The sequence below is a fragment of the Chaetodon trifascialis genome, chromosome 23 (genome assembly GCF_039877785.1).
Source record: "Chaetodon trifascialis isolate fChaTrf1 chromosome 23, fChaTrf1.hap1, whole genome shotgun sequence".
Lineage (NCBI taxonomy): Eukaryota > Metazoa > Chordata > Actinopteri > Chaetodontiformes > Chaetodontidae > Chaetodon > Chaetodon trifascialis.
In genome coordinates this window covers 18,582,923-18,655,011 of record NC_092078.1, presented here as the reverse complement: position 1 = coordinate 18,655,011, position 72,089 = coordinate 18,582,923, and the positions used below count along the sequence as shown (strand labels likewise).

The following is a 72,089-nucleotide window of genomic DNA, read 5'->3' as shown; positions in this document are numbered from 1 at the left end:
TGAAGTGACGAGATTAGCAGACAATTAGGTTGGACGTGCGCTGTTTTTGTGTTTTTGTTAAATGCCCATATCATTACTTGGGGTTTAAACTGTGTTTCGTTTAGGTGGCAATGCTTGATAAAGGCTTTTATCTAAGTTTCTCCCCGTCATTTTGGTATGCTGTATGTGAGGATTGGTGCTTCCTAGCGTGCCCATAGATCGTCTGTACGTCACGCAGCTGACGCAGCCCTCTGCAAAGGAGGCTCTCGTGATGAACAGGTTTAAGACAACGATATTACCTTTACCTATTACCTTGCCCACCATAATATAACCCAATCCCTAAAAACCCATAAGGTGTAACAGCATCAGGATGGAACTTACCATGTCTTGACTCCTGTCACCAATGGAGAACTTGGCTCTCAACACTGGCAGGTAACTCAGTTCTTACTTCTTCCCTTGCAGCACGGTCTTCCAACACCATGAGTGCAGCATCCTCCACCAGTATCATATATGTAGCAGGCCCTTACTACTTCATATATGTAGCAGGCCATTACAATATCGTATATGCAGCAGGCCCATACAATGTCATATATGTAGCAGGACCTTACTACTTCATATATGTAGCAGGCCATTACAATATTGTATATGCAGCGGGCCCATACAATGTCATATATGTAGCAGGGCCTTACTACTTCATATATGTAGCAGGCCATTACAATATCGTAAATGCAGCAGGCCCATACAATGTCATATATGTAGCAGGCCATTACAATATCGTAAATGCAGCAGGCCCATACAATGTCATATATGTAGCAGGACCTTACTACTTCATATATGTAGCAGGCCATCACAATATTGTATATGCAGCAGGCCCATACAATGTCATATATGTAGCAGGGCCTTTCCATATCATATATGTAGCAGGTCCTTGCACTATCACATATGTATGTTGCAGGGCCCCATATGTGCAGCTTTTTTCTACCAATACTCATTACGCAGCTGCAGCTCCAAAGTCACAAAGCTATGGCGACATCACAGGATCAGGCTGACACTGAGCAAACAGAGAGCAGTAACCGGTAAGTGTGTATTTTAATGATAGGCCGATTAGGGAAAGTTGATTATATATTCAGTAAAGTAATGCTTCATAATTAAAACACCAGCTTTCTGGTGTAATGTATGCTAAATACCCAAGCTGATAGTCTGAATTCAATTGTATTGCTACTTCTAATTGTTCTGGACCTCTGACCTTAAATGATGATTAGATATGGAACTTTGAGAAATAAGTTTGAGAACCCCTGTTAGATTCTGATGAAAAGAGATAAAAGTAGATATGAAATGATGCACATAAGAAAAAAAACAAAACAAAACAAAAAAACAATTTTATTTCATGCAAATGTGACTGATGTCTGATGGTCACAGTGCAGAAGTGAGCAGACATGTATTAGTTAACAGTCATAGCAGTTTGTTTCACCTTACCAGTTTGTTTATGTGGTCTGCATTTTGGGTCCTGTGTAAAACTCAAACCTGACCAAACATCCTAACGGATTTAAAACAGCTGAAATTGCTCAAAATGTCCAAGATGGCTCAAATTCACCCGCTCCCTTCCCTTTCTTTTCTCTTCATATGCGTAAGGGAGGATAAGCGTCCGGACAGGCGTGTCATTTACTGCCTGATCTGCAAAAAAACATTTGAGATGCTGTCCTCCCACCTCAGAAATGCATGCATGAAGCACAGCACCCAGGAGGAGAGGGACCAGGAGCTGAGGAGGGCAAAGCAGTCACAGAAAAGGTGGAGCGCGGTTGGCCGGACCTGGGACTACCGGGAGCTGCTCTCAATCCTCAAGGACAGAGATTCCTGTGACGCCCTGGCCAACCGGCTCACCGAGAAGGGGTTTTTTGTCCTCCACACACCGGCTGAGCTTGCCGAGGACACACAACAGAGGTTGGTTTCCCAGAGTGTTGTGTCTGACAATGACATTTGTTTTAAGTGATTTTGTTCAGTGCTTGAGTGACTCTTTCCTGCCTTTCAGATGTGAGGGTGGAGCGAGCCCTGCAAGGACTGAGCAAATGCTCTTGCTTGAGGCAGCAAAGCCCTGGATGCAGGAGACCTGCAGGAGACTGAAACAGGGTGAGAGAATGAGGGACAGCGACCTCACCCACGTCCGCTACTACTGTATGGCCTTCTTGATGGTCAAGCACAGTAGTAGCGGAAAGGCTGTCACCCACTTTATGGTAAGCTTTATGGTAAGCTATGGTAAGTTTTTGTAGAGCTTGTAGAGCACCTTACAACTCTCCCCTAGAACGAAAGGTCAGCTGCCACTAAAGTAGCAGATTTAATGCTTCCCTCTCACAGGTGAGCAAGTGGAATGACAGGAAGCCGGTCGAGGATGGCGTGTTCATTCAGCTCGAGGAGCAGTCGGGCTGCATCTTGAGGGAAGAAGAGGAAGAGGTGGGTCGGCATGCTGTCAGATCGTCTTACGACCATTAACTCAAAATCTGTCAAGGAGCGTTTAACTGTTGTTAACCTTCCGGTCTTTACCCACAGTGGCTAAAGTGCTGCTTCACCCATGTCCGGCCATCGGGAGACACGGATGACGGGGGCTGTTTTTTCCTGGGAAACACAGGAGCTCCCGTTGCAAACCCCAGCAGGGACCTGGAACTCCTGTGGAAGCAGTGAGTACACATTTGCGAAGGCCAGCCAAACTTTCAGTTACATGGAAAGCACACATCATGTCAAACCTCACCTCGCGCATGCTCAAAGCTGGATATTTCTTGTCTCAACGATGACGAGTTCTCTTGTTTTTCATACACAGCTGTGAAAAGCTCTGGAGCATCGGTGCAGGGTCTTCCCTCCCGTCGAGCGCGATGCCGGAGACGCGGGAGGGCCCGGTGCAGCAGGCAGGTAAGTGTTGTCATTGTATGTGGTATATGTAGGAACGGTTGAAGCGCGCACCTGTACGGGCCGGCACTAAAATTAACCTGAACACATGCACTTCTTTCAGTCTGTCCCTAGTGCAGGAAGGACAGTTGGCAGCAGATTCCTGGTACCTTTTCCTGCAGGACTTCCCCATCTCTGTCCACGCCAGGCCCCCTGAAGCCTCAGACATGGCCAGCCAACGGTACGGGGCCGAGAGGAATTTCTACTTCAAGTGGAGGGAGGAGCAAAAAAAAGAACGAGTTCAGTATGTCTTAGGTAAACATGTGGCTTCTTTTTTGCTCAGCAAGCAGCTTATCTGTGTGAAATTGATTAGTCTTTACCATGTGAAATTGATCAGGCTTTACATTTTCTTACAGATCGGTGTGGCCGGCAGCCGTCGACGGAGGCCAAAGTGAGCGGGATCATACAGAAAGAAGACTGGGTATCAAACAAGCCACGGTTTTCTGATATCATTAAGGCTTGGTCCCCTCCCGTCTCTGTCCCCATAGAGAGTGACGAGACCATTATAGCCTCCACAACCAAACAGCGGTAGAAGGGGGTTGACATGAAGGATTTTGGCAGCGCAAAGGGCAAAAGTGAGCATGTCAGCAATTTTGCCTACAGAACTGTATTGGGAGGTGGGGGTGGACACAGCTTGCTAAGAACAGGAACTAAATCGCTCTACTCTTTTCATGCAGGTGTCATCGCAACCATGCCGTTCTCCAAGGGAGACATCATATGCGACTACCATGGCAAACTCATGACTGAAGCTGAAGGAAAGAAAATGCATGAAGGGCAGCAGGGAGAGATGGGATACTTGTTTTTGTTTTTTTTTTTCAAAAACAAGGAAGGCGTAAGGTGCTGTATCGATACACAGACCTTCCCTTGTGACAAAGACACTTATGGGAGGAGAATGAATCACTCCCGGAAGAATCCTAATGTCATGCCTGTGCTGTACAAGATGAACTTTCCGGATGGACCGAGGGACACCATCTTACTACAAGCAATAAAGGACATTCCTGTGAATCAGGAATTGCTGTGGGACTACGGTGTCAGAAGGCACTCATTTGGAGGTGAGGGGTTGGACTTTGATTGGTTGGATCAGTAAGGACAACACAAGGTGGATCACTTTGCTGGCGTTGATACTTTTGTGAAGGTTCATTTTTGTTTGCATGTTCTAGTAGGTTTTTAAACACTTAAATATGTTGATTGTTTTCAGTTCTTCACTAATTTTAGCTCTATACTTATAGCTTGTTATACTTGTTCTTTTTTGATATTTATGTTCATTTTTTTTAATTTATACTACTCAAATTAAAATAAAGTTTGCCTTGAATCACTTCCAAAATGACTTCTTTGAACCTGCATCAGTGGATCCCCAGCTCTAAAAACTCTGTCCAATTTTGTTAGATCACATGGACTGATATGGTTCTCACTTTTCACTTATTTGAATGCAGTAAACAAGAATAATCAGTTACCGTTCAATCCGGATATGGGTGAGCAAAGCATGTGATGAGGTTCCTCATCACTTTGATGGATGCTCAGATAAGCTAAATTCAGCACGCCTGAACTCAACTGTCACAGGGCTGCAACTCAAATCATGGTTTTCTTCCGCCATCTACTAGACAAATTCTTTCACTTCAGTCCCACATAGATCTTCCCACTTCCAATTCCATGTTCCACCTCAACACTTCCAGGTTCCAATTCCCACTCCAGATTCCAAGTTCCCCCTCCATGCTTCCTGCTTCCCACTTCCCACTTCCAATTCCAGGTTCCACCTCCACACTTCCAGCATCCTGCGTCCCGCTCCAAATTCAAAGTACTTCAACTTAACAAAATCTCCTCTCTTGTGCCTAAACCTAAGCAGACCCTGGAGCCGCTGGATCCAGGTCCGACCTCCACTTCCAAATCGAAGCTTTCACACTTCATTTGGGGTTCTTCTTCCACCGCTACCTCCACACTTCTGGGTTCCCAGGAAGTCTGGAGTGCATCCACGGATGTTCCTGGAAAGGTCCTCCACACGAGATCAACTGCAGCCAGGTAGATGTGCAGTCATGTCATGTTTTTCATTTTATAGATGAATACATATATGTGTATTTATAAACATATACACATACGTACATACAACTTTATTTATACAACTAATTTCACCTTCTTGTGTTTGTTGTTGTTAAGCATAGTTTTGCAAGTTTAAAAAAACAAAACAAAAAAACAAAACACAAACAACAAAAACCCTCTCAAGGACTCTGCCTTGATGTGGTGTAGGGGCTTCTGTGTCTGTTAAAGGGAATCTCCAGATTGGCTCTGACAAGCACCGTCCACTCATGCTTGCTAAGTTCATGGCTGGGCTGTGTAAGTCAGAGCCAGTCTGGAAAGTGTTTACGATAGCTGAGACCAGAGAGTGCAACTTACCTGGTGTCGCCAGAGTTCCATTTTTTTTTTTTTTAGCATATTATTCATAAAACTATTGTTAAAAGTTAGAGTTCTGTTCATAATAATCTTGATAAAATTTCTTGTTGAAGTGTTGTTTTGCTGTGATGTGTTCTTTATTATTTATTTAGGAAGTTGGATTTTGGCTTTTTTTTAACTTGTGTGTGTCTTTTTGTTTTGTTTTTGTATGATTTAGATAGGCATAGTTTTGCAAGTTTAAGAAAACAACAACATGGACTCCGCCTTGACATGGCGTGGGGGCTTCAGTGTCTCTGTTAAAGGGAATCTCCATATTGGCCCGGACAAGCACCGTTCATTCATGCTTGCTAAGTTCATGTATGACTTGTGCTAGTCAGAGCCAATCTGGAAAGTGTCAATGATAGCTGAGACCAAACCAAAGAGTCTGCAACTTACCTGGTGTCACCAGAGTTCCAATTTTCCACTCCATGTGCGAACAGGCCCCTGCTCCTGTGTGCATAAGCACCCGCACTCACACCTACACACACAATAACACACATAAACAAATCAATAAACAATGACAATCAGATACTTGCCATAACAAGATGTAAATTCACCAGCAACAAATACAATACAGTAGGTTTTATACCTACCTGAAACCTACACACTTACCTGCATGCACCTTAATGGGAAATAAATTTTATACATTAGAGAACAGATTCACAAAAAAAGCCAAAAACAGAACAATACATGCCACTCACAATTCTACAGCACGTAACTGCAAAAAAAAGATAAACAATTCAAATAATTATCCATACTTACCATGAAGAAAAAAAACATTAAAAAAAGAAAGAGAAGGCAGGGAGACGAAAGCCAAAATGTGTTTTATTAAGCAATGGCAAAGGATCTATTCACCAAACAAACAAACAAACAAACAAACAAACAAACAAACAAACAAACAGAAAAAAACAATACTTACCACTCATAGTTCATCAATAAATAACAGCAATAAATAGATACATACTTTAAAATCAGCCTGCCCATAAATACTCACCTCATGATGAATTCATTCAAAACCAACAATAAAAACCTACAGATACAAAACTGTTTTGGTATTGCATTTAGCTTTTATTCCTCTGAAATCACAATATCAGCTTGACGGTTCAGTTTACTTTCATGAAAAAAATTGAGAATTTTAAGAAATATGATTCATTCATTTGTCACTCATCATTTTTCACTTACACATACAGAGAGGGAGGGAGAAAGAGGGAGCTACAGACAGGTAGAGAGAGAGAGAGAGAGAGAGAGAGAGAGAGAGAGAGACTCACAGAGAGATGCTCAATCTTTTGACCTACTCTGACTGAAGTTGTTGTTTGGTCTTTTGGTCTGTAGATGGAGCCAAATGATAAGGAATGGAATCTGGGTGAGAGATTCATGAATGATAGAAATTGGTAGTGTTCTTAGTTGCAAGAAGCCAGCATTGTTAGAAAGCTGGAAATTGGGTACTGGAGCAGTACCCAATTCCCAGAATTTGCCACGCTTTCAGGTGGACAGAAATTCTCAAAATTAGATCTGAGTCATGCCTATCACCAGATTCCCTTGGACGAAGAAGCAAAGAAGTATGTGACCATAAATACTCACAAAGGGTTGTTCACATACAGAGTGCTACCTTTTGGCGTTTCATCAAGCCCAGCGATATTCCAACGGACAATGGAAGGACTGCTACAGGGCATCCCTCATGTGACCATCTTCCTGGATGACGTCCTCCTCACAGGGAAAGACGACCACGAACACGTGCAGACTCTTGCCACGGTGCTGAAACGGCTACAGTCTCAGACTCAAGAGGGCCAAGTGCCTATTCATGAATGAGGAAGTGATGTTCCTGGGTCATAAAGTGGACGCAACAGGACTGCACCCAGTAGGAGGGTATGAGAAGGTACAAGCAATCAAAGAGGCACCCACACCTGCAAATGTAACAGAGTTGAAGGCATACCTGGGACTGTTAAACTATTACAACAAGTTCCTGCCCAATCTTTCAACTGTTCTTGCACCAGTACACAAACAAAGATCCAGTACTCTCAAAGGTGCGGGAGATGGTACAAAATGGCTGGTCATCAAAAGAAAAAGGGAAGGAGTTTGCCCCCTATGAGGTGAGAAAATATGAACTCAGCATCAAAAATGGGTGTGTGTTATGGGGTTCGAGAGTGATTGTGCCAAAACCAGGACAAGAAAATGTCATGAGACAGCTTCATCAGTGCCACCCAGGAGTGTCCACAATGAAATCACTGGCTAGGAGTTATGTATGGTGGCCAAAGTTGGACAAAGAGGTGGAGGATACGGTCAAGGGCTGTATGACCTGTCAAGAGCACCGCAACAGCCCTGCACCAGCCCCATTACACCCGTGGGATTGGCCGGACAAACCTTGGAGCCGTATTCATGTTGATTATGCTGGACCATTTATGGAGAAAATGTTTTTTGTGCTCAGTGATGCACATTCAAAATGGATGGACGTGTATCCAGTGAACTCTGCTACTTCAGCCATCACAATTGAGTGCCTGCGTACCAGCTTTAGCAACCATGGACTGCCTGAGTTGTTGGTGTCTGATAATGGCACTTGTTTCACCAGCACAGAGTTCAAAGACTTTTTGAGCAAAAATGGTATCCGTCATGTGACCTCTGCACCCTACCATGCTGCTAGCAACGGGTTGGCAGAGAGGGCGGTACAAACTTTCAAGAGAATGATGAAAAAATGTCCTGAGGGCACATTGACAGCTAAAGTAGCCAGAGTGTTATTTAGCTACAGAGTGACTCCTCACACAACAACTGGTCTATCTCCTGCAGAGCTACTTCTCGGTAGGAAGCTACGTTGCACCCTGGACTCAATTCACCCAGACCTAAGCAGGAAAGTAATGAAAAAACAAGAACAACAGACAAAAGATCACAACAAAAAGGCAAAGGGACGCTGGTTCAAAACAGGAGACTCAGTGCTGACCCAGAACTTCAGTCTCGGACCCAAGTGGATCCCAGGAATTATTGAGTCAGTGACAGGACCGGTGTCATACAAAGTGATGCTGGGTGATGGGAGAGTAGTTAGGAGACATGTGGATCAGATTCACACTCATCACCAGAGACCAGAAGAATGCAACAACCCTCCACAGACTGTCTCTATTCAGCAAAGTCAAGCTGACGGAAGAAATGAAGCATGGCTGGAAGCTGAGGAGGTGGTACTCAGTGATGACAAGTTGGAGGAGCCAGCAGCTACTGAAGCTGTAGGAAGCTCAGAGACTGAACTAAGAACTGTAACAAACACTACTCCAGTGAGGAGACAGTCAAGAAGGGAAACTAAGTTGCCTAGTTACCTTAAGGACTTTAAATTGAACTAAGAGAGACTTGAAGAAAAAAAAAAGTCACAATGTTCCATTGAGTTGTATAGAAAAAACTTAAGGGGGGGAAGGATGTGGTAACCCTGTTTATTTGTATGTTATATATGTCTGCCGGTCCACTAGGTGGTGCAAGCGTATGGGTTTATCTGTTGGGGGTATCTTTTCAGACGAGAAAAAATCAGAGCTGCATGCCTGTTGTTATGAAGACGAGTGTAACTGAGCTGCACCCAGTTCGTCAGGAACAAAATAAACTCCCCTGTGTTCAATAAGAAGCTTTCCTTTGAGTTACTACAATCACGAATATTTGTACACGGAAATACAGTAGAAGAGAAGGATTCACCGAATCCAAATTAGAAAAATGTGAATACAGATGTTGACATTATAGAACTTGTTGACTAATATAATGTTCAGTTTTCTTAGCTGTTACCCCCTATGCTAATATATTCCAGTTTAGAAATTTTTTCCAAATGCATTATTTTCACAAATTCCCAAAGCTTAACCCCAGCGAAACTGTAACGGGGGTTGAAACCCCTATTTGTTTTCTTGGTAGTTCCACTGGGGAGCAGTCCCTCCCCCTAGGATAGGTTCCCTCCCCCTAAGATAGGTTGTGGAAATTAGCACGTCTCTGATGTCATGAAGGTAAGGAGAGGTTACTTAGCTGAGAGGAGGACTGAAGCACGCCTCACTCCTCCACCATTCTCTCTCTCTCTCTCTCTGGCGCCAGTTCCTCCTTCGGATCCACGGATCTCTCTGGCCCACCAAGCGGTCATACGCTGGCTCCTCTGCCTGCAATGTGTCGCCGCTGTGTCCTCTTACTGCCGCCGTTCAGCTCCGTCTCCCTCGCCTGTGATCACTTCCTCCCCAGCTCCGTGGCTGCCTGTCGTCTCTTCTCTGTCCCACAATGCAGCACACCTGTGTCACTTAAGGGAAAAAACTAACCCCCCGTGCACCAATCACAGTCGTGCAAATCAGTCGGTGCACTTGGTACTGGGGGGGGGAAGACACACAACCCACAATCCACAACCCACAACCCAAACGCAGCCTGATGAGGGAATCACCCTCACCTGAGTGTGTGTGACGTCACCCTGATGGGGAGGGGGGTGTTCCCCAAGTGATTAAGGCCCAGCTGAGGACGCCGCGGATGCGCGCTTCAAGCTCCAGGAGAAGCTTTCTGCCCCCTTCCGTTTTTCCCCAAAGTTTTTAACCTTTTTGTAGCCAATAAAGAAATTGATTTTAAAGTTAAGAACGGCCTGTTATTCCCTGCACCTTATAGACCATGCTGATTGCTAACTAGAAGCCAGAGGATAGCATTAGCTTGTGCTATATGGCAAAACACTAATTGGTTAGTTTGGCAAAACACTGCTTGGTTAGTTTGTGTAAAACAGCAAAATAAACACAGCTAAATATTTGTAAGTGCTGACTTCTCCCTCGAACATGCATTCAATCATTTGCAAGATCAGAAACATATTACACAGAATGTTTTGATTCTACTGTAACTTGTGGTGTGATGTACCAAAAGCTATGGTCAGTCAGCCTTGAAGTGTTTAGCACACATCCACAGTTTTTTGCCAACTGTAGCTGAGGCGTTGCCTTCAAAAATGAATTCAATCCACGCCACTCTTCTGTCCTCTGCGGCTGGAAGCCAATGGAGTGAATTGTGTTCGTCTTTACAGCCAACAACAGAACATTTTGCGTGGCACCTCGACATGATGATTCCCAAACCGGTGCTTTCAATAACATAATGGCAGATCTCTGAGAAGGTAGCACTGTATCTGGTGGGTGGAGAGACACTGTATGTGTGCTCTGATGGGAGGGGAGATGGGGAGGGTGGTGGTGGCTGGTGAGTGGGAATATTCAAATGTGCCAGCTAATTATGTCATTGTCTGCGCCAAATTTCAAAACTGCAGGCAGGGTACTTTCAGAAATCTGTATGTCACTCAAAAAAGCATGGACAGTCTTATTTCACACTTTGTATGCCTGTGGCAGCACCAGAGACTCAAAAAAAAAAACCCACCCCAAATCCCAGAAAAAGTGAGTTTTTCATAATGTGGGACAGCACAATGGATCTGTTGTAAATTAACTGAAAGCTTAAATCACTAATGGTTGACAGCAAATGCTGTGTGGGGTTATTGAAAAAGGGAAAGAAAATCAATGTGTGAAGCATACACAGCACTGAGTGTTTGAGTAGAGAGTACTTCTCATAGTAACACCACTGCAGATACAGTATCAGTCAAACACTGCCACAAGAAACATCCACCCACAGGGCAGTTGCTTGGACACTTTCTACACATATGTCCACCCTACCTCCATCCTTTGGTTTCTGGGGTAAATGCTTATGTGTTCTGCAATGAAATGATTGTATGGCAGCATCAGCAGAAGCAGGGGATGAATGAAGCCTTCACACTCCCAACTGCACTCATTTGTAACAGTGGTGGGCAACAGAGAACAGACGGGGTATGAATAGTGAAGCAGCTTTGAATTTGAATTCTAAGTGGTATTACAAAGGGGATACAACTAGCAATTGTGCATACCATGTCATACCAATACTCTTTACTGTACAGTAATACTTTACTGGCCACTCAATCCTGTCCTTAGTTTTAAAGGCTTGGTGCCATTGACATGTTTTGAGTATTTAGATATTTTAGAGATCTTAAGCCTTTATTAACTGGTGTTTGAATGACTTTTAAAACTACCTCTGCACAATTCAAATACTGATGCATTATAACAAGCTGACAGGAGACGCTCCGCTGAAAAAGCATAACGTCAGTGAGATTGGAACAGTATGAGGCACATTGCTGTTTATAACTGACCCAGAAGGTCAGAGCCATCCTATGATGGGATTTGGGAGAGCTCTAATGAACTAATTAACTTTTTAAATCAATGTGACTGTGGTTCTATCAGCAGTGTGGAGCTGTGCAGAGACATCGATTACACATATATCTCCATGTCCGTATATCACCTCAGACAAGGTTCCACTGGCTGACATCCTAAACCCTGCCATCGATTGAAGGGGGGAGGCATTGTGCATTGCTGCTGTACAACAGAGGGCACTTCTTGTTCTTTTAAAGGATTTTATATCTATTGCCAGGGCCCTAAGGCAAAAATGGCTGCTGGGGCTCTGAGCAGGGGTAGACTGGGACAAAAAATCGGCCCTGGCATTTTTGACCATACCTGCCCACCACATTCGATAACGCACACCTTTTCAGTCTTTTCGGTCTCTTGAATGTGTATACCAACTGTGCAACTCTTTAAAACCACATACCTTAAGCCATGCAATGAATTAACAGGTATAAGTGAGAGTGGACACATTAAATACTTTATTAACACTACAAAAAAGTACACTCCGCCACTCCATCACAGTAATGGATCTTTAAGCACAATTCATCCTACTGGGTGTACCTATGTCTTTCAAGGCGGAAGAAAAGAGAAAGAATAGAGATGAGAAATGATGGATCAGATGCTAACTCTTCCAAGAGTAGTACTCAATAAATTGTGAACTAACCCAGTCCAAAAGGATGAATGTAGCTGCTGAGCTCCTGAATGAACTTTGAACTCTGTGTGTGTATGTTTGAGAGAAAGAGAGAGAGATATTTAATTATTGGTCAATCTTCAAGATAAAAATAGCAGTGTAGAGACTGAAAACTTAAGAGGGATGATGAATGAGGGTGAGAGAAAGAGAAATAATAGACATGGTTGATTGATCTGATTATCACTGTTTTCCAGACAAAGCAGTGCTGAATAAAGAAGGCCCGTGAACTTGAGCAAATCCTGTATGTGTGTGACAGATAGAAAGAGAATGAGAGGATCATCTGTGTCTTTTGCATTACATCAACTGTGAACTTACCAAGGAAAAGGGATGCAAGTGAAGTCATCCTAAAGGACTCCTCCTATAACAAACAAGTGAAGGCATCCTGTGTGTGTGTGTGTGTGTGTGTGTGTGTGTGTGTGTGTGTGTGTGTGTGTGTGTGAGAGAGAGAGAGAGAGAGAGAGAGAGAGAGAGAGAGAGAGAGAGAGAGAGAGAGACAGAGAGAGAGAGAGACAGAGACTAGTCAGCATCGGAGTGTTGGAATCCTGTCAGAAAGGAGGAAAGCAGTCCATCGCAGGTTTTACTGCATGTGCCTGTTCAATGTTGATCAACTGTCTGGTATTATGGGCTGGTCAGACCAATATTTAAAATAAATGAAAGTGGCTGACTATCAGCCCAAATAGCACAGATGGTCAGTCCGTCCCTGGCTCTGAGTAACCCTTCTCCAGTACTGTGTACAGTTTTCTAGTCTGATCCCATATTTGCTGTGTGGTCATAATATTTGACAGATTCATTCCGAAAATGGAACACATAGTGTAACCATAAAACTGAAATTGTGAAAATCTTTAAACTAAGGGTAGCTAATGTATTTAAAAAAAAAAAATTTTTGTTATATTTGTTGAAATTCTCTTTACATTTTGACTGCAATCGATAAATAAAATGCTCAAAAAAACACAGGCCACAGGCTTGTAATAAGCTCATCCAGTCTTTTCACTCGGCCAGAAATGATTGGATGGCCTCCTCTGCCTGTCTACCTGTACTTTCCTACTTACACACACACTGCCTGTCCTCAGGACTTAGCAGATATAAAACAATATCAAGCTAGTTGCAAAAGAAAGGCAGTAAACGTCCAGCCAAAGTCCCCAAATATTAACATGCTAGCTTGACAGCTATTAGTATGAACAATAGTCATGTTCGTTTCCATTCATTACGATAATGTTTGGTGTTTTGTTACCTGTGAAAGAGACATGAGAGAACTGGATACCACTCCAGTGCACATCAGCTGAGCCAAAGAAGAAAGTGAGACTCTCATTCAGCAGCTTATGCAGTAGCACAAAGCGCACACCCATAGCAGTTATCAGTAACCTGCCAGGCTCTTTAGCGAATCCAGACTGAAAGACTGAGAAGTTCATGGCAGCTATTTTGCTTGTGTTTACATGACTGTGGCATTTAACGGAGTTGTTTATGTATTTTTCAAAAGAACTGGCCTATTTATCATTTCTCCTCTCCTGAATGCTGACTCTTCCTGACTGGCCTGGCTTTGGAGGGTGGATGGAAGGGAGGGGATGGGGTGTTTCCGTTATATACTTTCAAATCTAGCTCACTCATGCTGGTTTCAATACCAACCCCAACTTTAAATTAGATTTTGACACAAGGACCCCTTTCAATACAATACAATACAATACAATACAATACAATACAATACAATACAATACATAATAAGTAGCTTACAAAGCAGGGCCCACCAAGAAAAATATTTAGCCCTGAGATTTTTTTCTTTTATAGTGTGTAAATAACAAGATAAAAGCGAAGCTTGTGCAATCATAACTGATAAATATGACTTTGTATCATCTAATACTGCACCCACATGAAGAGAGGCATGCAAAACTAGGCTACTGTGCCTGGCAGTAGTTTACTTGAACAGGGCAGGATGCTGACATGAAGTCTAATATACTACTATTTGGACCTCATAAAGACAGGCCCACGTGTAAAACCTAAAGTTTGATAAAGAACTAAGGACAGAGAACAAAGAAGTAGTGGCAATATCTGTCAGGCCTTGCAGTTCTCACCGGAGTGCTATGTTCAGTTTGAATCAAAATCCTAGTTTCCCATTGGACAAGACCCACCAGAACTCACCACGACATCATTAGGGATATAGGAAGCAACTTTTTGTTATTATGGAATAATACCACCACACTTCAACTTTCCTTCCTAACCACTGTCATATATGCAAGCTGTTTGTTACCAAACCTGCCTGCCTCTGACTACGTCTGATCTCCTGTTCCCTGGTAAATACCTTAGCCTTCTATCTCTGACTAAGACTTGCCCTGCACTTCCTGTTTTTTTTCTGTCTGCCTGTGCTTATTCGGTGTGTGTTTCCCCAAACACTGCCAGAGACTTTGAAATTTGGTGTTTTGCAACTCCTGGATTTTTGCCTGCCTGTCACTGTTTGGTGTTTGGTTCATCAAACACTTCAAAAGACTCAAAAGAAAAGAAGGAAGAATTCAACGAAATTGACTGAATTGAGTGAGTCTCCGCTGGTCATTGAGTGTTTTGCAGCATCAATTATATTCAGAGCCTTTACATCCAAGCTACACTTTGAACTTGTTGCTACTAATATGTTTCTAATAAATCTGAGATTAAAGTTGGTACATGCTATATCCGTGTTCTGGTGCCGCGGATGGCTGCCTCGGTGTGTTGGTGTGCATTGTTTTGTTTTGTGTTAAATCTGTTTTATGTGATGGTACCCGGAGCTCTTTCACCACAGATGAGCTCATGAACATCAGGGTTACAACAACAGTGGATTTATTTCCTAATTTTCTAAACAGTGGAAATTTTGGACATTCTGGTCAAAGGTGCACTCACCTTTGCTCACGCAGTGAAACACCGGAGGAGAGGAAAACGGGCAGTCCAGTGCACTCGTGCGTCTCTGCCAGTGCGGACTATGCACAGGGTTACCGGCAGGGACAGACTGACCATCTGGCATACTGGGCATTTGCCCGGTGGGCCGACAGTCGGCCACTTGTTTTTTGTTTTTTATTTTAAATATTGGTCTGACTGGCCCATACAGACAGTTGATCAGCAGCCCGATTGATCACATCGTCAAACACCCTTTCGTTTTGGCCATGTGGCGTAATGCATTTGAAAAAAAAAAGTCAGCCCAAGAGTTTGTTCATAAACACCGACCGGCGACCCGCGACACACTCAGTTCTGCGGCCGATAGGTTATTTTCTTCACTGACAAGTGACGGGGCTCATGTCGCCCAATCATATCATGAAACACTTCCCCTCTTTTACGTCGGTAACGTAATCTGTTAGGATCTGCGAGAATGGAGAGAAAACGAAAAGGAGGTGCAGAGAAACTGTGAGAGAAAAAGGAGCTAGCTCTTCAAGCCAGCGCAGCAAAATGCACAAAAAGGCACAAAAAGGCAGGGCCTTCATCAGCTCCCGTGGCCGATGACAGTGGTGGTGGTGGTGGTGGTGTCATTGCACAGGGACATGCAGTAAAACCTGTGGTAAGCTGGACTGCTTTCAGAACACTTGACAATGATAAAATGTCAATAACATATTTTTGGCCAATGTTCTGTGGCCAGATTAGTTTTTATTCCAGTTAGTTTGTAATACCTGTATGCAAGTTTTTTTTAAGACATTGTGATGTAGCCCTCTCCCTCATTCATGTGTCATCATCCCTGTTAAGTTTTCAGTTTCTACACTGCTATTTTTATCTTGAAGACTGACCAATAATTAAATCTCTCTCTCTCTTTCTCTCTCATACAAACATACACAGAGTTCAAAGTTCATTCAGGAGTTCAGCTACATTCATTCTTTTGGACTGGGTCACTTCACAATTTATTGAGTACTACTCTTGGAAGAGTTAACATCTGATCCATCATTTCTCACCTCTATTCTTTTTTCTTCCTCCCTGAAACACATAGGTACACCCAATAGGATGAATTCTGCTTAGAGATCCATTACTGTCATGGAGTGGTGGAGTATACTTTTTTGTAGTGTTAATAAATTAGACTTTTTGGAAGTAATTAATGTGTCCACTTTCACTGATTCCCATTAACTCATTGCATGGCTTAAGGTTTTAGAGAGTTGCACAGTTGGTATACACATTCAAGAGACAGAAAAGACAGAAAAGGTGTGCGTTATCAAATGTGGTGGGCCAGTCTGGTCCAAAATGCCAGGGCCGATTTTTTTGTCCCAGTCCGCCCCTGGTTACTGGAAATATTTCTCTCTAACGTGCGTTCATTGCCCAACAAACTGGAGGAATTGCAACTGCTGGCGGGAAAAAACAGGGACTTTTCCTCATCTGCGGTTTTGTGCTTCATCGAAACGTGGCTCTGTGAATTAATACCGGACTCTGCGCTACAGCTGGCTGCCTTCCAACTCAATGCACGGACAGAGACACGGAACTTTCCGGCAAAACTAAAGGTGGAGGAATCTGTTTCTATATCAACAGTGGTTGATGCAACGACATGACAGTGACCCAGCAGCACTGTTCTCCTGACTTGGAATCTTTCATCATTAACTGTAAGCCTTTTTATTCATCCCGTGAGTTCGCTTCATTCATTCTGGTTGGCGTTTACATCCCACCGCAATGGGACGCTGTGCGTCCAATGTGCAGGACGCACAGCACATGTTCGCCGACCTGATACTGCGTGTGGAGCAGACCAACCCGGACTCTTTAGTTATTGTCCTTGGTGACTTTAACGAAGGTAACTTCACTCACAAACTCCCCAAACACAGACAGTTTATTAAATGCCTGACCAGAGAGGAGAATATTCTGGATCACTGTTATACCACTGTCAAGGATGCTTATCACGCCATCCCCCACGCTGCACTCGGCCAATCTGACCACATCATGATCCACCTGATTCCTGCATACAGGCAGAAACTAAAGCTCTGCAAACCCGTAGTGAGGACATCAAGGAAGTGGACCAGCGAGGCTGTGGAGGATCTCCAGGCATGTTTGGACCGTACTGACTGGGATGTGTTCAAGACTGCTACCAACAGTCTGGATGAGTACACTGGCTGTAACGTCCTACATCAGCTTCTCTGAGGACTGCTGTGTTCCATCACGTACCAGGGTGAGTTACAAAAATGACAAACCCTGGTTCACAGCCAAACTCAGACAGCTAAGGTTGGCAAAGGAAGAGGCCTTCAGGAGTGGGGACAAAGACAGATTCAAAGAGTCGAAGTACAAGTTTAGGCGGTGAAAGAGGCTAAACGACTGCAGTCTGAGAAGCTCCAACACCAGTTCTCAGCTAACAACTCAGCGTCTGTCTGGACAGGGCTCAGGCAGATCATTAACTACAAGCCTAAAGCCCCCCACTCCATCAACGATCGACGCCAAGCCAACGACTTGAACGAGTTCTACTGCCGCTTTGAAAGACAAAGGGACAGTCCAGCAACCATCCCCCACGACACCTCCTAACACCTCCAGCTCCAGTCACCTCCACCAATTCCCACCTTAAAGGACCCCCCTCCCCCTCCCCACCCACCTCAGTGACGACTCTTTCCATTCATGAGAGGGACGTCAACGAACTCTTCAGGAGACAGAACCCCCGGAAAGCAGCTGGACCAGATTCTGTCTCCCCATCCACCTTGACGCACTGCACTGATCAGCTGTCTCCAGTGTTCACAGACATTTTTAACACCTCACTGGAGACATGTCACGTGCCAGCCTGCTTCAAGTCTTCAGCCCTCATCCCAGTTCCCAAGAAGCCAAGGACCACAGGACTTAATGAATTCAGACCTGTCACCCTGACCTCCGTGGTCATGAAGTCCTTTGAGCGCCTTGTGCTCTCACACCTCAAAGACATCACCAACCCTCTCCTGGACCCCCTGCAGTTTGCCTACAGAGCCAAAAGGTCTGTAGACGATGCAGTCAACTTGGCCCTCCACTTCATCCTCCAGCACCTGGACTCCACAGGAACCTACACCAGGATCCTGTTTGTGGATTTACCACCTTTAACACCATCATCCCAACCCTGCTTCAGGAGAAGCTCTCCTAGCTGAGCGTGCCTGACTCCACCTGCAGGTGGATTACAGACTTCCTGTCTGACAGGAAACAGTGCGTGAAGCTGGGGAAACACATCTCCAACGCAAAGACCATCAGCACCGGATCCCCCCAGGGCTGCGTTCTTTCTCCTCTGCTCTTCTCCCTGTACACGAACAGCTGCACCTCCAGTCACCAGTCTGTCAAGCTCCTGAAGTTTGCGGATGACACCACTCTCATCGGACTCATCTCTGAAGGCGACGAGTCCACCTACAGGTGGGAGGTTGACCATCTAGTGACCTGGTGTAAACAGAACAACCTAGAGCTCAACGCTCTAAAGACAGTGGAGATGGTTGTGGACTACAGGAAGAACTCAGCCTCTCCTGCCCCCATCACCCTCTGTGACTCCACTATTGACAATGTGGAGTCTTTCCGCTTCCTGGGTACTATCATCTCCCAGGACCTCAAGTGGGAGCCGAACATCAGCTCTCTCATCAAGAAAGCACAGCAGAGGATGTACTTCCTACGGTAGCTGAATAAATTCAGTCTGCCAAAGACAATGATGGTGCACTTCTACACAACCATCATTGAGTCCATCCTCAGCTCCTCCATCACCATCTGGTATGCTGCTGCCACTGCCAAGGACAAGGGCAGACTGCAGCGTGTCATTAGGTCAGCAGAGAAGGTGATCGGCTGCAATCTCCCGTCTCTCCAGGACCTGTATACCTCCAGGACCCTGAGGCCTGCAGGAAATTGTGGCTGATCCCTCCCACCCCGGACATAAACTCTTTGAGACACTCCCCTCTGGCAGGAGGCTGCGGTCCATCAGGACCAAAACCTCACGCCACAAGAACAGTTTTTTCCCGTCTGCTGTCAGCCTTATTAACAAGGCCCGGAACCCCCCCCCCAACACTCTTCACACTCCACCTCTGCCTCTACTTGTCACATTGACACTGCCATAACCATAACCATATGCATTACATTAACGCTCTGCTTGGACTTCCTTTTAAAAAAACAGATTGTGCTTCAAAAACAAAAAACAAAACAAAACAGACTTGTGTATATATATTTATATTGTTATATTTTTACTTATTGTTATATTTTCTACCATTGTTATATTTTTTACTTACTGTTATATTTTTACTTTTTTAATAGCTTCTTTTTAATAGATGTGTCATGCACCAACCTCACGAAAGCAAATTCCTCGTATGTGTAAAATCGTACTTGCCAATAAGGCTTTTCTGATTGTGATTCCGATTCGGGTGGTACTGCATTTGGGTCCTGAACACCCCTGTTACAGGGACTGCACTATATGCTGCAAACACCTTGACTCCCAAGGGACATAATGTGAGGATTAGTGCTGGGCGGTACGACCAAAAATGCATATCACGGTATTTTTCAAAATTATAATGGTTTCACGGTATATGACGGTATTTTTTTTCTTTCATCTGGAAGACAGATGTTTTAACACAGGTATATCCAGGAAGTCATTTGGGCAGAGTACTGTTATCTCGTCCAAGCATATGGAGAAACTCCTTTTTCAGCCTTTTTTTCTGCTTGCTAATGTTCTTATCTCTCATAAAAGGGCAAAAATGCAAATAAAACAGTAAAATAACACCATGGGCTGCTCAGCAGAGTCCTCTGTTCGCGCTCTGCTCATTCATGTGTAAATGAGACGGAACGGTGAAACTAACTGCGCAGTTAGACCTGTCAATAGCTCAGCAACCCATTGGTCTATTTTGATGATCGACACCTCTATTGACCAGTCAGAGTCAAGAGATACGAGCAGCAGTGCGAGGTTATCGCATGAAGAGTGCTCTCCCCACTCTAGAAACCCCCTCCTCTTTATGTAAACAACCAGGACCTTCATGTTATTGATCTCAAACTAACACAGAGTCATAGGAGGAGACATTAGCAGCATTTTTTCGAGCTGGAATATAACTTTTCACCACAAAACAGCAAAGGTAAGACATACTGTATGATTTAGCAAAGTTTTTTCTGCTACTCTTTGGCTGCTAGCTCGACGAGTTTTCGTCGCACAGTGAGGAGGCACTGTGTCCCAATTCAGGGGCTGCATCCTTTTTTTTTTTTTTTTTAAATTATTTTTTTTTTATTAAGTTTTATTTACAATCAAGAGGTGTAGAAAAAAACCTGAACATTGAACAATCCAGGGGTACAGATAGTTAAAGTGTTCTCTCTTTCAAACAAGATTCATTTCTTTCAAAGTCTGAAAAGTCCTTGTTGCTTTGTTGGTCTTCACAAATTCAATGGAGGTGCAGTATTGTTTGAGTTCAGCAATGAAACGATGAAAGCAGGGTTTTGATGAGGCCCACTTAGACTTATGTATGTGAAATTTACCAAGAATTATAAGCAGTTGAATTATATAACATGCATTATTAGACAAATCCTTGGATACAAAATATAACATAATGCAGGATAGATTGAATTGAACATTAGTACACATTTTCTGATTAATGAAGTCAGTAATATTCCTCCAAATTAACTTTGTGTGTTCCCAATGAAAAAACAGGTGAATTATAGTTTCTTTTTCTGAATTGCAGAATACACAAGAGTAGTCCAAATTAAGTTTAAATCTTTCCATTACTTCTTTCACAGGATAGATTCTGTGCAAAATCTTGAATGATACCTCTTTTACTTTGTTAGTGATGCAATATTTATTAAGAACACAACAAGCTTTTTTCCACTGTTTATCGCTCATAATAGAACACCAAAAGAACTTAGCAGCAGAAAGTGTAACATAAGACAAAGCATTCCTAATATGTCGATTGCTGCATGGTTTCTTTTTAATGTCAACATCTCCTATAAAAATGTGCCCGTCTGCAAGGAAGTTTCTTCCCACAAGATTAAAATGTCTAAAGAACTGAATTGCACCACTGGGAATTGCATCCATGACAATGGCATATTCTTTAGGAGAAACTGGTAATTGAAATTTTTGGAGAAATTCTAAGTATGATAGTAATATGCCATCTTTATTTATTAATTGGCCAACTAATAATATTCCATTGTCATACCATGAGCGATAAAACAGTGATTTATTTTTGTATGTAATATCTTTATTATTCCAGATAAAGTATTTATGAGGGCTGAAGTTATGGTTATATACTAATGTCCAGGTCAAAAGGGCTTGTCTATGAAAATTGGCCAATTTGATTGGGATTTTTTCAATTGAAAAGTTACATTTTAGTAAAAAGTCTATACCACCTACAGTATTGAACTGTAAAAGTAAATAAAAGTATGCCGGGGAAGCATTCCATATGCTGTTGGGGTTCTTTACAAGTTCAATAATCCATTTGATTTTAAAAGTGTTATTCAAAACAGTGAAATCCAAAACTTCAAGACCACCTTCATCTCTGCTCCCTCTGATAACATCTTTCTTGAGGTAATGAGGTTTTTTCCTCCAAATATAATCGTACAGTAATTTGTCCATTTTTTTAACAACAGTAGTTGGGATGTCGATTGATAAAGAGACATAAACAGATCTTGAAATCCCTTCTGCTTTGGATAAAAGCACTCTACCATATAAAGAAATATCTCTCATTAACCATGAATTGAGTTTGGATTGAGTTTTTGCAATAATTGGGTCAAAGTTTAATTTACATCTCTGTTCAGCATTTTTACAAATAACAATGTCGAGGTAAGTTACTTTATCTTTAACAGGGATACCACATATATTTGATATATTGCAAGATTTTAAAGGAAATAATACAGACTTGTCTAAATTCATCTTTAAACCTGAAACACTGCTAAATTGATTTCTACAGGCTATAGCCTCTGAGATTTGGGTTTGATTTCTTAAAAAGATTGCAGTGTCATCTGCTAGTTGACAGATTTTGAAATCTTTTGCTACTGCCTGTATACCAAGAAAAGGGAATTTTTTAATGTGGGTAGACATTGTTTGAGTACCTAACAAAAACAAAAAAGGAGAGACTGGACAGCCTTGTCTTATACCGCGATGAATATTAAATCTTTCTGAGGTGCCATGCGGTAACTTGACAGAGCTTGAACAGCCATTATAAAGTGTTTGAATAGCACGTTGGAAATACTTTCCAAAACCAAAGAAAGGTACAGTTTTAAAAACAAATTCATGTTCAATCGTATCGAATGCCTTGTAAAAATCAATGAATAGGATAAAGCTTTCATCAGGTATAAGGAAATCATAATCTATCATATCCAATATCAAGCGAATGTTATTGCTTATGTGTCTCTTTTGCATAAAACCTGTTTGCTCTTCATCAGTTAATCCACTTAATCCTTGTTTCATCCTTTTAGCAAAAATCAAGGCAAATAACTTTGCATCATTATTAAGAAAACTAATAGGTCTCCAATTTTCTATTTTTAAACGATCTTTGGTTTTGGAATCAATGTAATTATTCCTTGCTTAAGAGTAGTTGGAAGTTCACCTTTCACGACAGATTCTTTAAATACAGCTAATAAAAAAGGAGCAATTTTGGAACTAAATGTTTTATAAAATTCTCCCGTTAGCCCATCATTACCAGGGGACTTGTTTTCTTTCAGACATTTAATGCATTCAATAATTTTAAGCAGAGAAATTTCAACATCACAACACTCTCATTAGTGATTTTGTTTGACTCTGTTGCTATGTTATCTAAAAAGGACTGAATTGGAGATGTAGAGGGAATTGCAGAATATAGCGGTTGATAAAATTTAGTTACATGCTGAGATACTGTTTTTGGGTCATCTGTTATAACTCCATTCACATTCAATTTATTTATAGTTGCTAATTCAGCATTTCTTTTCTCAAGACCAAAGAAATATTTTGTATTTTTCTCACCTTTTTCTATCCATTTACGTCTAGATCTTATAAAGGCAGCTTTTGTTTTTTCCTCATACAAGTTGTCTGATGGCTATGTAAAAGATTAAGATTAATAACCTCCTGACTTGTTAGTTGTCTATCATTGTTCAATTGTAGGTCCAAAATTTCTTTAATAATTTTGACCTCCTTTTCTCTTTTCAGTTTGGCTATTAATTTACCTCTTTCAATAGAAATTTTCCTTATTTCATATTTCATTATTTCCCAATAAAACCCATACGAACCAGGAGCGCAGGCATGATTCCAATGGTCATCAATGATATGGGTTATTACTTTTTTGAAGTCTTCATTTTTTAATAAAGAACTATTAAGTTTCCAATAGCCTGCACTATATTTTTCTGTGTGAGGATTATTGAGATCAAGTTTAATAAATATACCTTTGTGATCTGTTAAGATAGCTGGATCTATTGATACATCTACTATGGAATTAGCAAGATCATTAGATATAAGCCAAAAATCTATGCGCGATTGAAGGGAGAAGTTCTTATTAGACCAAGTATACATATTTTGTTGAGGGTTAATTTTTCTCCAAATATCCAAGAGGCCCATACGTGAGCATGTATGCTGTAATTCACCGTTTGTGGTTGTGTTCTTTGGTGGCCAACGGTCAGCGTTTTCATCCAAAACCGTATTAAAATCACCTCCCCAAATCACTCTGGATGAGGGATAAGTTGAATAAAGATGGGCGACCTTAGATTCAATATCTTGGAATATTAAGCGGTTACTACTGTTACAGTTGGTGGCATAAATATTTATCAAAATAAATTGGCAATTGTGTTTTTCAACAACTAAGATAATCCATCTGCCTAACATGTCTTTTTCAAAGTTTATCTTTCAAAATAGCGACCCCTGCTGACTTATTGCTACCATTGGAAAACCACATCTCTGTACCCCATTGATTTTTCCAAAAAGACTCATCAGATGAATTTGCATGTGTTTCTTGAAGAAAATAGAAGTCAGCGCCTTTGTTTTTGCAGTATAAAAATAGAGCTTTTCTTTTAAGCAAGTCTCGAATACCCCTGGTATTAACAGAAAAAATAGAAAGAAACATCTGAACAATTACTATTACTAGAAAAGCAAAATATTGTAAGGATGAAGTTAAGTTTTTCTATGAAGCTATAGGGACCTCGCATAAACTTAAATTAACAATTGTACAGCATAGTTTAAGTATTTTTTTTTTGTTGTAACATTTAACCTAAGAGAAGAGGTTTGAACAACCTTTTGCTTGTTGAACTAATACACATTAGTGCTTCAGACCTTATCAGAACATTAACAGTGTATAGGATAACAACCCCGGTATGAATGACCAACAGTTTTACGATGATGATAATGGTTTTACCATTAAGTCTTACTCAAGATGAATTTCTTTTCCATCAATGAAAGCTCTGGCTCCACTGAGGTAAGCACTTTTGCCTTCCTTTCTTGCCTTCTCCACTGCCGGCCACAGACGGCTTCTCGCATCTCTGTCACCCGCGGTGAGATCTTCCTTGAAGCTGTAGTGATGATTTTTCAGAAAGTCTTTTTTTTTGGCACTTTTCCATGTAAGATCCCTCGCCGTTCTGGATGCAAAGCGTATGATGATCGGGCGTGGTTTCACGTTCTTGTCTTCTCCAGTCTTCAGCCGTCCAAGCCGATGAGCAATGTCGACCGCTGCCACCACCTCATTCTTCTCTGTGTCTGGAATCACTGCTCTGCAGATTTCTTGAACTTTCTTTTTGACATTCTCTGTTGTGTTTTCAGGTACTCCATAGAGACGCAGACACCATCTCCTGCTGTATCTTTCTTGTGCGTTGACACTTGCTTCTAGGTCTGCTACCTTTTTTCTCCGTCTTTTTTCAATTCCATGACATCTTTATGAATGGAAGTCAGAGACTCACCAATATTTGCGATATCCGTCAAATTTTTCTTTGCCATTTTTTCAAGCTGGTCAGCTCTTTCATTGATTTTGCCAGAGAGGATTTGAATTATGTTGTGCTGCACTTCAAGCAGAGTTGGTTCCATTGATTCAGCTGAAGAGGCATTCTTCGACTTTTTGTTCACTTGTGTCTAAGTTGGCGCGCCTGGGCTGGACTCACATTCCCCTCCATACACAGGCAAGTTCAGTTTCCATATCTGCGACGATATCTAGCAGCTCCCTCGTTGTAATTTTAGCTAGCAGTACGAGCAGACTGGTAAAAGTTCAAACTTCGGTCGTAAACAGTTCGTTACAAAAAATAAATTCAAATGATGTCTTTAAAGAGACATATGAAAGTCTTCGGTTGTACAAACTGCACTGTAAAGGGTAGAATTTTGGGAGAATCCCCGTCGCCAGACCTCTGCTGTTGAAAACTGCCTGCTCACAGCGCCATCTTGGCCTCTGTCCCAGGGGCTGCATCCTTCGGAGGACGCATTTGAAGGCCGATTACGTCATAGCGCTGCGCAAAGGCTGTCCCAATTCGTCCAAGGGTGCTTTTCATTCCATAAATTGGTCTCCTTGTCTCCTCCACTCGCTTCCTCTCCTCGCGTCTTAGCTCCGCCCAGCGAGGACACGAAAGAGGGATGCGAGGAAGGGACGTGAGGACGGAGGAAACGAAACTCCGAAATGAAAAATCCTCGCTCCACAGCGTCAGTCCGAAGCGACGTCAATTACTGATGACGTTTGCACAGCTGTAAAAGCTGTAAAACGTGATATTATGGTCAGATCTGCAGTCAGACTGTTCTACTCCTGATTGCTATTGATGAGGTTTCAATTATATGCCATTAGAGGCATAACAGAGGACGGGTGTGTGGTAGATTAAACCAACAGCCTTGTAGCCTTGCTTTAAAAAACCGTAATATACCAAGAATTTTCATGAATTTCTTGGTGACAGATACAATTGTTAAAAGGACACAGTTGAAACAAGAATCAAGATTACATTTGTGAAGACCTGCTCCCGCCATGATTCAAACGTGTGCCACATACGACACGCCCCTTAAATAATAAAAGACTTCCGCGTAGGCTACTCCGGTGTATCCTCACTCTGATCTCCTTCAGAAGCCTCCTCTCTCCTCGCTCCTCGTCTCCTTCAGGTGCATTTAAGCAATTGGAAGATCCTTCATCATGGCGGAGGGGAAACGACTTCCGGGTCGACGAAGGAGAGAGGAGACGAGGAGGCACAATTCACGTAATGAAAAGCACCCCAAATTCGAAGGGTCCTCCAAATGCAGCCGACAAATGCGTCCTCCTTTTCCCTGTTTTCGGAGGATGCATCACTACTATCCTTCGCGGCCTCACATATCCCAAAATGCTTTGCGCACCGATTGTTTTCTTTAACAATAGCGACCAACAGCACCAGCAGCACCATTATTATTGTTATTGCCGTTATTATATCGAACAATAATTTTGTCTGTTAACAGAAAATATGCTTTACATGTCATTTTGTGAGCAAGGAGCAGACGGAGGAGTTTATTAAACTCCGTGGTCAAATGTTTTTTTCTGTTTGATTACGTTCTGTGTTGTTACATTTAAATCGTTAATTAAAAATATTGTGTCCTAAATTAAAATCTTATAACCTCGTTACATTATCTATTCCATTTCTTATTTACAATATAAGTAGACTTTTGAACTACTCTTCAGTGACAACACAATTAGTTTATTTTCTCTGTGATATTTACAGATATTTACAAAGGTACAATATGAATATCTCTATTTACAAGTGGGCATTCTTAAAATGTACAACTATTTACAAAAGATCAGCAGAAATGACTATTTACAGAGATTTGCAGATTTACAGAGAACATACAGTTGAGGCTGAGCAGGAGTCCCTGGTGGTGCTGCAAGATTATTGAAGCAAACAGCTTCCTGTTTTGATAACAGTGACCATCAGGACTGCTTGGAGGCTTGATCCTCCGTCGATTGCTCCAGCAGCTTTTCGAAAAGCTCTGTGTCTTGCCAGCTCTGCAAACCCCTGAGTTACTGCCGCCAGGTCTTCTGTGGTCTTGGGGAGGTAGATGACCCTGTGGCAAATGGCCACCACCTCCTCAGGAACTCGATGGACGATGCGGTGAACAGTGGAGCGAGGCATCCCAAACACCCTTGCCACCACAACTGGAGGATGTCCCACTCGCCAGCCAGAAGAGACAGACCAAGGTCTCTATTGTGGCACCCCATCCGTGTCGCCTTTCCTGGTGGAGAAGCTCCAGCAGCACCGCCAGGGACTCTCTGCTCAGCCTAAAATCTCATCTGGTGTCATGATCATTGAAAAATAATGGCAGAACAGGAACACTGATGTTTATGCAGCAGTACATCGCCCTTGCCTGGATGGAAAAGGGAGGGTAAGAACAGGAGGATTAAACAAGAGCAACTGAATTTTAGTTGATACGACAACTCTAGTGAATGTTAAAGCTTAGACCAATAATGCTTCATTTCTCCATCTCTTACACTTTGGCTTCTCAATATGGTTCTGATGTTTAATAACACAACATTTTAATAGGCTATTGAATTAAGTCAGGGTTATTTACAGGGTTTGTACACATTTAACTATTCAATTCAAGCACTTTTCAGATCTTGAAAACATAGCATTAAAATTACAGCATTACAGAAGTATCAAGACTCATGGTTAAATGACATATATGTCAGTCCATAGTTTATATGGCAAGCGTTTGTCACTAAACGGTATTGTTTATTAATGGGTAATGTATGAACATTACTATGGGTTAAAATAGCCCGTTAATGTTACCTCCCCACGGCGCTCTCCCAGCCGGAGATAAACGAGTTGCCGGTGCCGCAAAACCTCTGGCTCCATTGTCGTCTGTCTGTTATGTTTCCATCATCTGTCTGTTATGTTTCTGTTGTGTCGTTTGTCGTCTGTTAAATTTTTGTCTCCGTACGTGTGTTTTTCCCGGGTTAGGAGCGAAGAAGTTATGATGTCGTGACGCAATCAGGAAATGGTCCGAAGGCTAGACCGTCCCATTTACCGAAAGTTGATGCGGCCGACGGAGGAGCCTCCGCGTCCTCCGTGGGCCGCATCCTCCATGGGTCGCGTAGGAAGGGTCCTCCGAAGGATGCAGCCCCTGAATTGGGACACAGCCTTCGTGATCATCACTCTCTGCTTTCATATGATACCAGGCTTGTGTGGTTTGCATGAAGTGGCGAAGTAAAGTGGACATACGCTACCTTTGTCTTTTTGTTACAAGACATGCTTGCGGCTAAGGTGGTGGAGCAAATTGCTCGTGTTGCCGCCTCCGGCGACAACTTTAGCCTGACCAAAAAAAAAACAACAGACACGGCTCTTTTTTTGGCACAACTTCTTCTGTGTCATCATGTTCTACTAGTTCTGCAGCTTCAATTTCAGAACTTTCAGTGTCTGTCCCATCCATCTTCACTGTAACGTAACACCATAGCACAACAGTTTACCCTCACCACGCCACGCACATTGCCTGTTTAGAAGCGCAACATTGAGAATGGTCGCGTCTGAAACAGTGTCGCGCGATGCAAAGTTCCGGACATTGTGTTATCACATACACCTGTGTGGCGGTGTATTAAAAATTCATATCATAACAAAAATATACACTGGTATTCGGTGTGAACCGGTATACCGCCCAGCCCTAGTGAGGATCCTGTTTGTGGATTTCAGCTTGGCATTCAACACTACCCTACCAGAAATCCTCCTCTGCAAAAACTCATCTAGCACACTGTGCCAGCCCCCACCTGTCAGTGGATCGCAAACTTCCTGACAGACAGGAGGCAGCAAGTGAAGCTGGGGAAAAATCACACCCAGCACCCAGTCAAACAGCACTGGTGGTCCCCAGGGATGTGTGTGTCCCACTGCTTTTCTTCCTCTATACCAATGACACCTCAGGAAACCCATCTGTTACTCCTGAAGTTAGCAGATGACACAACGGTTATCAGCCTCATCCAGGATTGTGATGAGTCTGCACACAGATTGGAGGTTGAACAGCTGGCTGTCTGGTGCAGTCATAACAACCTGAAGCTGAACACTGTACAAAACTGTGGAGATGATAGTAGACTACAGGACAATCCCACCTAATACTATTTCTATTCGTTTACTATGTATGGCACGCTTGTGTTATGATTCCGAAGAATCAGGGCGGTTGCTGGACCAGAGGTGCGGACACACAGCAGGAAACCAGGAGCTGTTCAAGATAAAGAACCGAACAATTTATTACAAATACAATAACACAAAGCCCAAGAAAACAAAACTCACTACACTGTGGCGAGTGGGTAGGAAACAATAATCATAAACTAAAGAGCAACTAAACCCAGACTGTCGCTACCAAAATCCTTGAGATAACAATAACATTAAGTCAGCCCTAAGAACACAAAAATTCACTCCTCGTGGCGAGCGGGTAGGAGCAATAACTAAAGACTAGGAGATAACAAGAAATGACAAAACCAGAACCAGAATACAATACTGACAGTAAGAGAAAGAACAAGGCAACAAGGATCTAAGTCAATCTAAGCAATAGCAAGAGAACAAGGGAAAATGGCTGGAAAGTCGTGGCAAGAAGCACAGACAATCTGGCAGCGTGCTCATGCTGCCACGCTGCTTAAGAGCACTGGCAATAAGTGGAGATCAGCCTCAGGTGCGGAGATGACAGGCATCACCGCCAGGCCACACCTCCACTGCAGGCAATGAGAGAGAGAGAGAGAGAGAGAGAGAGAGAGAGAGAGAGAGAGAGCGTGATTAACAAAAGTAAAAACAACATAACCGGAACATCTAAATAAAAACATAACCCATAACAGCTTGACTTGTGTACAGAGATTGAATGTTGCTAGTTGTTGTTGCTTTTTCTTTATTGGTACTAATATATACACATATTTTCATCTAGCTGTATGTTGCTTGATATTTATTTTCAACCTTTTTCAGCGTTATTGTTGTGTTTTCAGCTGTATGTCTATTACTATCTTACTGTAAATTGTTCTGTGTGTAAGTACATTAGGAGTAACTTAAAAACCTGAATCGAATTTAAAGTCACTGCTGTCTTGCCTGCTGTTAAGTTCAGGATTTGTAATTGCCTCTTTTTCTTTCAATCCTGTCCTTCAGTCAGGTTTGTATTGCAACTATAATATCCTCTAAACTCTAATACTATAAATACTAAATTCTAAATTTTAAACTCTATATAGTAATGTCACCTTCATGATCAGAATGACAAGTAGCAGCAAGTCATGTAAGAGCGAGAGGATCATAGAGACACACTGCCAGCTGTAGTATCCCTAGAATATTTCTTTGATCTTTCAGAAGTGTCTAAAAATGTCATGTCTATCAAGTTTCTGTATTATTTAGCACATTTCATGTCTTGTCTTTCCTGTTTTATTTTGAAATCACTAACCGGGTGTCTCTGTTTTAGGATCACTTCCTGCGCGCTCTTCCTGTCTCGTCACACCTGCTCCCTGATTGATCTCTGCACCTGTTTCCCATCTCCCCTCATTACCTCTTGTATTTTACCCTGTGTGTCTCACAGTCTTGTTGTCAGTTCGTTGTACTTCACGGTCCTCATCCCAGCATTCTGATATTCACGTCATCATCTGTTCTGTGTATGACCTTGTTTTTGCCTTCGACCTTGCCTTTTACCTCTCGCCTCTGGATACCTCTGCTTGTCTGACTGATCTCCTGTGTACCGAATCCTGTCTGGTAATAAACTTGCCTTTTTGCTTGAACCTAATCTGTGTTGTGCAATTGTGTCCGCCTGTTCTGTGTTCTGGGGAGTTCATCACAAAAAATACACCCCCAGACCAAGCGCTTCTGTCACAAAATATCTTAGTGTAGACAAGGTAGAATTTTTACATTATATGTGACATGTAACCTGAGAGGAAAGCAGGTAGTGTGAGGAAGTTTACCTGCACTGATTGCACAGGTCTTAGCTGCTACAGTTACATAATTGGTTAAAATTCAACAAATTGACCAGTGGTTGAGCAATGCTTTAACGACAAAAAACAAAGGATTGCATGTTTCCATACACTGATAGATAAAATGATTCCTGAACCGATCATAACCTTAATCTCTGAAATATTAAAATAGGCTACCTTGAGTATAATTTATCATATTCTTCTGACATTTCAAGGAACACGGTGTTATGTTTTTTTTTTTTTTTTTTTTCAATAATAACCTTTTTAACCCCTTAAACTGAAGTAAGCACTGCCTATAGTTTTATGGAGCACATACTGTACATATCAGGCATTACTTCTTGTCTTTTTGTTATGTCTGCTTAATGGCCTCCACAGAGTTTTTGTTTAAACTTTATAGTCTATAGTATCAACATAGTGGTTTTGATGTTGCATATTGATTTCAGACATCCATTTGATCAGGCTCTGAAGTAAGGTGAGGTTTAAAACCCTCAAGAGAAGGGTGTTGAGGTTAATTGGAAACCTGAACCCAAATTTCCACCAAGGATAAAAGATGTGAATAAATGTGAAGACAAGTCATAATAGCTCACTTGATGGTTTGCTTAGTATAAAAATGAATGCTATGACTGTCAAAGTCACCAGATCTCAAATCAACTGAAGTGAAATGGAAGCTTTTGGAGTGACATGTCAGACAGTGTTCTCCACCACCATCATCAAAACACCACATGAAGGAATATCTTTTACAACAATGCGTTTCATCATGCTTCAGCATGTTCCATTTCTTCTGTTTTATTTAAAGACATGTTTGCAGTGTGCCACCCAAAAATTGAATGAGGTCTGACCCAAAGAGCAGTAACAGAAGCTCTAACTGGCCAGCTGTCACTGTCTGTTGTGAACAGGAACAGGTGGCAGGCTTGATTGGGTCAGAGGTCAACAGCTGGTCAGTTTTACTATTCTATTATTTAGCATTTTTCAAACAAAACATAATTATCCATCAGAAATTTACATAATCAAACCATAACATTTAAAAATATACATTTAATCGCTAACTGTGATGATGAAAACATCTTGGTAAGAGACATACAATGACAAAACTCAATGGATATGTGCAGTGCACAAAGAAAGTCCACAGGCACACCATCCTCCACAACAGGAAAATAATTCCAACAAGCGTAATAAAGAACATCAAAAAAACATGACAAAGTCAACAAAAATAAGAAGAGCAATAATTAAAAATTAAACTTACAATCACCACAAAAGAAACCATATAGGTAAATATATACTAATGAAGGAGATGCCTTTATATGTGATCTTGAACTGTTCCAGTGAAAGGGACCTGTGTGGTTTAACCGTAAGGTACATTAAAGTCCTTTGAAGACTTTGTACAATATGAAGGTCTTGGAAGCAACTTTAATAAAGGACTATTGGATGCAATTAAATTTCTATAAGAACCTTGTTAAGTTGTTAGGAGCATCCCAAACATAATAGCGTCCCAAGTACAATAATAAAAACATTTTACAAGATTTAAACTAGATTTTAGTGTACTGAAAACTTCATGCACACTAAAAAAATGCTGTCAAACATTTATAGCACAGATGCTACACTAGGTGAGGTTGATTCAGTATGTGCAGCCCAGTATTGCAATAATACTAGATTGATCCTACACAGGACCAATATTTTAATCCTGAGGTTTTTAGTGTGTGCATGGAACTATTCAATTTGTGCATCTTTACAGGCAGGTCATTGACATAAATTTAATAAAAGCAGTGGACTAAGAATAGATCCTTGTGGCACCAGTTGAGAAAGCTCGGACCTTTGTGACGTGACCTGCAATCATCAACGGCTACAAATTGCTCTCTGTCAAATAGCTAAAACATAATTTGAGAATAAAATCCTGAATTCAACATCTTTGAAGCAAGTGCACATGATGTTAGCCTATTTATAAGAAGCCCTAAGTGTATTATCCTTTATTTTAGGTCTGATTGTATTTTTATTCACAAAAAAAAAAAAAAACACTTCTACTCTGATTCAAAATTTTAGAAGAAAGACAGAAATGCGGTGTATTTCCCAACAACTCGAGCTTCTTCCAAGTCTCATCACGTCCCTTTGATATAGACACATGCACGCACACACGCATGCGTGCGCACACACAGGCGCACACACAGACACACACAAACAGCAGAGGGGGAGGGCTGCGGTGATGCTGTGCTGCTCCAGTGTGTCCAGTACGGAGGCTTGACGTGCGAACTGGGAGGGGCGGGGCTTGTGGTTCGGGTTGAGTCTTCAGTGGATCATCGACAGAGCCGCTCTGTCGGTCTTTCATTCATCACGACAACGGAACTGTGCAGCTCGTGCATCAGCCGTAATACCGTCTCCCATCCTGTCTCCTCCGACCAGGACACCAAGGACACCGCCACAGCCATCATCCGCGGTAAGCCCCGCAGAGCAGACGGCTGGAGAGCGGCTGCCGGTTAGATAACGGATGGCTCAGTGCTGTCCTATAGGTAGTCTGAAGGAAAATTACCAGCCTATAACATCTCTATAATGGCAATGGAGCGCGTGCGGTGTTGGATGGTGCTTAGTAGGCCCGCCGTGCTCATTATGACGTATCGGATTTTTATGATATTGTTTGATTTAAATCTCCAAATATGTTATATAATATTATTAAAATGGCCTGCAGGCTTCTCAGTAGTGGCAGGATAGTGACCTTGTCGGATGTATTAGGCTCTTTTTCATCCTTTCTGTTATCGCGGTGGTTACCCATCACTAATGACGACACGCACTGCAGAATATGAAGCTTAAACCTTGAAAAAAATCTTTTCGCGTTACCATCATAAAGGTTGCATTAGGTGCCAGTTTTTCACGGTGCCATGAACGTTGCTAAACATGGAATGCCTTATAACATGGCATTAAGGTCATTATGGTCAAATTCAATTTCGTCCAATTCATCCATTGTATCTGCTGACCTAATCCTGTAATACGACATATATGAGAATATGCACAAACTAATTGAACTCAAAACACATTTAAAAAGTCAAATACAATATTGCACTTGTAATACAATGCACAAAATAAATAAATAAATAATCTAATTCTCATTTTAAGAGATTGTAATATTCAGGTTTTGTTCATATGTTTGGTTTTATTTTGGCTGTGTTAGAGGGGTGGTCATTGAGGCTGTAGTGTGTGTTGGATAACATTTCTTGTTTTGGGAAATTTGGTCAAAATAACAGAAACACCTCATTCAATGGCAGGTGATGATGAGGATGCAGTCTGCAGCCATTTGTGACATTTACAAACCTGTCAGTCAGGCTTAACTGGATCCAGAACATCTTAGAGTGGGGTCAGAGGCTATTTTTTGGGTTCTGGCACGTATTTTGTCACGATTTAACAGCTGTTATTAGTTGCAACTAACAATGGTTATTTTCATTTTTGATTAATCCAGGGCTGGAATGATTAGTTGATTTGTCAATTGACTAATTTTTGATTGTGGAATTGAAACACATTGATTAATCATTCAAGCCAATATGCCAGAAATTAGATAGCACCAGCTGTGTAAACATGAGTATTTTCATCTTTTCTCTGCTTAATAACAGTGTAAATTAAGGGTATAATGTGTAAGAATCGGCCACCTGTCAGAGTGGCCCTATTGGTGGACCAGAGTCTCCCCTTCCTAGAGTTCGGAACCCCAGGGGATTGTTGGTGTTTACATGCAGGCAATGGAACCAGGCTCAGCAGCCTTCCAGTGAATACCGCTGGGTCAGGACCGACCACTGCCTCCGAGACCCATGAAGCCTGGTCTGGTGGCAGAGAAAACACTACTGAGGTCATCAGCGGCTCTGACCTCGAGTCTGTCTCTGGGGACAATGAACACACGGCATGCAGAAGAGGAAGGTTGATCATCACCAGCGTGGAAAAGCTGCATTTAGAGTTGGAATATTTTCATATTTTCACATCTAACTCGCAGACCTAACCAGAGTTAGTGATTGTTGTAACAGTGGAAAGACAAGGCGGGGTTTGGTGAGTTTTATTTTGCTTCTGTCAAGTTTGAATGAAGTGTGTTTTACAATGAGTTAACTTGATGATCCCCTGGATATTTCGTTTTCCGATGTAACATTACCTGATCTTACGTTGGTGTAAGGCAGTTTAGGCTATGTGAGCTCGCTTTTCATCGCAGTGATTGTAGAATTTCTAATATATACTGAAGAAACTTGGGCTCCAACTCTCAAAGGCTTGCATTTTCACTCACAGCTATACCGAATTTTGACAACAAACCACAAACACTTTATGGCAGCTGAAGATAAGGATGCAGCCTGCAGCTATCAGGGATGTTTCTATATTTAGAGTTCTCTTCTACACTAGGGGCTCTATTTTCGACTCCACTGCCAGCGCGACGCAGGCTGCCCCACCTGCGCAGTGGTATTTTCAAGAAGTGCAGACAGGCGCACGGCGCACTTGGTATTTTGGTAAACCGAGGCGTACAGAGGTGCGCCAGGATGGCCGTTGCGGCGCAGTAGGGGGGATGTGTCGGCATAATGAGGCGGTGCATTGGGATTTTCGACCATTTTGGTCTGCGCCGGCGGTGTAAAAGTGCGCTGAAAGCTTGTGGCGGAGTCGTGTGCTCACGCCACCAACACCTCACAGTCAGGTTTCCACAGTGTCTGGCATTTCACTGTGATCAAAAAGCACATACAGTCAGACCAAGATTTATATATTTTGATCCGTATCTCATCTGACCACATCACAAGCGCGTTCGGCTCGCATAATGGTCACTCAACCTGACCGAATGTACACAGGTGAAACAGGGATGTCTGGTGATCTGTGACTCAAATTGCCTGGTGACAAACGTATATGCCACTTTCCCCAGGTCAGCACATGACTCATTCATCCTGGCGAATTCTAGCATCCGTACAGTCTTTCAGGGGGACACCCCTCTGGATGGGTGGCTGCTAGGTAATAACCGCTATCCACTGAAAACGTGGTTGATGACGCCATATATCACACCGTCAACAAGACGGCAGCGTGGTTTTAACGGTGTTTTCAGCAGTGCTCGGTCAGTCATCGAACGCACACTGCGATCAATAATTAGCAACAACCACGATTCAATGCAACTATCTGAGTCAGCACATACAGTCAGACCTATATTTTGATCAGTATCTCATCTGACCACATTGCAAGCGCGTTCGGCACGCGAATGTACACAGGTGAAACGGGGATGCGAACTAATCAGTTAACGTTGCTGTGCCAACCAGAAACAGCTGTGGCATCCTACAGAGCATATATACTGCTTCTATCTCAGAGCACTCAAGAGACAGAATGATGATTGTTGTCCGCTATTACCCACGTCATTTCATTACAAATATAAATGTTATCATTGTAATGCTTGACGTTATCTACAAAGATGGAGTACATCATTGCTTTTTGGAGGAGGATGAGGAGGAGGCCGAGGATTTACCATCTAAGGACCTCATATTTAGACATCAGAATCAGAATCAGAATCAGAAATCCTTTATTTATAGGGGAAATTACTATATAGTTCTCTCTCTTTTCTTTCTTTTCTAATTTTATTCTTGTAAGGAGCACTGCAACAAAAACAATTTCCCCTATAAATAAATATATATATTATATAAAAAGCAAATATAAAAACAAAATATTTATATTGAGAATATATATATAAACAAAATATACCACAAAATATAGAACAGAATATAAAACAATATATATATACTGAGAAAAAATAAACAGTATATACAAACGGGTGTGCAAAGTAATACAAATGGATGTCATGAGACATGAGTGACATCAGTGTCCTCCTGGGAGAAGTTTGGGCGTCGTACACTTTCCTGTGCGGGCTCAGTCATCCTCGAAACTTGCCATGCTCCTCACCAGCAGCGTTCTTAAAGGTGAGGCGAGGAGCTGCTGTGATTGGTGAAAATTTGACTTGGCTGTGTCAAACCCACTCCACGCCTTCTCCCCTCCCTCTTTCTGAGTTACGCTGCTGGGTGGGACTGAGATGAGAAGGAGGAGGAGATGCGCTGGCAGCACAGTGCACGAAAATACCAAAGTCTGCGCCACCACACCCCATCGGTGCAGCGGACCTGACTTTGTGCCACGCCTGCGCCGCGCCGGCAGCGGAGTCGCAAATAGAGCCCTAGGGCTTAATTGTTACTGGATCTTGCCAAAACATGATTCTGAAACCCTCTGATTGAGATTGATGTCATAAGGGAGCTACTGTATTTACCAGTTTTCACCCATACATTATAGGCAACCAACAGGGAACTGAAGCAGCATTGCCTGCAGTCCAATGTGACTAAAATCCAGTGTTATCATTAACAGATCATTGGAATTCATTGTCTGGAAACCACTGAGATTCTTGCCAGTGCATCCAATAGCTGTAGAAATAATTCACTCTGCACTCAGAGTGTGACAACCCCACGAACACTACCATCCTTAGAGCCATGCCACCACAAATAATGGCCAACAATGCACACAGTTAGCCACAGTATTGATGGAAATGTTAGCCATAGTGGCACCTGTACATATTCTTGTAAGTTGCATGTATGGACCTCTGACTAAATTTTACTAGAAGAAGAAGAAGAAGAAGAATGCATTCAAAGTGATTAGAGACCTACAAATGCTTCTGCAAAACGAGAATCTAGACAGACTCTTCGGTGTAGTTTTACCTGCTAAGTATGTAAGGAAGACTCGTGTGAAATTAACAGACATGGGCCCTATCCTATTACTTCTCCTGTAACCTTATCACTTGTCTCAAAGTGCTCTTGATTGGGTAATGACCCTTTGGTATGGAGTTAATGTACAAGGAATAGTGGTAGATTTCTAACTCTGAATTGGGATGCCAGTTGCAGAAGAGGACAACAGAAAGTACTGTAGGTATCAGAGTTTTGAAGAGGCTGCAGTGGTTCAGGTCAGAAAGAAATTGTTTGATACTAATCATGAACAATTAGTAAAATATTGTAAACCACTACATGTACAGAAGACATTCCAAGATTTTTTTTGTTTTGTTTTTCTTTTAAATAATATAAAGATGTTTAGAATACATTTTTACACATTCCTCAGCCCCAGTAACAATGCATTCTGGGAAAATTCTTCACTTGATTTGACTATTCATGTGGAAATCCTCCATTTGGCGGTCCATCTGGACTCCAGATAACCATTACCCCTTCATCCCAAATGGAAATGAGACACACTAGACTACATGAGAGTGCACAAAGTGAAGGGGTAGGACCAATATTGCCTGGATAATTCTCCTTCTACATGTAAAGCATACTTAGTTTTTGAAAATGGATCTGGCTCAGTGATAAACATTTCTAAAGAAAAGTTTACAGATACAAGAATTCAGAATATTTGGTTCATTCTTATTAAGCTTTAGGTAGAACTTTATTTTGTTAATATAATATGATACGACATTAATGCACAGGTATTATTGTTATATTATTTTATTGTATTATTATTGCATGAATTTTTGGTTTTAAATTGCATGTAGGCTGCAAGAGTAATTTGGGAGGCATAGTGTCTGTAGGGAAACAGCATCAATCATGCCATCAGCAAACAAGTTGAAAGCATCTCACAAATTATCATTTATAAAATTGATATGGCAAATTAGTCGTTATATCGTCATATTTTCGTCTGATGAATTTAAAGCTAAAATCTCATTCTTTTCAACCTGGGTCTTATTCTGACTTTTGATCAATCTCAGTTTGCACTTGCCACCTCCCTAATTTGGGAAAACACGACCATTTTACATGTGCAGTATCACAGCTCAACAGGTCTCAAAAATCTGGGTTCGACACGAGTGACTCCTTTCACACTGCAAATAGTAATTCAGTCCATTGTTAATAAAAACTTTGGATTATAGTGCAGCTTCAGATAGTGATGGGGCAGGTGTGTTGTTGTTGAACCCCCCCCCACCCCACCCAACCATCATCATCATCATTAACACCACCCACATTATCATTATCATTATCATTATCATTATCATTATCATTATCATTATCATTAACATTATCATCATAGTACATGATAATCCCCTCTTTTTTTACATAGTGACTCTCAAAATACTTTCAGTTGTCACAGCTTTTATGGCTGTTGTAGGGAGAGAGAGATGGGGCGAGAGGGAGACAGGTTTGGATGTGATCTGATGTCTTTTGACAGTTTGGTATTTGGAATTGAAAGCGTGGAGGCATTATTGTATTAATCATGGAAGGGAGAGAAAAAATAGGAAAGCACAACATGGACATCCTATTCTTCCCACTTTTGTCAACAGATTAACTCACACAGTCCAGTCTCTCTGTCTCTCTCTCCCCATGCAAACAGGGGCAGGATAAATATCAGTGGATGTTTATGCAGACAGGAATTGGAGACATGGTTCTGTACCTGTTACCTTGGGTGTAGTTTATGTGTGTTGTTGATAATCTGACTGATGCTTCCATGTGTTTGGCTTGTGCTGCTATGCCTGCCAGCTTTAAACATGCAGTATGTAAAGTCCAACCCATTCTTATGCTGTATGCGGTTAGTTGTTAGGCACACACGCTGGAGCAATGCCAGTGCATTGAGGGATAGTCGAGAGAAACTGTGTGAATGTTAAGCCTCATTTGAAGCTAATTTAATAACCAGAGTAGAAGGCTGGACGTGGGAAACATTTTTTTTAAGTTGACTTTTGTGTAGTGTCACGTTATCTCCACACTTCATACTGCAACACAAGCTGACCTGGTTTGTTGTTGGACGAAAGCCCCCTCTGCTGCCCTCTGCTGCGTGTTTGTCGGTATGTGTGTCTGTTGCTGCCATATGCAGCAGGCTCCTCCTTCCAAAACTCACTCACATACTGTATTCTCTTTCTTATTTCTCTCATCTCATAAGATGTGTTCCCTTAAGTTGCTAATAGGGTAAAAAGACCTTAAATGATTTTCGTTTTGAGTGGAGTATCCCTTTTATTTTTGTAATACTGTCATATAACAGTCATTATAAAAAACAAACAAAAAAAAGAAATCTAGAAAGATATAAAGTTTAGGTGATGCCACTCACCCACATTTGTAATGCACACGTGTGGGTGAGTGGCATCACAGCTGCAGATTTTCATGTTTATTTAGAACATTTTAATGTTAATGAAATAAATTCCTAATGACTGAAAATAAGTTGAAGGTATCTCTTACGGCTTTACTTGACAAACACATGGGGGACAGAATCAGTTGTCAAATTGCCAAGAATTGCTAGAGTTGCTGGTGGAAAGATAATGTTTAATAAATGATTGTCACACACACACACACACACACACACACACACACACACACACACACTGAAGAGACATTGAGATTAATGACTGTATGGGTGCTGCTGTTCAGAGGTGAGGCCAGCTGAGGAGGAAAAGAGAAAGAAGAAATAGGAGAGCAGAAGAGAAGCAGGAGGAGGGGTGTGATAGGGAGGCTGGAAAGAAGAAGAGGGGGTGGGGGTGTTAAGAGGAGCTGAAGAATGAGGCTAGGAGGAAGTTAGGAGGGTTTGGACTAAAATAGAAGGAGGCAAGGAAGAGGTGAAGGGTCAAGAGGAGGCTAGGAGGAGTTGGAGGATTTGGAGAAATCTAGAATGAGACCAGGAGAGGTGGTGGAGGATGATGTTGTCCACCTGCACTTTCATTGTTTGCAGATTGGCCTTATCCATGATGAACTGCTGCAAAGGCAAATAGGGTTTAGTCCGTGTGTGTGTGTGTGTGTGTGTGTGTGTGTGTGTGTGTGTGTGTGTGTGTGTGATTTGCCTCATTCACTGTCTCTTCCTGAAATTCGACAGAGTTGACACAAAAGTACAAAACACAAAGCCGTCATTTCTGTTGTTCTCTTAACTCTCCCTTCCACTGTTTCATCATATTTATTACACCCACAGGTATGTGTAATGTGGGTGTAATGACACACACATAATCCCATCCCCCATCCCCCACAGCCATCCTCTCCTCCCTGTGACCCTCATTGATCTTACAGCAGGAGTGCTTTGAGCTGCCAGCATTCACTGCATTTACTTGTACACGTATTTGGCATGTGGCAGAATCCAGCTTTGTGAAATGCCGTGTCAACAGGATGCCTAGTTTTAAGAAAACCTGGTTCACAAAGTTGCAGTTACATGGCATGGCATACATTTATGCACAAACTATTTTTAGAGCGTATTTTTACTCAGTATTTGTGCATGATGATGACCCTGGGCAAATAACAGCAGTGTGGCAGGATGAACAGGATCAATCTCTGCTCGCAGCAGTGTGTTGTACTCAAAATAATTCTGTCCTAAATCTGACAATGAAACTGAAACTAACTAAAATAAAAGGTAATGATGGTGATATTCTGTATTTTCACTCTCAACAAATCTCTTGTACAGACCAAAACCAACAATGATTTGATTGTACCAACAAGTATTGTATGCGTATCCAAAGTCTGACAGATTTTATTCCTTTGTGCCACAGAGACCAGTGAGCCACTCTTGCACTTTTTATCCATGGACAAAGCCAGGCAAGCTGTTTCCAGTCTTTGTGCTAAGCTAAGCTAACTGGCTGCTTGTTGTAGTTTCATATTAAATGGAAAGATATCAGAGTGGAATCAATCCTTTTGTGCAACTGCAAGGGAGCAAATCAGCGTATTTTTCAAAATGTTGAACTATTCCTTTAATTAGAACTGGACTGACAATCATGATATTATTTTAATAACCTAAATATGTGTTTTGGGGGCATCAGAACATGGTTTGAGCCCTAGGATTGAGAAAGAATGTTTCTCAGCAGAAAGAATGTTTACAGTTAGAGTTTTGTAGTTCTCTGTAATGTAGCACAGTGAAACACAAAACTTCACTTCATATTTGCACACTTATCAACACAATCGATGATGTATACTTACAAAGTAATCCCATAAGAACTGCATGACTGGCACTTAGCTAACCAAGGTGGTTTTCTTCCTGGGTTTGGCTCCTGGGGCCTCTGGACTGACCCTGCCTTAACCCCCACTCAGGCCTCCGGAGGTGTGCTCCTTCCTTTTGCTGCTCTCCCACTTCATCCTGCTCCTGTCCCTGCCTGAACCCACCATGTCTTTGTCATCCTGGTCAGAGTCCTGGTCGGAGCTGCTGTAAACCACCTTAGTACTGTATTCCCTGTTGTCAAGCTGTCTTCCATTGGTCTTGGAGGTTGTGGTTGGTCGTGCTCCAGCCATGTTCACTGTCAGGCTTCTGAACCTGTTTCCCTGCTCACCCAGTTCTGGTTCTGGTGCCTATTCTACCACTATTCCCCACCAGCTAGCCTTCCCCACTGGGTCCCTTGGTCCTGAAAACCTCCTTCTCTCGGTGGTAAAGTAAAAGATTAACATGTACTTCTGAGTGGTTCCTGAATGCAACGTGCACATAGCCGTCGATGATGTCACGTCAATGCATCATGCATCATCTTTTGAGCATCATTACAACTTGGACATGCTAAACTGGATGACCTGCAAGGACAAATGCACTTAATGTTCTTCAGCAGAGTTTGGATGCCCGGCAAGCACCTTTCACTAGACCGTATTCTGACTGTTATTAGACAGTGTTATGCAGGCAAGTTTTGTAGTGAGCGAGCTAATTTTTAAGAAGTTAAAATCTCATTCAGAAGCAGCATTTCTGAAGGAGTGCCTTCTTGCTGCTGTGGAACTGCTAGTATGGGACAAAGTAAAATTGTTCTAAACTGTCAGTTTTTCTTGAAGAATTATACCAAGCACCTCTCAGAACTAAACCTCAAGCTCCAAGGCAAAACAGCTCCCAGACACAGCATTAGAGGTTAATGCAGAAAAAAGCATATAGTTTAATTTCAGATGGACTTCAAGAGCTGTTAATTTGCATTTGGCTGACACCACTGCAGAACCTCTCCTTAACAATCACATCACAGCTCACAGGAAACAGGCATTTGGAAATAAGGAATTATTGTACACCTATTCCATTAATAACTCTTAAGTCTTTAAACACATTATGTGTATCATTTTGTTGTCCGATCACATCAAATTTTATTATTATTGCTATTATTTTCTTTTTGTGACACAAAACATTAAATAAAAGGAAAATTTAGTAACACAGAAACAGAAAAAAGGCATGGAAAGAAAATTGCACACAATATTATTTCCAGCATTACTGTTGTTGTTTGTGACTCTGAGGAATGTGGTAAAACATCTTGTCATGGGGATTGCAGTTTACAAGGAATCAACTGCAGCAACTGGTAAACCTAAACTACCCTATTCTGAATTATGCATAGTGCCTCAGCGCATTATTTATGACCAATGCTACACTGTAAAGGTGGCGGTCTTAAACCATTAAACACATTTGCTGAAGTGGTTCAGTGAGTGTCTGGAGAAAGCAATGCTTCAAATAGTGGGTCATGGTTCCTCAGATGCCAGTTGATGGACCATAGAGTGATTGCCAAGGTAAGTAATAAATTGTTAATAGTTTTTTTTATTATTTGGTAGTTCATTACACACAAATGTCAAAATTCATAACATAATACAGCTTTCTTTATTTCAAAAAAAAAAAAAAAAACACAGCTCCCTCATCTCCTTTGCTGTTCATTCTTCCCCTGGCTGGTCTGTTACCAGCCAAAGGCACAGACCATGTTTTTTTCATGAAGAATGGATCCAGTCTTTGCGAAAAGAACCGTGAATGAGCATTAAAAACTTATGCTCTCTAAAAATAAAAATGAAATGAAGAAAAACTTTTTTTTGCGTCTTTTTTTACTTATCCTTTTACAGATTACTTCATTTCACCAGTTATTGAGGAAACATTTCTATTCCAAGCTTCATTATTATCTTTTGTAGTTATTAAAGCTTTCTCACTCACTCACTCACTCACTCACTCACTCACTCACTCACTCACTCACTCACTCACTCACTCACTCACTCACTCACTCTAATCCAAACATAACAGGAAAAAGCACCAAACTGCATGTCTTTCTTCCCCGATGAGTAAAGTGGGCGGTTTGAAATTCAACAAACCTAACAACAATGTGTGGAGCTGTTGGGAAAGTGATTTGCCATGCAGATTCTTGGCTGATTGGTCTCAAACTGTCTACATTGACCAACTGCATTTCCCCAATGGCTAAACATGGTGTTTAACAGCTGTTATCTCTGCTGCAATTGCATTCCTCCACAGTGTACTTGGAGATATCAAATTTCAATTTATATTACATAAGAGATGATAAGCCGTGTCTGTCCAAATGGCAGTACCTTACTAACTGCTTGTCTTTGTACAATTCCAAAACATTCTTGAAACATCCACCCTCACTTATGTCTTTACTGCAGCCATCTCATGCTTGGATGAGACCACACATCTTTCCCTAAGGTCATGGCCTTTGGGCTCCAGAGACAAACCAATATTAGCTTACAATCTTTCACAATCTGCATGGTATCCAAAGGTGATTCTGCAGGAGCCACATATGGACTTGTGGGATCTGGAATGTCAACTACCATGGTGACTTGGAGCCCACTGTAAAAACTGTCAGACTAGTCAAGGCAAGATAAAAGACTCGGACGCGATAGTATTCCCACTGGTTTCTTGTGATGTGTCCTAAATGCGGAATTGGTTGTCTTCCAGTATCCATGTCTGTCGAATAGTGTAGTTTCTGTCTGATCCAGGCATACGACGTAGACAGACTACAAACCAGCTCCAAAAACTATGGCATGTGGACTTTTTATGTTTTTGTGTGTGTGCATGTGTTTGACTGGCAGCTGGTTGAGGGTGGGTTGCAGCTTGATCGTACTACCAGATGGCACCAAAGTAAAAGAAAGATCAGATGCCAGACATAGTGACTTCAAATTTAAGCATTCTTTGAAGTCAAAAGAATAATGAGAAAGAACTTTTTTTCATAAAGTTTGAGGTTAAGAATAAAGTCGAAAGATTATTTATTTTATCTTTATGTTCCTTTCAGCAGTTTCAAAAATACCGTCTCTGGTTTCCTGCAAAGTTACTGATAAGAGGAGTGTTAGTGCTCTTGAATTCCCTAAAGCAAGATAATTGCATTCCATTGGAACAAACTTTATTGATACTTTGTCTGAAAACTGGACAATGGCGGTAGCAGCTTAACATTTCAACACACATTTGGCGAGTGACAGTTAATCAGTTGGACTAAAATCTGAAATATTTCACTGCACTTACATACAACAATATTTTCATTTTCGTGTTACACATCCCTTCTACAACACTAAATCCATGTAGACAGTGGACTATTTGGTGTAGTGACAGAAACACATATATTGCATAAAAGAGCGTTATATGCTGTATATCTTGTCCTATGTTTAATGGGGAGGTTATCATATCTTAGATTACCAAATTCTGACAGATGTGCAGGGATTACACCGTATCCCTTAAAATAATTTTGTACTTCTCTGGTCATCCAAGGCTCCTGTCAAAGCCAAATGTAACAGTAATGGTAAAGGCGCCATGTCTTTCTGAAAACCACTTAAAACAATGGCGGATATTGGAAACAGATTTTAAAGTGAATCAGTCATGTTGGTGCATTGCAGATTTTTTCCGATTAAAAATTGCTGTTGCTTTATAATGACATTTGGCTTACACAGGTAGTATATTGATAATTTAGGTGAAGGGAATTTTGAATCAGTTTTTAATTCATTAGGTAAATTCCATGCGATGACCTATTAAACAACCTGATAAAGAATGAGACCCAGTATTGGGTGGCATGCTTCTCTCAACATGGAGGGTTTTGATTTTCAGATGGTACATTATGGTCATGGTTATCCAAGGAGGGCTGAATCAAGGACAACTGGATTTGTCGAAACCTAAAAAACGTTTTGCCTCTTGTCCAAGGGGTTTTTCAGTTCTAACTGGCTGGTGGGAATGACAGTCATTAAGCTTGTCCCATGAGGCCAACGGTAATCTCTTGGTAAGGGATGAAAGGACAGTATTGTAGGTGCAGTGACGTGCGGTTCGGTTCGTGGTTGGTGACTCTTTCAGAGTCAGGTTTACAAACATATGAACCCAATAGAGTAGCTTAAATTCACCATCCAATTGGCAGCTTGCACATTGACTGCTGGTTATGTTTCATATCTCATATCAGCATTCTTTACACACACATAGGTACGTATTTGGCCAAGGAAGAGCCTTAAATTCATAGCAGCTCAGAGATAGCACATTTGCTCTGCACCCTTCAGCTTCCACAATTGAAAGTACAGAGTGGTGTGCACAAAAAAAAAAGATTTCAATTTTGACAAAAATGGAAAAAGACTGCATAAAAACAAATATGTGAATTTAAAACCAAATTTTGACCTTAATTGAAATATTAAGTTGTTTTTAAAAACCTTTCATTTTGATGCTTTGATCAATTTTTAGTATAGGCTGTTCAACCAAAAGATAACAATAAAAACAAAAGAATATTTTATTTAAGGTTAAAATTTAATCTTAAATTTAAATATTGGATCTGTTTTTCCTAGTCCCATCCCATTTTTGATAAAATTGCAAAACTTTTTTTTTTTTTTGGTTAGCATACCAGCGTATACTGCAGTGTATGTATGGTCTTACATTTACATGTAAATGAAATCCATTCGCCGATCCCTCTGGAAAAATATCTCCGAGCTATCCATATATTTATAAATATATGGATATATATAGGCAGCACGGTGGCGCAGCAGGTAGTGCGCGTGCCTCACAGCAAAAAGGTTGCCAGTTCGAACCCCAGACGGGGCCTTTCTGTGCGAAGTTTGCATGTTCTTCCCGTGCATCGTGGGTTCTCTCCGGGTACTCTGGCTTCCTCCCACAGACCAAAAACATGCTCATTAGGTTGATTGGTGACTCTAAAATTACCCCTAGGTGTGTGTGTGTGTGTGTGTGTGTGTGTGTGTGAATGATTGTTGTTGTTGTCTTGTGTGTTGCCCTGCGATCGACTGGCGACCGGTCCAGGTTGTACCCCGCCTCTCGTCTGTTGACAGCTGGGATAGGCTCCAGCCCCCCCCACAACCCCAAAAGGGATAGGCGGTATAGAAAATGGATGGATGGATATATTTATTTTGATCTATATAAATATATAGACTTATTTATAGAATATTTAGTCTCTGCTGTTCGTTGAAAGCCAAACTATCCTTGAGGTTCCAAAACCTTTTAAAGCAATCTGGCTTTGAATGTGAGTAGTTAATCTTTCTTGGTAAAGTCGTAAAATCCGTTTTCGTCCAGACTTCGTCACACATTGAGAACAAAAGTCAGGAAAGCAGCACAGGTGGTTTCTTGTAGCACAGTCAAATAGTCTTTTTGGGTGTACTACTCCATTTGAAAAGAGTGAGTTATCTTCTGTCAAGTCATTTGAAGGAAACCGTTTATCTCCAGTAATGGTCTTCCATTATTTAACGTTTCCCGTTTTGATTAAAAGTCCAGTTTTGAGAAAATTTTAAGCTTTCATATAGAATCTTCCATTTTTGGCAGACCAAGAAATAAAAATAAACTGCTGCAGTGCACTTGACTTTCTGATTTTTTAGCTAGCGTATCAAGCTGGCGCTTGACGTCTCTGCGAAGACGAACAACAGCAGGAACAAGCAGGAACCTGTGGGCTCACGCAAGCCCCCTTCAGTGAGGCAGAAATATTGTCTACCTCACCCCTTGTTTTTTCAGTACAATTTTATGTCAGATCAGTAACTAAATATGTTACACTCTGACATTAAATGCATTACCTATTCCATGGAAAATTAAGGCATAATAAAAGTGACACTTTTAGTAACATACAGAGAGATAGCAACTGGCACCTGCCAAATGCATGCGCTCAACCCAGTTTGTGAGGGATTGAGCGGTCTGAGGTGATTTTCTTGTTATTCAGCAATTTTTCACAGTTGGCCTCATGTGACAACCTAAACAACTGTCACTCACACAGCCAGACACACCTCCTTGGATACATTAAAGTCATTTTCTTTGTGTGTAAGCCCAATTCATATAGCTTGCTGAGTTTCATGCTATTCAAGATTCAATTTTAAAGAAGATTTCCTTTTGTAGAAATCTATTTACAGTGAGTTTCACCTGTAGGTGGTTCAATACCAGCAAATCTAAAGGCTGCCATTAACCATGACCTCTGTCTTTATAATGTCTGGCAATGGAGCAATCCATATTGCTTTAATGAATGGCTGCATTGTACTTCGCAGTGTGTGAAGATTAAGATTTCTTTGTACATCATTCCACAAGAGCATTTTAGGAGATGGAACCCAATGTTCAAATGCTAAGATATAATAGGGTGTGTGACAGGTCAATAAGCTACATACAGTTAACTTCTTGTCACACCGATGACTTTCAGGCAATTTTGAAATTTCATAAATAATAATCCATCTGGTACATTTTAAAAGATTGCTGGAAAACTGTATTAGATACAAAGTTTGTGATGGTAAGTCCATTGGTATCTTAAAGTTAATCTTACTGAACACAGATATTATAAGTCATGGGTTTCAAATTGCCTGCCCACTAGGCATCATTTAGCTTTCGTTGTAGAGAGTCATTTAGATTATGTTATTTGGGAACTATACATGAAACTAATCCAAACTACGAAAATATCATGCTTAGAAATTTATACTTGCTGCTACTAAGATTCTAGTCAATGAGTCTGTTGAGGGACTCTGCTGCAACAATACTTTTTGGAATTGACATTGTAACAGTTCGGTAAACTGTGTGCCCTCTACTGGTACAATGCCATTACCTTAGTTAATAATCAGAGCAAAATATACTATGAAAGATGAAATGTTAAGACATGTCAGTAGTGATTTTGATTTTATGTAATTAAAGCAAATACACCTAAATGAAATGTGAAAATGTCAAAAGCCTTCTCACAATAACTGCGAAGTATCACTTGAATTTTGGGGCATGATGCATCGAAACAGGTAGATTTACTGAAATTCTGTGAATATGCATGTTTAATGCATAATTAAACATACACAAAATGAACCAGTGTAGTTGAAGATGTCGAAGTGTATTGCACAGTTTTCTTATTTTAATGGCAACAAGCACAGAGTGATTGATTGACAGATTTACCAACTAATCATTTTCTGGTGCCTGTGTGTCAATGGTTTGTTTCATGTATAGGCTTGGCTGCGTGGGAAAAATGACATGGATCCTGCTATCGCACAACAGAGTGGTATGCTTATGTGTTTGCGTCAGCATGGAGCCTACTGGCACGAAGCACTGGAGCCAAGGATCTACCCAGGAGACATGAATGATTTTGATGTCCATATTCTCATCACTTGACCAACAGGATAATCTACTGAAGACATGGTGTGTTCCCTTGGTTTTGTATTATTCAGGTGCTCAAGAGACCTGTTCTTTTCAGTATGATGGTCCTATCTATTCTGTGTGGAAGTGTGGCAAGAAAAAGCTGGCAGCATATTCCAAATAAATCAAAATTTGTTGTGTTCATGAGGAATGTGTGCCACATTTGACTTTGATTTGTAGTTGCTATAATACCAATCGATCTCTCTTTGCGTGCGGAGCTACAACCCTGATTCCAAACATGTTGGGCCACTCAGTAAAACATAAAATTAAAAAAGAATTCAATCATCTACAAAGAAACTGTGTATACTGACAGTAGTTTCACAAAGTGCTCCCGACACCATGCAGTAATCTCCTTTACACAATGTGTTCACAAAGTGGTGAACCCCACTCCATCCTTGCGTATGAACGACTGATGTTGCTCCTTTCATACCCAATCATGACACGATCACCTGTTACAAATGAACCTGTGGAATGTTCCAAACGGGTTTTTTGGAGCATTCCACAACTTTTCCAGTCTCGTGTTGCCCCTGTCCCAACTTGTTTGAAATGTGTCTCAGAATAAGCACATATGTACAAAAAATCACTGAAGCTGATGAGGGGCCACATTAAATGTATTGTCTTTGCACTGTTTTCAATTGAACATGATGATGATATCAAAAGGGATTAGCAAATTATCACATTAGCTTTATTGATGTTTTACACAGCATCCCAACTTTTTGGAATCAAGATTTTATATTAGGTAATTTTTGATCCTTAGTTATTTTTGTTATCATTGGTGGTAGAATTTTGTGTCAAGTGTGCAGTTGTAGGGGAGCTTTAGGCAACTCTCATCTCATACAGCCCTCCAACCAAAACATGTGGGTATGCAACAAACCTTATTCTTACCTCTGTCAAAACACAGTGTGTGTAATAAAGTGCAATAGCAAGCTTACGGTTTAAAGCCTAAAGCTCTCCTATCTGGTATGGGTATCATTAAATGACGAGACCCCAATCTGCAGTGAGCACACTGTCATTTGCTCGCAGTGGCGTATTTGATGGCAGTTCAACAGTCGTTGCAAATGTGCCAAATTCCATTTTGTTTGGAGTACACTGCCAGCCCAGAAGAGGAAGGAAGCAAGAGCATGAGAGAATGAATAGGAGAAGAATGAATCAATGAGTGTGTGAGAGAGAGTGGGAGACAGAAACACAAAAACAAACAGCACTGCTCTCATTGGCAGGACCAGGCTACCCAGCCACGCCTGACACCTCATTTCAAAGCATCAAAGCATGATGGAAAAATACCAGTGTCCACAGTGTGTATGTGTGTCTGTGTGTCTGCTGTGACCAGACAGTGTTTTCACTACAAATGCCCTTACAGCTCACATGGCCCATTGATAGACTATTGGAACATGTCTAGCATTTCTGTGTTAGCCTCTACAAACCAACCAACTTCCCTAAAGGGATCCCCTCCCTTAATGGCATCAAAAGACAGTGCTGAAACAAACACAGCACAACCACAAACTAACAGGACATCAAGAGCATTTAGAAGGCTTTCAGTAACAAAATACAGCCACAGTAACGAAGAATGAACACAGAATAATGCCCTTGAGACTATGTTAAATGTGGCCACATTTTTGCAAAAGTCTACATACATTTATTTTTTACAAATTACAAATTTTATCCAATATACATATTATATATAATATACAGAGATTATCTTTACATTCTGTAGGTTTTGAGCTTTTCAGTGTTGTCATATTTTGTTCAGTTACTGGCCGTGGATGCAGCAACTTACATAGCACCCCTGTAGTGGAATGTCTTAGTACATACAATGCACAATAGGTACAGAAGAAGCACTGAGCATTTCTGGACTTTCCAATATCCCTCTAAAAAGTGTATTTTAGAGAGTTCCTGGTTCACCTGGTTCATCAAGTCTGATGGAACAGATGTGCTGTGTGTTATCCACATTTGCAAAAGAATAGCATGCTCTTGTTCTTCATTTACTCAGTAAGTACAGAACAGTAGGAAGTGTTTGTATAGTGCTGACAGGCAAATTGTTACATAGATACACCCATGGAATAGAGTTGAAGTACAAGTAACATGCAGCTAGTTGTGGTGCAGGTGTAGACTACTGTACTGATTTAAGGTTTAAGCATTGTGACAGTGGACTGTGTGTCCAGTGTGGACAGGCTCTAAGACTAATGACTAAGATTGACTAAGATTAATGCTGACGCATTATTGTTATTTCACTGGCATAGTCTGTAGACGTGTCTCATGAACTCTAAAATTGGAGGTAAAATCTGTGTCTTGAAATGTTACAGATGCGAGATCTTGAAATAAATGTCATTTTCGAAACATTTCAACTTTCATCATTTTGCCACTTTTTTGGGGTTGTCAAACATATCTAAGCCATCCGGCTTTTTTGTGGATAAATTGGACTCTAGGATTGGACCAATTAATATTGCATTAGTGTGAATATTTTACTCATGGCTTGACACGTAATATGCCGAACAGGAGAAATGATTTATACTCTTTCACAACCCTTTTCCAAGCTCACCTCTTGGAGTTTTAATGTTGTGTGTATGTCAGATGAGAGAGTTGAGGGAGACTCAAAGGGAGCAAGCATGACAAGCCGTGTTCAGACCGCCATTAGACAGACTCTTCATTCAGTTTTGTGAAACTAGTGCCATCTCACATACAGTATGAGTGATGCTTGTCCTCCCCAAACTTGGATTCTCAACAAGAGGCTTTAGCATATGGCGATTCTGTGCAATTCTTTGCAGTTATTAAAACTTTTCTGGAGAATCTGCAGATGGTTTCTGGCGTCTGCTGTAGCATTTCTATGTTGAGAACATCCCTAAGTCCTCCTTCCATGATTGGAGGCACTTTTGCTTTCACTCTGCTTATTTTTTGGTTTTTCTTTGAATCCCTGGAATTTCTTCAACCTCTCATCTTCTTTCATTTTGATGTTGATGTCACTTCTGGCTGCTCTAGCATTCTCAAACACTCTTTCTTCTGTTGACTATTTTGGGGAATATGCTGTATTTTCCCTGACATGATTTCTTGAAATTGGTCATGCCACTTTATGCAGAGTCATCATGCAGTCTGCACCTTGGGTCCTCCTGGACCCTGTTCCTGGCTTGTGCTTTCATTTTCAGTGACTTGTTACTATCGTTGAATCCAGTCTTTTACCACCCCTGACAGGATATACCAATGTCAGCCCCACTTCATCTGCCAGTGGGTATCTGTAAATTCATCTTTTCCTTGCTCTTCCACAGCCCTTTTCTGCTGCACTCCGGAATAACAGTTCATCTTTGGAAGGCATGATATGGATGTACTCATTGTTGGTTTGCATTTGGGTCAGAACAGTAGTCCTGATAGTCTCCTCTTTCCTGGTGTTGCACAGCTGGTGATGGACTTCAGGTGGAATCTTTCTTTCTAGCTTCGTTAGGAGCTTGCAGGTCTTGGTGTTTGCAGCTGTCCCACTGCCGCTGTACTATATAGATGGATATGTGATGACTGGTATGTTTTACATGGTGATGGCTTGGCTCTAGTTCTTTCTGTTGATGTGGCATTTCAGTGCAGTCCTACTCTTTCTGTCTTTCCTGCTTCTTGGCCTTCATGCAATTGTGGAATCCTTATAGATTATAAAGCTGCCCTGTGTCTGTGAAGCCATTCTGTTAGTTCAACCCCATTCAGTCCCAGTAATCCTCTGTCTCGCAACCACCCATCCACAATTTGGTAGATGCAGACCATGCAGAAGAGGAGGTTATTGTAGTTCAATTCTTGAAGATAACGAACTGGCAATGTTGAAGCCATGCAGACAAGCAGTGGGAATAGTGTGTTGCCTTAGTACAGGGTATGCCATACTACCTTTGGGAGAATAAATGTATTCATATATACTTTCTTTAATCCTTCATTGATAGATAGACTTTATTGTCAAGGGGGCAATTAGAACTGAGGTTAGGATTAGGACTGAAAAGGGGGAATTTCTTTCCAAAGTGTGTGTCCATAAGCAGTGGAGCATTGTGTTCACAGCCGGTATGGCAGAGAGACACAGAGCAAAATCTGCATTTTTCCATTTTTCTATTTTAGGGTCCTACATCTATGTCGGGTTGGGAGTCGTGTGAAAAATTGAATGCGAGCGTGACCATGGTTATGTTCTATGCCAAGTGCTATATGTATGATGGCACTGATATTGAGATTCAGATAAGATCATGTCTTATTGACCATTCAGAGTACTAGACATTCAGGAATCAATGCGTTTTGCATTGAAAGCCAAATTGTTGTCAATCCAGGCCAAACTCAGACTGGTACACTCTGTTTTACAGTCGTCAGTGCTTTCAGTCCCTGCTATTGTTTCATGCCCCTTTCTGAGCTCCTTCATACGAACATTTGTGAATCTCTCAGGTGGGAACCTCATAATTGGCAGGTGAATTCCGTATTTATGTCAGAAAAACATTAATCAGAACAGTTTTGCTGACAGAAAATATGGAATTATATTACCAAAATAATGTTTTTTTAATCAAAAATATTATTGAGTGCACACATCTTTCAGTACTTGACATTGTTTATAACTATTAACAAAATTTGGTCAACATTCAAAAACTTTTGAGATTTCAAACCCAGCCCTAACTATATGTTATTTTATGTTATCATGTACTTATCTTGTTTTCATATTGTTTTATCTTATCATAATGTATCACTTCCCTTTTGTGTGGCTTCTTATATTATGTTGCATGTTTTCTTTTTGCTCAAGCTTGTTATATTTTATTTGAGCACACTGTACACATCATGTGTTAATGCATTGTGTCCCAACTTAATTAAATGCAAAAATGTTGAGAAGAGTGAGCATCTTGTTTTTGTTTTCTGAAGTGCAGAGCCCAAACACCTGGCACCTGCATTTTCTGAAGGTTGATGTTGATCATTTTGTTTAATATTATTTAATATTCAATATTTGTTCTGTGTACACTCACAACACTCGCAGCACTTCTTCAAGTGTTCACTGCTGCACTGGAGTTTTGTGTATTCATTTCATTGAATATAACACAGAAGTAGTGTCTTATGTATCCATGTGCCTTATCAGGATCAAGTAACAGTATTATGGGTGACATAAGGCATAATTGTTTGGTGAAACAATTTTGGTTTCAGCTTTTTCCATTTTATCTTGCCTATTTAATTCCATGAATCATTAAATCAACTCATGGACAAATACCAGTGTATGTAATGTGGAGTGAGTATCAGAGGGTCTCAGTGTACAGATTTACAGGATTTATAGGTCAGATGTGTATCAAGATTGGTGCCATTTTTTCCACTTCCTGTGTCTGTTGTCATTTATGTGTCACATTTTTTTGTCTTTCTGTTCTGCCTCCAATTCTCTTCAACCTGTCTTATCTGTGGTTTAGTTTTGTTGTTTCTTGCTTTCTGTCTCTGGTCCATTCTTCTACCTTCCCCTGCATTTTTTTTTTCTATACTTACACTTATCTCTCCTGGCAATCATCTGTGTTGGGTTACCCTTTTGTCAGTATTTTGGAACCATGATGGTGTTTCTGCTGATGTAGAGTGGTAGTCAGTAGTTGAATTTATGGTGATGTTTCGTCAGCTGTGTTTTTCTCTTCTTGTCCATGCTGCTTATTAATTTCTGTGTCAATTTCATACCCATCAATCTGATATCTTTTTCAGTTATAAGTAGGCGTTGGCTATTACAAATCTTTTAACCAAAACCTTGGAAGGTATACATGCAATTGGTAATATAACAATCATTGCTTTATGACTTTGTAAGTTAAGGCTTAGGCTTCTGCCTTGGATGCCTGTATTTTGCAAATTTATAACACAAGTCCAATTTTCGAACTTAATGTTGCCTAAATAATCACACAGTATTACCCTAAGCTGAAACTGCTCTTAAATAGATATCACTCCTAAACTCTCACCCGCTCCCAAGGTTTGGTCCTACTTAATGTTTTCTTTCCATCCATCTGAAATGTCACAGAGTGCAACCTTTGATACAGAGCTGGTAGTGTAGGCTACCGTGGTGAGTGTGTTTTCACTACCAAAGTTGGTGTTGGTATGGCATGGGTGCAGTGAATGGCCTTTAACACCCTTTAAGTCTATAGAGTCCATTATAGCATGTCACGACATGTCGTGGCACTGTACTCACTATGCTGCTCCATAGTTGCTCGAGATTGATAGATGCAGAACTGAGTTGTGGAGGCTGTGATAAGGTGGCTCCTACTGGCATCACAGTTGCACAGTGTTGCATTGTGAAGTGTTGTCTGTTAAAAGGTATGAAAAGAGCCTGCAGCAACTACTTGATGGCAGCACAAGAAGGATCATTAGCCAGGGTGAAGTTACTCTATAAGAAGCTCCCATTTACTAAATGGGGACATGCTTTCCCTAAAATAAAAACTCTGGTTATGCTTTACCACTTCTGCTTCTCTGCTTTCACGGACTGCTGACAGTATGCTTCATTCATGCCCTCTGAACACACATGGCTTGGATTATACATCCAATTATGGTTCCGTGATATTAATGCATTTGTAATGTATCTTTTCTGTGACCAGAGCCACTAATTTGATTATTCTTTACATTGGATCATATCATTGTATCTGTATTTCTGTATCACCCAGCATTTTCCATATGTCAGGAACTCCTATGTTAGGACAGCTCTTGAGTTCTCCACAATCCTGGTTTAAGAAAATTCTTAAATGTTTTAACTCCCATGCTGTGAAGTAGGAAAAGTTGTGTGTCACTTTAACTGGTTGAGAATGACACTCTGCTCTGAGACATTTAATAAATACAATCGACAATAATCTCTACTCCACTTTGTATCTCATCAGTTCTTTCAAGATGAAGATTGATACCAGCCTGACTATGCCCCAGCTTCCAGAGGCCCTGTCCCAGGCAGGCCTTCAGTTCACTGTGGCCACTGAGGAGGACTTCGATGAGATCATGGCTATGAGCCAGGACATCTATGGAGGCCTTGACTACCTGCCCACTAGATACACCAGCTGGCTGCAGGAGGCCAACCGCACTGTCATATTGGCTCGCAAACAGGGAAAAGTGGTAAGTTAGATGGATAGTATGAAAACATTTTAAAAATCTTGGGTTCAGAATAGGCATAAAGTCTATTAGGAAGTCAGGAAATTTATCTGCGTCCTTATAGTTACTTGTGTTTTTAGTGTGAGGTCTATACAAATAAGGGCATGTTTGTAAAGGGAATGCTTTTTTTTTTTTTTTATTCAGCACACAAAGGCACACATGGACTCACAAGGTGAAAACAATATCAGCTACAATTCCCAAGTGGTAATAAGGCAACCTAAGCATGCAGTACACTCTACAATGTGATCCCACTGCAAATTAATGGTTACTTGCTTGACTTTCACCTTATTGTACATATTTAATTGCACTTATTCACATATTTCTTTTACTGCAATGAGATGTTGCTATGAATGCCCCAAATTTTTTGCGTATTGTCACCTTATTACATTTTTTACGTTTTTCAGAAAACTTTTACCAGAGGTGGGCAGCATAAGAAGGAGCTGATTCAAGCAAAAAAAAAAAAAAAAATCATTTTTGTCAAAAAATGATTTAGGCAATTATTTTAATAAGGTGACAATATTGTGTTTGAGATTTTTTCACATCCTAGTCCTTGAATCCAAGGAGTTTAGTTGAGTTCCTGTGTTTTATACAAGTCAGTCCATCTTCTCTCACAAAACTAGCCCTTTTGTCAGCAATTGATTTATGGGACACACCAACACCCTCTTAGTGGCACTGGCTGTTATGTGTTCTGAGGTTAAAGGACCCAAAACGTCACAACAGGCAGATAAAAAGTTAACAGTTTTAATAAATGATCAGGGAATTGTGCAAACAGATATAGAGTAGACTGAGTCAGAGAACTGTCAGATCCAGTGTCTTCGGAGGGAACAGACTGACAGGATGCAGACGAGAACAGGTGAGGATTTGACACCTGAGCACACACCCAAAATTAGAGTCAGGAAAGCAGGTGGCAGACAAAAGCAAAAACAAGACAAAAAGTACTTGGTCTTAGCCTATGTTTACACATAGCAGGGTATTTTGGAAAACGGATATTTTGGCCCCTCCATTTTCAAAAATGTTGTTTACATGAACCTGGATAAATACGCTGTCGAGCGCATCATAACTATGCCAAACCTATGGGCGCGAGTGTAAACATAGGTCACTCACATGACGTTCAGTATTTTCAGTCGCATGTTCTGACATTTCGGAACCTAAAACGCCGTTTAACCCTGTTTACACGCCAACACATAACCGGCATTTTCAGAAATCTCCACTTTGGCCGGAGTTTTTAAAAATGATCGTTTTCTGTGAAAAAGACTCCGCATGTAAACCAAAACAAATGATTTTTCTAAGTGTAAATGGAGCCCTAGTTGATACCATGGAGGTAGACTGATGTTTTGATAAATACTGGTGCTTTTCTGATTGATTAAGCGCAGCTGTGCTCAGGAGGAGAGGAGGCTACAGAGACACAGACTCAGATATTACAGACAGGGGAGAGACAGACAGGAGACAAAAGGAGAGGAAAACACAGGGGCACAATGGGGAAAAGGAGGGGAGACTGCAGATCTTCACACTGGCAGGTAGTGGTACTGCAGTGGCATCCTGTGACAGGTAAGTGGCACTTGTTTTGTGGCTCAGATATGCCTCTCCGACTCGCTGTCAAATAGGGTGGGGCCAAATTTCTGTGCATGGTTGTTGTCGGGTCAGCAGCTATGAATCTGTCATATTTTCCCCTTTCCATTCTTTTTATGTAATTATTTCCACCATGGAGTTTATGATTTTGCCCATGGAGGTAAATAAAGAGGAACAGAAAACTAGCTGTGACAGTATTGCCACTAGCTGCCACAGGAGTACCAGTAGGTGCCACAAGAGTGCCAATAGCTGCCACTGGAGTGTCATTAGCTGAACCAAATGAACAGCAGACAATGCTCCATGTGCTGATTAATATGTTCCTGTTTCCTAAATTTCCAAAACAGGTAAGAGAAATAGGATTTTTTGAGTCATGTTACAGGAATGGTGTACAGTTCTAAAAACAACCAACCAACATTTGTACTTTTTTTGCTTGGCAGATTGCTCTGGAGTCGGTTTGTGTGATTGACGATGGGGAGACCATGCTGGTGGAAGGTCTCCGTGTCGCCCCTCAGGAAAGGGGCAAGGGTGTGGCAGGAGTTCTACTGCGCTTTTGCTCTGAGCTTGTGAAATCCAAGTACCCCGAGGTCAAAGTAACCCGCTTGACCCGCGATGATCAGCTTGGACCCAAGGATTTCCAGAAGTATCGCATCATAACCAAGCAGGTACCAGTAACAAAAGCAGACTAAAGGTTCTTTCTTTGTTTGGATCTGTGATTATGCTTAATGGCTATTGTTATTGCTTCATGTAAATTGCAAAAAGTCTTGCATACAGTCCGTGGGGTTGCAGTTCTTTGTCAGCTCAGACAGTGGCTTCCTTCTCTACAGGGTATTCTGTTAGTGCGCTTCAGAGCTGAAGACCTCAAGCTCCGTCTGTCTGAGCTTGGTCTGGGTGGAGACATCCAATCCTCCTTGTCAACTTCCTCTTCCAACTCTCCTCCGGTGCGTCTTGACCATACAGCTATCCATCGGCTGTATCTGACCACTGACCTGATGCAGGGGGTCCTTCCTAATGCCACCATCATTCAAGACTGGCAGCCATTCAAGCCTTTGCCAAGCAACATGGCCATCCTACTAAAGAAGGATATTGACTGGATGGTGGATGATCTGTCCAGCCCCACTGTGGCCAGCCTCTGTACCTTCCCTTTCAAGGTGCCCATTGGAGATGACTGGTAACTGTCTTTTCTTTATTTAATGCATTGTGGTGGTGTGCACTACTGTCTACAATAGAATTGTTTGATTGCACCATTGGGGTCCAGCATTGTTCATTTATTAGATCCTGCACATAATTACTTTAAGATGCTCATAACATTTAAGAGTTATTCAGAAAGAAAGAAATCCTTATTCAATTTTTCAAATTTATTCAAATGATACTCTTTTTTTGTTTATGAGGTATTACCTGAACATTGACATGTTCGGTAAAGACCTGGACCTGGCTCGGCAGCAGTTCTTGTGCCACCTGCAGTGCCACACTGCCACCCTGAAGGGTCATGTGATGTGTCAGATGTTCCTGGATCCACCACTCTGGAAGCCCATGGCCGAATTCTGCCATAACACCCTAAGTGTGGAGCTGGTGAAGGAGTACACCGAGCAATGTGTGGTGGAGTCAGACATCGTCTAATTACAGAAGGTGGATGGAAAGGAGTAGAAGATGAAGGAGCCAGAAAGGAATGAAGATAAAGGTCTAGAGAGCAAGGAATGGACACAACTCAACAACAGAAAAACACAACCCTCTGCATTGAGGAGACAGAAACCAAGAAAACAAAATGTAGTTACTACAAAGCAGAACAACTAAGTTTCTAAGATTGCAGCAAGTTTGATTTAACAATCCACAAACAGAGTGTGGACAAATCATCATTAGCACATCATGACAAAAGTACATTTGTAATGATTCTAATATTCACTTGGTGTCAGAGAGATATAAATGATATAACTTTACAGTTATTTTTAAGTTCCATTTGTAAAGCCATAGTTTTTAAGTGTGCCAATATTAATAACATTATTATTTAGTGGCCCCAGTAAATACAAAGAGGGAGAAGTAAATAACCTGAACACCATTAAGGAGAGGTCCTCATGGGTCAAAACATTTTGACCAGATCCATGATGGATATGTGCAAAACATAACCAAACATAAAGTTCATCAATTATTATATAAAAATAGAGACCCAGATGTTTTACAAATGGTTAACAGTGTGATGTAGACAGAATTAACCTAAATTAAACTCTGTATGAAAGCCACAGCAATTGAATCCAGAGTCCTGCAATTCCATTGAAAGAAATTTTGGTCCAAGACATAGCTGTTATAAATGTTGATATGACTGGGCCATAATGCAGTCCAACACAACAACACTGCAAACTTTAACCTCAAAAGTAACCATAGAGCTCTATCATCACCTTATTAGCTGACCTTGAATTCAAGTTTTATCACAATCATTACAGGTATTTTTGATTGATCATGTCCACCCTCTGTATGTCGTATGGCATGGAAGGGTAGAATCAGAATGATGAACTTGGGGGAGCTTTCTCACACCAGTAGCACTGATGTAACCTAAAAACCTAAAACCTATACACAGTCAACATGCAAATGCTATTCTTTGAAGAAAAGATTTAAGTACCCTAAGGGCATCTCAAACCTTTCATCTCTGTTCTCTCTGTAAATATGGACCTTCTAAATATGTACGCAAGCTGAGTTGGGTTACTAAATCTGCACAACTCTGAAGGCACTTTATTGAAACTTCACAGACAAGTTGTGTCTACGTTAGAATGAAAGGAATAGTTCAGGATCAAATAAGGGCAATTTACAGATCCCATTACTCTAATGTTAATGGGTGCATTTATTAACTTGTATTATCATCGAACATCAACAACCAATCACTCCAGAAACAACAAACAAAACCTGTTAGTGAAATCAACATGCTCAGTCACCAATTGGCTGACAAAAATTTATGTCTTAGCTTTAGTCTTTTTGTTTCAAATCTTTCACTGTACATATATATATATATATATATATATGTGTGTGTGTGTGTGTGTGTGTGTGTGTGTGTGTGTGTGCGTGTGTGTGTTTGTGTGTGTGTCTGTGTCTGTGTGTCTGTGTAATTTACTTTTCAGTAATAAAGCACTATTTAGTGTTTATTTCACTTAAATGCTGCAGTAAAATTTAAACAGAAATTAATAACTTCTGAAGATCTAAGTGAAACCTAGGCTTACCTTTGCAGATGCCAGCATAATGCCAAACAAAATGTTCAACAGACTACAGTGCAGTTTACTACTGGCCTCAGCTCACATAGAGAGAAGGGGTAGAATGAAAATAACTGTGTTAGAATTAACAGAAATATATTGTTATATGTGTTAACGATCATTAATATTAGCTGACAAAATCCTTTTGAAAAATAGTGTACCCTGTGACCACGCAAGACCAGTTTTCAGAGAAGGTTGGAAACTAAGCGGTAGTTTATTATCTAGCCATGAACAGAATACTGTCGATTATACCATGGGCAAGGACAGTACTGTTTTCTCCACGACCAACATCTGTCTATTAATATCAGGACACCTCAAACGTAGTTCCAGTTGGCAGTTTAGTAAGGTGTTAATCCACAGTGACCCTCCAGAAAGGCTTCAGCGCTCCTTGTCATAGATTCCTCAAGTATGTGGAACTGTAGTTGAGGGATGAACAGCATTCTTCCAAAACATAATTCTGTCATTTGTGGAGGGATTTTTCACTTGTGTGTATGGCCCTGGAAGTAGAGCCGTGCGTGGGACTGTTGTCTTAATTGTGCTCCTGCCCACTCCCAAAATTTGTGTATTCGAGACCTCCCGCTCCCACCTGCTGCAAAGTTTAAACTGCCCAATTCTATGAGATTTGCTTTGAGTCCTGCAGGACCTGCAGTCCTCTAATGCATACCTGTAGGTAATATCTTAGCAAAATTATGTTCTCCGGTGCATTTAAACACTTTGATTTAATTTTTTTGTTGATCATCTGGGTAAATAATTGTCTTGTTTAGTCATCATGAGCCACTGTACCTTGTATATGTTTACATGGTAACGCCAACATGCGTCCTCAGGTTCAGTCTAGTCCACAGCCATGTAAGAGGACTTTCTAAATGTCTGTTCACGTGGTATTTACTCTTAATAAACCAGTGGTTATTTCAAGACAATGTGATCATTGGCTCACACACAAAAAAAATAATTTCATCCCACAATTTTTTTTTTCATCACCTGCAGTAAAGTTTAAACCACCTCCTCCCCAAGTTTTGCATTGGTCCACCGGGACGTGCAGAATCCCAATCCCAATTCAGGCCACTAATTGTTAAGCAATCGTTGCAATAATAATCTATACTATGTTACCAGTTAGCTCAGATGTGGAAAATATCCCTACAAATGTTTACAACTGAAACTCTGGCTCAATTTATTGCCCATGTTAACTCCATGGCTTGATGGATGGCAATGTTGGTTGGCATGTTGAGTTAGAGTTTAAGATATGGCTTGAAGCATAGCTACCACTGTGAGTGATGGAACAAGATGATGATTTGCAGCCAGCTGTGGGAGCCCAGGAGCAGGAAAGCAAGATTATGCCCACAAAGACAAACACAGAGAAAGACACACATGAAAGGCACAGGAGACAAGCGGGCACAGGGGGAAAAAAGAAGGAAACACAGGGAAACACCACCACTTGGCCAGGGCTGGAATATCTTGATTGTTTAACAGATTGTCATGAAATTTGGTTCACACATTCATGGTCCCTAGAGGATGAATGACTTTGGTGATCCCCTAACTTCACATAGCGCCACCAGTAGATTTAAGTTTCTTAGCATGCTAAACACTGATGGTAAATAGGATAAACAGTATACCTGCCACATATCATCATGTTGTCTTTCTGAGCATGTTAGCATGCTGACATTAGCATTGAGCTAAAAACATTGCTTAAGTACAGCCTTTCAAAGCTCCTAGCAATGCTGTAGATGTGTTATTTTGGTGAGTGGCCATGGTATAAGCACAATACCAGACATTGGTGAGATGAAAATAATGAACTTGATGGAGGAAATGACACTCTTCACACTCTTTCATTTCCACCTACCTCTTATCCATTATTTTCTTAAACAAGAATACTCGCATTATCACCTGTGTGTTTGATCTCAACTACTGGCATCATGGCAGGCCAAAAATGTTTTTTGAATTTCTCTAGTAATTATTTGCCCACATTAAAATGACACCAATAGCACAGCGCACACACTCTTTACACTCCCTAAGTCTCCCTTTAAATGCCCATATGGAGAATGTGACACAAGGTCATTTATCTGAGGAATATCTTTTTGGAAAAACATCCCAATTTGTATAGTACTATTTTACCTCCCTGTTGCCTTGCCCAGCTTTTATCTTGACTTTGCTCAAATTTCTGTCTGGTATCCAGTTTTTTTTAGGTATGAGGATGACTGGACCTATTTTCTGAAGAAAGATCAATGATGAATCAAATCTTTTTTTTTTTTTTTTTTTTTACAAAATTGAAATGATGATTAAACAGACACTTTATAAAATTAATAATATTTTAGGAAGGACCTATTAGACTGGAAAATGATATAGCAGTCAACAAGTTGGGAGGACAACTATCTTTTTACCCGATTGTTTGTAACCAAAGAAAGTCACCACTGATCTAAGGTGAAGCCCTATTATATGCTGCCAGGAGTGAAGTGAATATATGGAAGGTTGGAAGGCCTTTGGAGTGGTAATTTTTCTATTTGTTTCCTCGTGATCACAGAATATCTGTTGTGATCTATTATAAAAATGAGCATTGTTATCGTGACACAGAATCACTATTTTGTGATAGTGGCATAACATAATCCAAACTCTGTTTTTATGATTCTGACATGAAAATCATGTATAATCAGCTAACATAAGGCAGGACTGCCACTTGCTTTTGACATTAGCAGATAACACCATTAGTTATTAGTCCATTCATGGCAGGGTTAACCTAAAATTAGTAGTTGAACCCGAACTTCCACCTTGTTCCTCTACTTACATTGTGTAGAAAATTCTTATAAGTGGTGTGAGGCAGTTTCATTATGCACAAATTCAATATTTGGCTTCACAATATAATCTGAAATAATGAAGGTGTACTAAATCAGGACTCACCTTATAATGTCAGTTGAGAGAGTGCTTTGGTAGCTCATATTCTGGTATCCCCAAATATGTTGCAATTACTCAGATTACCACACACTTTTTGCCACAATCTGATGTTTTAGGGGTACATCAGGGTCAGGGGCACATGAGTAGTTGACTACTTTGCTTGGCTGGTAATTCATCCTTGAATCTACTGCAGCTGCCATAAAAGCAGGTGTAATATCGCAATAATATTTGAAAAAGTGTGCCCTTCCCAGTGAATAAGTAGACTAGTTTCAATAAACATTTGCGATTATAGTGTTCCTGACAGTACTACCAGTGGAAGAGTCTTTCAGGGTCAGACACCCTTAAAGAAAACATATTAAAGTTGCTTGTACCCACAATCTTACTCTTTCTGTCATTGCCAATCATTTAGGGTTGGAAAGTAGGTCAGCTGGTAAGTTAATAGCTTTGACTCGACCATGACAGACTGGCACATTGTCCACATTACAGTGGATGCAGCACCCATTTTTCTGTCAATCTTCATGCTCCATCATATCCCAAGGTACTTGAATTCCTTGACCTGTGGCAGTTAGTCCCTTAAACCAAAATGATCAGTGACCATCATGATGGTTGGTGAAAGATGGAATGCAGATTGCTCAGTAAAAACAGTGCTTGGTGTAGGACCCTTTTCATTAAGACAGCTTGGTGAGGCATGGACATGTCTACTGACAAAGCAACAATCTACCTGTTGATCCCGCGTTCCATCTTGCCCTCACTTGCAAACAAGACTCCAGGATAGTTGAACTCAGGTTTCTTGTTGAAAGCTAATCATTCCCAGCTTGGAGATAAGCGTAGAATGCTATGACTTCACATTTGGAGGTGCTGATCATAGCTGAATTACTATATATGATTTTTGTCCAGTTGTATTTTACGATCATGGGAAGTCAGTTGGGTAGCTTTTGTGATCATGAAAAAACAAAGCTTGTTATTTTTGAGACCATGAGATAATTTTCTTGTGATTTGAAGAAAACAACTAAAAAAAAAAGAAGTGCTGTATGGCCTTCTGCATGAGGATGATGTATAGGAAGATAAAGATTGAAGAAGAAGAAGTACACATGCAGGCCTCTCTCTTTTCTTGCCGTGTCATAGTAATATGTAATACATGTAAAGTCTGTACATTGTGCTGGAAAGCCAGTGGCAAATGGTTCAGGTTTTAAGATTTCTCGTCACTTTCTTTGTAATTTACTGTGGGGGAACATTTTTTTTTCAAGGCTTTTTTTCCCCATCTACAAGTCAACAGTCCATAGTAACATTTGTTGAAACTTTCATCCATCTAAAGGCCTCAGTATGCTCCAAATGAAGTAGCTTAGAGAGGTGTGTTTGTACTGACATCCCTCCCAATCCCACCATCATAAAGGGGTTTCCAGACACTTAGAAAAATACTTCATTTAAAGCACACTAAGGCCTTAACATTCAGTCATTTTGACCCGGTCATCATCTCATGTGAAAGAAAGCATCTATAAGATGCTTTTATTATGGCTTACTAAGAGCATATTGACATTCCAAACAATTTGGCATGAAATGCAAATGCATCTGGCAAAAGCTCCAAGTTTTGTTGTGTGTGTGTGCTTCTTTGCCTTGTTAAAGATCCAAATTGTTCATTACATACACAAGTCCTCAGTGTACATGCTTTCAAATGTTCCGAAACCACTGGTGCCAAAGGTGAAAAAGCTCCTACAAGCTTCTGAGGTCTATAACTCCAAGTTATTTGAAAGAAAAGTTTCTGCCACTGAGTTCTGCAGATTGAGGTCAATCCAACAGCTATAGTTTAATAAATTTCAGTGATCACCATTGTAATTTGAGAAATACTTCTACATCCTGTATAAAAAAGATGATATCATCCATTCCTATTGTAGTGACTGATAGCGACTAATGGAATTATTTGTTATCTGCCTGATGCACGTCTGTTTAGTCCCAAGATTTTGACTTGAAAATATATTTTGGAGTTTGGAACTGGACCTTACCGACAGTACTGCTTTCACATATGGAATTCTTATTAATAAGTCAGTTATTAATAGAGATTCAGTATGTAAGCTGTTTTTAAAATTTTTAGATTTAGTTCTGTTTGTGCACAACAGTTTAACACATCGCCCAGGAGAGGTCTTGGATTAACCCTTTTTAAAACCATTTTTAAAGACATACTTCATAATGAGTTTATACATTGCAACAAAAAGCTTTATTAAGGTTAATAGATCATTTATTCATGGTTTGTGGACCAGTAATAAGGACATTTGGATTACAAGATTGTGGCGGAAAAAACAAAACAAAACAAAAAACTATTTGGTGCACAGGATATCATCTTCCAGCATAGTATATTTTGTATTTTGAAATAGCATTTTATCACACTTGTCACATACCATTAACAAAGCCATTAGTAAAAACTGCAGAGTATTAACTACATTTTTTAGCAACTTGTTAAGCTTTAAAACAGCAGATTTGATTTCTTATTAGAGTGTGAGGCCTCTGATTTGCAGAGATGATTAAATGTGTATTTGTAGAAGTATAGTTCCAGTTTGAGGGTCATGAGACTCTCCATTCATTGGGAGATAAGTCAAAGTGTCATCTAAACTAAACAGTTAAATGCATTATTTCTCATTGTGTTAAGAAAAACAATATTGCAGTATTTTCGGACCCTGTTCCCTTACTGGCAGGATGACATCATTTGTCAGTGCCTTCTGAAACAGTTTCAAATTACTGTTGTAAAATAACTAAATAAATAAAAAAAAAATAAATAAATAAAAAAAAAATAAAAAAAAAATCATGCAATATGCGTACAATGACAACATTATAGCTGCAGCTGGCTTTGCTCTTATAGGCCATAATTCATATGGCCAATATGTTGGTCAATAGGAAAATGTTGTATATAGGCATTTGAACAAAAAACCTAAACTGTCATTTTCAATTAGAGGAAAGTCTCTCACTAATGAATTAAAGAGTCACTCACATCTGGAGGAGGACATACATCAGCCTGTGAGATGTTTCACAACCTGATAATCAAAAAGTATTTTGTACAAATGGTTTATTTCTGCTTTATGATGCATTAATAAATGCTGCATTCACCATTAACAAAGCCATTAGTAATGACCTCTAAAACTCAGCAGCACTGTCACTGTAAAGAATCACTAATAGGTTAATGATGCTATAAAGCTAGCATGGGAATGCATGACCAGCATGCACAAGTCAGGGATACTAACACAGAGGATGTATTGATGAAGAGCAAAGTAAGAATGAAAGCTTAGATAGAAAAGGGAAAAAGAAAAAAAATGAAAAAAAATATTTAGTTATAGATCCCAGTAACACCCCCAAATCTTATTAATCAGGGAAAGTATCTCCATGTAGTTTGTGTTTCCAGGTTTCCAGAGTGCTGCATGCCTGCTTACTTCAGGGTTTGATATACAGACAATATAGCGCACAAATATACAGTACAAAATTTTCAGAAGATACTGTGCATTTTATGCATAGTACTTCACTGGATGTGGATGCATCACGTGTTTGAGGGAACCTCAAAGAAGGGCCACATTTCATGACTACTTAACTTCTATGTTTGTCAATTAGCTTATGAACATTTACATAAATTACAAGATTTTATTCACAACATGAGCTTTAGTTGAGAACTTATCTATGAATTAAATGTTTGTCTTTTTTCCTTATACAGCAGACCCATTGCACACACGCAGAAGTCAAAGGTGATATCATTATGTGACACTGGACTGAATAATTGAAAGTTGTTTTGGTTACTTATGGCACTTTGATTGAAAAATGTGATAACTGTATACTTTGTATACAAGTGAATAAAATGGTAATACATTGTGCTGCAAACCCTATTACTATCATAGGGTTAAGTGTTATATTAATGTATGTTTCATGAATTACTATACAAGCCATTAAGTTAGTGGGTAAAGCAGCATGCACTTTAGTTGTCTTGGGCAATAATAGATAAGCCTCCATCTCCTGTAAAGTAGCATCGACTTCAGTGAAAAACAAATGTTCTTGTCACACATCTTGATGTCCAGAAACAATCATAGTGTTATGTGAGATAAGCCATTCTCTGTCGATTTGACAATGTTTCTTCAAAGCTGAACAATTTCACCCATGACATGTAGAGCAGTTTGTATATTACTATACAGTGAAACTGAAAATAAGACTATATTTTATTCTCAGAAAAACTATCAACTAGATGATTAATACAATAAAAGAGGCTGAAATGGCTGTGTTCTGAAGGAGTAATGCGTGTTTGGGTTAGTTAAGCCAAGAAATAAAAGTAACTAAATACATTTACTTTACTAGTTTTTCAGTAGTTTACATTATGTGAGTAATTCATTTTGTGAGACCTTATACTTTTACATTAGAAATATTGTCCTTTTTACTCCACTACGTTAACCTGACAGCTGTATTAACATGTTACTTTAAAGACTAACATTGTTACATGCACAATATAAATAAGATTCACTGCTAGCCAGTGTGATTATAGAAATGTGTAGGCTTCAAAGAACATTTTATTTTAATATGCACTCAGTGATACAAATCTTTATCTCTGTACATTAAATCTTTCTCTGTGCTTAATTTGTAGTGATTGCTTTATTGTGGCTTGACTGGTAATGCCTTGGACCTCCAGAGGGGGGAATATGAGAAAACCCTCCTCATTTATTATATTTTAAGCAAAGACAAGTGATGAGTCTGTGTTTTCTTTAATGTGAGTTTCCTCCTTCTATAGAGATATTTCAACATTATTGGAAATACCCCTATTTGCTTTCTTGCTAAGAGTTACTTGAGAATGGATCAGTTTCATGTCTGTGCCTCAAACAAATGGGTCAGACTTTTAAAGAAATTGTATTTAATTGCTTAATTGCTTTCTTTCTGAGATGTGAGATGTTCATATTGATATCAATCTCATGCCTGTGCGTTAATTAGGCACTGGGGTCAGGGTGTGGTCAACCTACCTTAGCTGGGACTGGGAGCTGGGGCAACAGCTAGCCTGGCTCTGTCTAACGTTCAAGAGTACACTTCCAAACACCCCTAAAGCTCACTGATAAAGACGTATCTAGCTTGTTTAACCTTTACAGAAATGTAAACGTAAAAATGACATTCTATGGTTGTAGGGGTTATATTACATGCGGGACCTCCTTCTTGACAAAGTCGGCCCAGTTGGCTGCTTCTGTGCAGTGTCTCCATCTAGATTGGCTGCCAGATATGGTTGGCGTCACAGATTTAGCTCTTTACAGGTATGATGGTAAGAAACCTGGCACCCTGCCTGTTATGACAAGTCTTTAGGAAGCTGCACACAATAGTTAAATAAAAAATAGTTCAAGCACATAGCTCCATTTATGAATGCAAATTGTCTTTTTGTTAATTAGTAAGCTTTAGAGGTGTGTAGATATATCTTTGAACTTTGACAGTGCCTGTCTAACTGTTTCCCCCTATTTCCAGTCTTAATACTAAGCTAGGCTAAACACATCCTGACTCTAGCTCTGTACATAAGACAGAAACATGAGACTAATATCAAAATATCAACTAATATCAATCTCAACATCTTACTCCTGGAGAGAAAGAATAATAAGAAATAATTGTTGTTTATTATCCTAAATGTTGAACTTTTCTTTTAAGTAAAGGATATGAGGTCTAAGCATGTTTAGCCTAGCATAGGATAAAGACTGGAAGCAAAGGGAAACAGCTAGCCTGGCTATGACCAAAAGTTTAAAAAGGTGTGTTTCTGGAAAATGTTGAATTATTCCTTTGAGAGTTTAACACCAGCAGTATGTGGGCAAATGAGATATTTACAGTATTCCACATTAGTCCTAATACAACAGTAATATAACAATGTGAAAACAACCATTGTACTTCTGATATTTTACTACATGTGACTTTAAATACTTTTACTTACATAAACTTCTGAATGCAGTATTATTCTATTGTGGTACTGATAGCTTTACTTTAATAAAGGATCCAAGTCATTTTCCTGTTTAAATCATTCTGTGGTAACCTATCATAGTTTTCATTAAAGTTTCATATGAAAGGGTTTTTGTAGTACAACACTTGGATTGTCCTACACTGGAATTGGTATTCACTGAAAAAATTCTCAATAGGATATTAGTACATTTGAAGTCACTGAGTAAACTGTGAAATCATATCCTACACAGCATGAGTCATGAAATTCTCACACACATTTATTTTTGCTAGAAACGTATCAATGTGAAGCTAAATATATTCACAAAATTTATCAGAGTAACAAACCTTTTTTCACCAATATATTTTTTTCAGAAACATTAACTGTCACGCTTTACACTGTGTGTTTACAGGACACATGAACACATAAACTGGTGAGACTAATGACAGGAGAATTAGTCAGACTGGGATGATGGGATCTTTTAATTTAAGGAAAAATGATCAATTATCAATATATGGGAAAAATGCATGTACTTGTTATGCACTGATTCATGTTGTATGGGGTGTGTATGGGAAGAAATAATATGTGAATGTAACATGAACACCACAAATTATCACACATATTCATACATCATATTAGTTAAACTATTGACTCTCACTAAATGTCAGCCTGATTGTTGGTCCACCACTTTGGTCCAGACTGAAATATCTCAACAACTGCCGCATGGATTATCATGAAATTTTCCAAGGGGCACCATAGGTGAACCCCGACTTTTCCTGTTGCACTGCCATCACATTGACATTTGTGGTCTTAAGGGAAATTTCTAGCAATGGAATGCAATGAGATTTGGTTCAGACGTTCATGGTCCCCTCAGGATGAATTGTAACAACTTCGGCTGACTTTTCACGTTCCCCCATTATTAAGTCATATTTACCTGCAAAACTACTGGCATTCCCATCAGTTGTACTTTGTGTTATGTGTTAATTAGCAGAGTCAACTCTCCACTGCCTCCACCCTCAACTTTGTTCACAGCTGATCACTTTGCTTCCTTCTTCACTGATAAAGTTTCGACCATTAGCAACCAGTTCTCTGAGCCTGACCAATTCATTAGGATACCACCAGCTAACAGAGCCTCACTCTCCTCATTTTCCCATGTCACAGAGGAGCAAGTCTCCAGCCTTCTACTCTACTCCTGCCCCACCACCTGTCAACTCGATCCTACACCCTCCGACCTCCTGCAGGCCATGTCGCCGACACTTATCCCTGCTGTCACCCACATGATCAATTCCTCACTTACAACAGGTGTGTTCCCCACTGCTTTTAAACAAGCATGAGTAACCCCACTGCTAAAGAAACCTACACGCGACCCAGCTCAGGTTGAAAATTACGTGCCGGTTTCACTCCCCTCTTTCCTTTTCAAGACTCTTAAGTGCACAGTCTTTAATTAGGTCTCTGAATTCCTTTATTAAAACAACAACAAATTAAAACAACCTGCATGATCCCAGCCAATCTGGTTTGCAGTGCAGACTCTCTACAGAGACTGTGCTCTTATCTGTAGTGGAAACACTACAATCAGCTAGGGCTACTGGTCAATCCTCAGTTCTACTATTGCTCGACCTTTTGGCTGCCTTTGACATGGTTAACCACCAAATCCTTCTCTCCACACTTGCTGAGCATGGCTTCTCAGGATCTGCTCTCCGCTGGTTTGAGTCCTATCTCTCAGGGATATCCTTTGCAGTTTCTTGGAGGGGAGAAGTGTCTAAAACCCACTGCTTGCCCACAGGGGCACCTCAAGGGTCAGTGCTTGGACCCCTTCTCTTTTCAATATACACCACCACACTTGGTGCAGTCATCCGCTCACATGGCTTCTCATACCATTAATATGCTGACGATACCAAGTCCCTCCTTTCATTCCCGCCAGATGACACCACTGCCTTGGCATGGATATCAGCATGCCTCACCGATATCTTGGCATGGATGGAGGAGTGATACCTTCAGCTTAACCCCTAAAAGACTGAGCTCCTTGTCATCCCGATTGGTCCCTCTATACAACAACAGATCAGTTTTCAGCTTGACTCAGCTCTGCTCACTCTCTCAAAATCTGCTAGAAACTTGGGTGTCATGATTGATGACCAACCAACTTTTAAAGAGCGCATGGCCTCTGTTGCTCGGTCATGCCGATTTGCCCTGTACAACATCAGGTAGATCAAACCCTGTCTGTCGGAGCATGCAACACAAGTCCTAGTTCAAGCACTGGCACTATCACGCCTCGACTATTGTAATTCCTTACTGGCAGGG

The 72,089-nt window shown here is 40.7% G+C and overlaps 1 protein-coding gene across 2 annotated transcripts; it reads left to right on the top strand.

The window, feature by feature from the left end:
• Positions 1-33,113: 33,113 nt before the first annotated feature.
• nat16 (N-acetyltransferase 16) lies at positions 33,114-69,858 on the top strand. 2 transcript variants are annotated; one of them, XM_070992711.1, is made up of 6 exons: positions 33,114-33,300; positions 48,924-49,112; positions 55,925-56,150; positions 58,193-58,417; positions 58,580-58,923; positions 59,144-69,858. In XM_070992711.1, exons 2-6 carry the CDS (start codon positions 49,054-49,056, stop codon positions 59,370-59,372), a joined length of 1,083 nt encoding a protein of 360 aa, XP_070848812.1. In that variant the 5' UTR covers positions 33,114-33,300; positions 48,924-49,053; the 3' UTR covers positions 59,373-69,858. The 2 variants fall into 2 exon arrangements, with proteins under 2 accessions (XP_070848812.1, XP_070848813.1); XM_070992712.1 differs by lacking the exon at positions 48,924-49,112 and having other exon boundaries at positions 33,115-33,300.
• The last annotated feature ends 2,231 nt before the right edge of the window (positions 69,859-72,089 follow it).

Coding starts and splice junctions, on each gene's coding strand:
- nat16 (XM_070992711.1), top strand. CDS start 49,054: ATGATTTTGATGTCCATATTCTCATCACTTGACCAACAGGATAATCTA. Junction 56,151..58,192: donor CTCGCAAACAGGGAAAAGTG/GTAAGTTAGATG, acceptor TTTGCTTGGCAG/ATTGCTCTGGAGTCGGTTTG. Junction 58,924..59,143: donor GTGCCCATTGGAGATGACTG/GTAACTGTCTTT, acceptor TTTGTTTATGAG/GTATTACCTGAACATTGACA.